This window comes from Emys orbicularis, chromosome 1, assembly GCF_028017835.1.
Source record: "Emys orbicularis isolate rEmyOrb1 chromosome 1, rEmyOrb1.hap1, whole genome shotgun sequence".
NCBI classification, from domain to species: Eukaryota; Metazoa; Chordata; order Testudines; family Emydidae; genus Emys; species Emys orbicularis.
This window is the reverse complement of record NC_088683.1, coordinates 175,293,810-175,354,757: the sequence shown is the minus strand read 5'-3', so window position 1 is coordinate 175,354,757 and position 60,948 is coordinate 175,293,810. Positions and strand designations below refer to the sequence as shown.

At 42.2% G+C, this 60,948-nt stretch overlaps 1 protein-coding gene across 1 annotated transcript; it reads left to right on the top strand.

Moving 5' to 3' along the window:
• The first annotated feature begins 667 nt into the window (after nucleotides 1-667).
• Nucleotides 668-49,125, top strand: PROS1 (protein S). Its single transcript, XM_065407256.1, has 15 exons — nucleotides 668-873; nucleotides 8,134-8,291; nucleotides 10,048-10,072; nucleotides 10,436-10,522; nucleotides 13,720-13,842; nucleotides 14,907-15,038; nucleotides 16,827-16,952; nucleotides 21,884-22,005; nucleotides 26,059-26,177; nucleotides 28,487-28,676; nucleotides 32,584-32,751; nucleotides 37,081-37,249; nucleotides 38,185-38,333; nucleotides 39,038-39,260; nucleotides 48,847-49,125. Exons 1-15 carry the CDS (start codon nucleotides 795-797, stop codon nucleotides 49,011-49,013), a joined length of 2,037 nt encoding a protein of 678 aa, XP_065263328.1. The 5' UTR covers nucleotides 668-794; the 3' UTR covers nucleotides 49,014-49,125.
• The last annotated feature ends 11,823 nt before the right edge of the window (nucleotides 49,126-60,948 follow it).

The window sequence follows — 60,948 nt, the reverse complement described above, 5'->3', positions numbered from 1 at the left end:
CAGCTGTGCCCGGTGTCCCCAGGGAGGTGTTGGGCTGGGGAGCTGTGCCTAGGGTTGCCAATCCTCCAGGATTGTCCTGGAGTCTCCAGGAATCAAAGATTAATCTTTAATTAAACATTATGTCATGTGATGAAATCTCCAGGAATTTGCCCAGCCAAAGTTTGCAACCCTACCTTTGCCCGGTGTCCCTAAGGGGTTGTCTGTGGCTGGGGAGCTGTGCCTGGGGTCCTTAAGGGATTGTCTCTGGATGGGGAGTAGTGCCTGGTGTCCTCTGTCCCGGGACTGGGAGTGTCTGCCTAAGCTGAACCTGGTGTGTGGTGCCCCAGCGGAGGTGTCCGTCCCTCTCTGTATCTGGGTGGGAGAGCTAAGAGCTGGTCAGAAAACATTGACGAAAGTGAACTTTTTGCAGGCTACCGTTTTACTTTATGCGATTTCTTTCTCTCCCACCCCCCGGCTTTCCGGGCAGCTGTAAACCAGCGCTTGGCGCTCAGCAGCCTCCTGGCTCTGGCTGCCCTGTAAGCTTCGCGCATCCTGTTTATGCTCCATGAGAAACACTTAGGAATGTTCCCTGGAAGTGTCCAGCCCCCCCCTTATCACTCCCTCCCCCAGCTCTCCAGGACGGCTGGAATCTGGCACCAGATCGATCCCCTGCTGCTGCGGTGCTGCTATTTCACGGAAGCTGCAGGCACACAGCAAACAGCGACGCTCTGCTAACTAAGGCGACCTGTCTGCCCATATCTCCCCAGCACCAACCACACGTGCCTGGTAACCCCCTCCAGCTGCTTTCTGTAAGAATGAGGCTGCTAGGCAGGCGCTGCGTCGCTTTCCACACTTGTTTGGTTGTGGTGATTGCTCTCTCAGAGGCCAGGACATGTAAGTAAATTCAGCAGCTTCAAAACTTAGGCAAAGTTCACACTTGCTTGTTTGTGTGAATAATTCGGGTTGGTTTTGCCCCTTCCCTTACCCCTTGTTATGCACAGCACCTGGAAACTTACTGTGCATAACAAGGCGATGGTGGCAGCGGTCTATTAATCTATCAGGCTCCTAGATTGCAGTCGTAGAAAACAACATTACCGCTTTGTACGTTTGTGGAAATAATTTGCTGCTTGCCTGTTTCCTCCTGAGGACAGATCAAGTGCCATTGAGATAGCAGAATTCAGAGTGAGTTGGGCCATTAGCCGCCATTTGTGTCAAGTTCTCTTTGCCCCAGGCAGCAGAAGGAGAGGGGTTTATTCTGAAAATGTGACAAGACTTCCAGTTTTTGCAGTGGTAGTTCTAACTTCTCCCCCCGGTTTTTTACAGACAAAACAGACCCCTTATCATCTTTGTGCAATTCCTGAACTTTAAGCTTCAGCGTTGCTGTTTTTGTTTTTCTTCAAAATGCATTAATATGGGTGAGCAAACCAGACTCCCCGTACATTGTTTTAGCTAAATGCGGAGGTCACTTTTGTTGCAGAAACAGGTTTATGTTGCTGATGTTTTTAGCACTAAAAAAATATGTAGTGCTGTGACGAAAGTAGCCTCTAAATGAGGCTTGTTGAATTCAAGTTGGGGCCCTTCTTTGCTCCTGGTCAATATTTTGAATATTACTTATTTCCCATGAATTGTTAATACAACTGTAGTGTTGAGAAAGTGCTTTGGTACAGACAGTTTTTACATTTGACTTATTATTCATTTGTTTTCTCAAGTCAAATGACTGTAGTCTGAAGGTTGCCTGAGCAGCATAACTTCAAATCTGATGCTTTGAAATTAGGCAGGATGCCACTGGTAATATGGATTAGATGAAAAGACATGTCCATATAGCCTTTTGTTAATGTAGAGAGAGGAAAAATATTCTAGAAGTAATGGGGGGAGGGGGTCAGTTTGCACTCAGGTCAAACAGCACTCTTTTGCTGGTGCCAGAGTAAGAACATTCACAGGGGAGTAATTTGGGGCACTAGCAGAATTAGAACCTTTAAAATGTAAGCATGTTTATGACCTGTTTAATGATTAAACAGTCAGAAAAAAACTAATATTTACCATTCAACCTTTTGTTTAAATGCTAGAGAATGACGAAAGCTCATTTTCTACCTTATTTTTGTGCAGAGCCTAAAAGAAACCCCTTTTTTCATATACCTTTTTCTTCTTTGTTCATGCCTTCTTGCTTAGTTTTCTCTCTTCCCTTACTCCCCCATTACATTACCCTCCCACTTATCTTTCCATGAACATTTATATTTGAAAATTAAAATTGCCATCTAGGCTAGTATTCCAGTTCCGGCTCTAACCAATGTCAGGTGTTTTCAAAAGCATCCCCAATAATTCATCTTGTTGTTATGGACTCATTAAGTTTAAGGCCAGAAGGGACCACCAGACCATCTAGTCTGACTTCCTTTATCTCACAGGCCACCACAACCACCCAGCACCTGCCTAAACCCAACAATTGACATTTTACAGCCCACAAGTGACTAAACTATGATGTGCCACAGGCAGAGAGTTGGAGGGACCGAAGTATTCCCAGGCCCCGGTAATATCAGGGAATTCATCCTGCAGTGGCAGAGAATTGTGTAATACTATAACCATCATGGAAAGTTTGCTTTTGTGTATGGCTGCTAATCGGTTTACGCTTTGAAGCATAAGGATGGCCAGCTCTTATAAATTTTGTTGTATGTACTATAACTACTTATGCTGTTCAAATTCATATAAGTGGCTAATCAATTTTAACTAAAATATTTTTCTCAATAATATCCTGCAGCAGTGAGCACCGCAGGATTAGTTAGTCCTCTTCAGAGCTGGTTGGGAATTTTCTGGTGAAACAAAGTGTCGTCAGAAAATGCCAATTAGTTGAACTCAAAATATTTGGTGAAAACATCTCGGATTTGCCAAACTTTCGTTGAATCACAGCCAGAGTTCCATCAGAAACCTGCCCGGTTTCCTGGTGAGCTGCTTGGGACCCCAGGTCTTCCAGGGCTTGTGGCTCTGGGACAACTGTGCTATGTGCACTGCCCCAGAGCCTCAGACCCCAAAAGTCCTGGCAGCTGCTGATTGAAATTGATGCGATTCTTGTCAATTCCAACACTGCTTTACAGCAGTGGTGAAACTAAAGTCAACATGATTCTTGTTAATCAACTGCTACTGGGGTCCTTAAGAGCATATTTCATTTCAGAAATGCCCTCTGTCAGCATTGCCAAAACAAACAAAATTCAGAATTTCTGGTTCACTGGAAACTTAAAAAAGAAAAAAAATGTTTAATTCTGAATTGGAACAAAACCAAATGTTGAAATATTTAAATTTCCTGCTAACCCAAAATCCCAAATTTCAGCCAGCCGTGCTCCTCTTGTTCTTTATTATAAGAAAAAGTAAATTGGATCTCCCAAATGTCCTTCTGTGGACCTTCAATTATTTTGTATGACCTTGGGGAAAAAAAGTTACATTAAAAACATTAAGGTTGCAAAGTCAAGCACTCAAAATGTAGGTAATGCCAGACTTAGCATTACTCATACAACCTTAATTTAGCATCCTCATGCACATGCATTATGAGTAGGGCCCTACCAAATTCATGGCCATAAAAAATGCATCACGGATCGTGAAATCTGGTGTCCCCCTTTGAAATCTGGTCTTTTGTGCGCTTTTACCCTATACTATATAGATTTCATGGGGGAGACCAGCATTTCTCAAATTGGGGGTCCTGACCCAAAAGGTAATTGCGGGAGGGTTGCAAGGTTATTTTAGGAGGGTCGTGGTATTGCCACCCTTACTACTGCACTGCCTTCAGAGCTGGGCGGCTGAAGAGTGGCGGGTGTTGGCTGGGTGCCCAGCTCTGAAGGCAGTGCCCTGCCAGCAGCAGCACAGAAGTAAGGGTGGCAATAGCATACATAGGCACTGACTCTGTGGGTGCTCCAGGGCTGGAGCACCCAAGGAAAAAAATTAGTGGATGCTTAGGACCCACCGTCAGCCAGGTCCCCTTCTCTCCCCCAGCGCCCCCTGCCTGCTGCTGATCAACTCCTCCCCCTCCCTCCCAGTGCTTACCACCTGCCACGATCAGCTATTTCGCGGCATGCAGGAGGCTCTGGGAGGGAGAGGAGCAAGGATGGGGCATGTTAAGGGAACATGGGGCGGAGCAGGGGCAGGAAGAGGCAGGACGTGGCTGGGGTTTAGGGGGTGGCCAGGCCCAGAGGAAGCCGGCACCTATGATACCATACCATGCCATCCTTACTTCTGTGCTGCTGTTGGTGCCAGCTTTGCTCTCAGAGCTAGGCTCCCGGCCAGCAGCCGCCACTCTCCAGCTGCTCAGTTCTGAAGGCAGCACCACTGCCAGCAGCAGCACAGAAGTATGGGTAGCAGTACTGCAACCCCCCTACAATAACCTTGCGATGCGCCCCCTCCCCCCCACAACTCCTTTTTGGGTCAGAACCTCTACAATTACAACACTGTGAAATTTCAGATTTAAATAGCTGAAATCATGAAATTTATGATTTATTAAAGCCTATGACCATGAAATTGACCAAAATGCACCATGAATTTGGTAGGGCCCTAACTATGAGGCAGTCTGTGCCTCTGCCTTTAATGCCTTCCATCCTGTAGTCAGATCGACATGAGCAGACCTTTGCACCAAAGTCATGTGAGCTCCATTCTAGCACATGGGTATGTCTGCACTGGTCCTATGGCAGGACTGGGCAGTAGACTGTAAATTCTTCAGGGCAGTGGCTATATTTAATTCGGTATACTGGATGACAAGAAGTAAACTGTCAGTGCGAAACAGAGTAACAACAAATACCTGTTAAACTTGTTCAAAAGAAAACAATATTTTTCTTCAAGACATTTTGGGACCAGTTTTCAAGAGTCGGGATCTAAATTGCATGATCTAAACATACATTTACACATGTTCAGTTACATATAAAAACAGGTATCTTATTTGCATAGCCTAATGAAAGAATAACAAATGAAAAGAGATTTACTTTGCATGTGCCTGAGATGGGAAAACCTCTGTATGTAGGGGTTCCATTACTGGTTCACATATTACTAATGCATTTAATAAAAATCTGATTCTTGAAAGTAAGGAGTTAATTGCTACATGGCAGCTATATCACTGATTTAGCTCCACTTTCTGCAGTAGCACTATGTTTAATATATATATTTTTTTTAGCACTTGTGGGCCAAATCACAGGTACACTACTGTTGCTTTGTGTTCCTTTGGTGACACAAAACAACTGTAAACCCTTCTTAACCAGCCCATTTAAGCCAGATTTATGGCTGCTTTGCAGCACCAGAAGCATAAATGGAGTGAATCAGTGAATCTGGTCCTGTGTTTTTATTTCTTTCAACAGTACTATTTCTAAATAAGCACCTGATAAATAATTGTTAGATAATCACAGCCCATCCAGTGCCTATTGACATCAATAGCAAGAATCTCAATGGACTTCAGTTGTAGTTTGATCAGGCCTATTATATTCACTTTTTGTTTGACAGAGTCACGAGATAATTTGAGTTCCAGTAATCAAACATGCAGTATAGATAAGGATTTTTTTTTAATGAAACAGCAGAATGCATGTAAAGAAAGACCTGTTTAGCAGATAAACTAATACACTTTCCTTGCACTCCAATAAAAATATGGGGTGGGGGGGGAGAGAGAGAGGAAGCACAGGAAATCACAAAAAGAGGGAGTAGGATCAGACCTTTTGGTGGAAGTGAACAATCTGTCATTGTTAAAAGTAATAGGGAACATTACATATTAAAAAAGAAATTAACCCAACTGTTGTGTATAGAAGGGCTACCAACAGCAGCTATGCTGTATTGCCAGGTTACAGTAGATTAGCATTACCTAACAATTTATTTACACAGTAGCGGTTACTGGAATTGGAAGGTTGTTGCTATGGGGAATCCGCCCATATGAAACTTTTTAAAGCCCTCTGTGATTATTCTTAACATACACAATTTTATTATTACTGAGTCTTGATCTCTTTCAGCCACTACATTTTGTCCCTCTACCTGCAAAGCTGCTGCACCACTCTATCTTTATGGATGGCTCAAATGGCCATCTTTGATTAGAGAGAGACAAGATAGGCAAAGTAATAGCTTTTATTGGACCAACTTCTGGTACAACAGACAAGCTTTTGAGCTTCACAGAGCTCCTCTTCAGGTCTGGAGAAAGAAACCAGAGTGGCTGAGTTAAATACAAAGTGGCACAGATTAAGCATAAAGGTTTCACACATGTGGGATGTTTTTTCACAACATGAACTTTCCTTCATGGGGAAAACTTTTCCATCATCTTAACAGTGCTGTATGTGCGATTCTTCACCCTTCAGGATTTTTCTTCACTGGTCTTGTAACATCTACAAATGGATCACTATGCAGGTGGAAGAAATGAAATACTGTGGCCAGTTCCATGCCAGCCAGAATTGCTAGCTGATCACTGAGAGAAAAGCCTGGCTCATACTTCAGAGGTGTAGGACAGCCGGTCCATTGTGCACCTTTGCCCTGCCCTCAATATCTTGTTAAAATGAAGGTGAGGTAGAAGCCAGTTATGCTAACTTAAATCTTCAGTGTGAACCACAAGCCCATGCAACAAAAAGCAGAACAAATACAATGAGGAAGTTCTTGTGAGAAATGCCTACATTTGATATGATATCCACTGATGCAGCTATTGTGAGCCCCTCAGTTGCATTCCTTATATTTAATAGACTAGCTGTAGTATTGTGTTTGAGGCATGCAGACTAGTTTTAATATTGTGTTTGAGGCATTCCACCCGAGAGCAATCCGTAGCAAAGGATAAATGTTGTTTCAATGGGAAGGTACACAACACTCTTGCTAATGCATCATATCAGTTGCACTCTTCTGTTAGTCTATTTAGCAGTGTATAAACAAGGGGATGCTCACCATTGCTGGCATATATATGCTAGTGCATCAAGATTTCAGATAATCAATACAATCCTCTGTCTGACCATAAGTTACATCTGCCTGAACTGATTCTCATAGGACAGTGATGAATATTATGGACATCCTGTCTGATTATGCACGGCAGGCCTCATATGTTCATTCTAATCTGATCAGGTAAATTGTGAAAATGCTAATTAGTGCAATGCAGATATAGAACTGTTGTGCCCATCAGCTAACATGTCAGCCTCACCCTCTAACCCTATGACTTGGACTTTTTCCAGGTCTGTTCATCCATATCTTTCTTGTTAACTAGGAACAGCCAAAACCAAATACAGCAACAGAAAAACCCTAGTCTAATTTAGATGCTGTATCTGCAGTACCATGTGAGGAATGTATTAAGAGCTTGATTCAAAACTCATTGAAATCCGTGGGAGTCTTTCCACTTTGAATCAGGTCCCAGTAGAATAGTGATTATTGCTACAACAAAATATTCTCCAACTAACTCATTTATTCACAAGACATTTAAAATTAAAAGTCAGTAGTAAGAGCAACACAGAGATGTGCAAAAAGTAAATAGCGATACACATGCAGCATTACACCTATAAAATATGTAGGTTGTCCGTAAGTATCTCCATTAACATTTGTAGAGGGACATGAATTTCCTTTCACAACATCAGCCCAAACATTTTTCAAGCTGTGCCACTAGCGTCATCTCCTGAGATTTTGCATTGTGTACTGGGTTGTTCACCTTAGGTTGTGAAGTATTCATAAAGTATTTACTTTAGAAGTATTAGCAGGCATCTCTTGGCTTATAAAAAGCACTTATGGCCTCATATAAAATAAGTGGTTCACAGAATACCTTACTTCTATGTAATTAAAACAGGTTACTCTAACATATTGTAAGATTCCGCATAATTTTTCATCCTGCCAGTCAAGTCTCTCCCTTTCTTTAGAATCCTCAGGATTAAAACAATGTTTTCCGTTAACACAGTGACATTTAAATGATGCTCTGGGCATGGCTTTGTACAAAGAGATCTAAGAATCCCTGTAAATGTTAATCAGGATTTATTTATTTATTTATTTAGGCAACTAACACACAGATAAAGCAATCCTGAAATATCCTTCCTCTCTCCCACATTGCCTGACAATGCTGCACATGGCTACAGCATGACTACCAACTGAATTCTGATTTTTGTTCTAGCACCTCACTCTAAATTAATTTTTACCCTACCACATTGCTGAGCTGTACAATGTGAAAAATGTTTGTTTGGTTCTACAAAGTTTTGTCTCAGCAGTATGCCTCTGAGTTCCTGGTTAGGAAACGTCGAGCCAATTCTTTTATGGAAGAAAGTAAGAAGGGAAATTTAGAAAGAGAATGCATTGAAGAACTGTGCAATAAAGAAGAAGCCAGAGAAATATTTGAAAATAATCCTGAAACGGTAAGAATTTGATGAGCATTTGAGAACTGGAGAACAGTTTTGTGCAAAGGAGGAAGAAAAAATCTGGAAATGTATAGGTTTCTATATAGCAGGGCTAAAAAGCATTCAGACCAAGAGTGAAATTCTTCCATGTGCAGAGTGCCAGCCCAGTGCATATGCACATTACCTATTAAGGAAGACAGCAGATGCACAAAGTATGGCTGTGTGTACTTTCTTTTGATTTTTTTTTTAAAGGCACAAATTTCCCAGCACTCCATGCATGGAACACCCATTGGCCTGAAATGAGAATTCTACAAAGAGACTACTTGCAGAACAAAACATCTAAGGGTACGTCTTCACTACCCGCCGTATCGGCGGGTAGCAATCGATTTATCCGGGATCGATATATCGCGTCTCGTTAAGACGCGATATATCGATCCCCGAACGCGCTCACCGTCGACTCCGGAACTCCACCAGAGCGAGCGGCGGTAGCGCAGTCGACGGGGGAGCCGCGGCCGTTGATCCCGCGCCGTCTGGACCCCAGGTAATTCGATCCAAGATACTTCGACTGAATAACGTAGCTGAAGTTGCGTATCTTGGATCGATCCCCCCCCCAGTGTAGATCAGCCCTGAGTATGGCCCTCGCTCTCCTAACAAATTACTGGTGCAGCCATTTTTATCATAAAGATATTGGGCACCCTTGCTGAAGGACTTTCTTCTAAGTACAAGATTCTAGTGCCTGAGTTCATGCACAGCACACTGGATCTACAATGTTAAATGTTTGAGGCATTAAATTTGCATTACAGAATGGACATTAATCTGTTATAAAGTTAGAAAATGAATTCTCTTATTTTTGGTTGTAAATAAAGTCTGTATTGTTTGCATGATCTGCCTTTGATCAAATAGCACAGGCTATTGGGCTACTTTTAGTGTTAGACTGTTAGGGTTATAGTTTTTATTTAAAAAAAAATACCACATAAGGGTGCAGTATTATTAATCACTTAGTTAAATAAAAAGCCAAAACATTTTTCCATTTCATTTTCAATATAAATACATGTTCAAAGCTAGATTTTTATTACCTATCATTATTAGGTGCAATTTTGTTTCCAGGATTAATTTTGGGTGAAAATCTTGCCATATGGGGGGGAGATTTTCAAAGGCAGAAAGGACAGTTATATGTCCAGCTCCCATTAATTGCCTTTTATGCCTTTGAAAATCTCCTTCTAGGCATCCAAATATCTGACTGCACCTGCAAATCAGGTACTTGTGTCTACAAAAAGACAGGTCAAGATTCCTTTGAAAAGTCTCAATTACTTCTCTTTTAGATCTTATCTGCCTGTAAGGTTTGACTCAGACTGCCACCCTGTACAGGACTTTTAGGCACAAACAATACAAAGAACAATTTTGCACCTCTTGATTTTTGGGGCCTCCATAGTGTGCGCTGACTCAGCAAAGGACAGACTGGTCCTTTCTCCTTCTCTGACACAGGGAGAGAAATGCTATTCCCTGCTGAATCCTAATCTCCAATTTGGAGAGCAGAACCATAAAGGGAGAGGATTCCTCACCTATTTTTTTTTCTGCCCCTCCCTCCCTCTGGTAATCTGGAGCCCTGTGTTGATTCCATAGATGAATAAAAATGATAATTGATGGACCTCTTCTTTCTTTCATCTCCTTTTTCAATTACAGGACAAATACATTTCAGTAAATGTCTAGTTAACGTTTTATAATAATTCCAATTATTTTAAAACTTACTAAACTTCTCTTATTCTTTTTACAGGAATATTTTTACCCCAAATATTTAAGTAAGTACCAATCCCCGTCAACTCATAAAAAACACACCTCCTTGTGTGCTGTATTTTATCATACAGTTTGTATGATACTGAGGGCTTTCTTCCCACTTGCATACTATAAGTTGCAATAGCTGGGTGTTTTTCTTTTGAATTCTGATGTCCAGTAGCTCACAAGCTCTTCTGTATAGTTAGAACCTGACTGAGCCATTCAGAATGTGAGGCTGTGATCAGGTGTCCTTAATGTGTCGACTGGTTTTCTAGCTCAAACTGTGAGAATAGGCTCTTTGAAGGTGCAGTGCTTAATTTCCGTTGTGATGATTTCAGTTTAAATGGGTGTTTGGCCCATAAGCAGATTGTGTTGGTTTGTATTTACAGGCTGCCTCGGCTCCCATCGAGCAGGGATTTTCAAGGTTACTGATGTTATTCCAGATTCCTCAACTGACCTGAGAACCTGTGTGAAAGGTAAGAATTTATGATATAAATTTCACAAACAGTACTGAGACAGAGTTATGGTGTATCTAATACTGATTTGGGTTTAAACATACACTCTCCCCCCCCTCGCCTCCCAGAGCAGTCCACCTAGTAAGAAAAAAGAAACTAGTATTTTAAACTCATAATACAGTTATCTAGAAAGTAAAATTACATTCAAAATAGTAGAGTTTACTCTCACTCTTGAGTAATACTCCGGGGGAATTCTGCACCAAAAAATTAAAAATTCTGCACACAGTATTTTAAAATTCTGCATATTTTATTTGTCAAAATAACACAATATAATCATGACCGTTTCAATTATTTTGGTAATTTATTTCAAAATATCTGTCAGCAAGTATGTCTGTAACAATACAGACCCAAAAAACGATTCTGGTAAAAAAATTTTGACAAATAGATTCCTTACTGGGCATATTAATATAGAACTTGGAGTAATTCATTTAAATTACACTACAGAACTATATTTCCTGCACCCGTCATAAGCAGTGCAAAGGCTTGGGGGGTGTCAGGGATGACAGTGGAGCTGAGGGAGGGGGAAGGAGCCTGGAGTGAACCTGGAGGGTTGTTGGGTGTGGATGGGAGAAGTATGGAACAGGTTTTTTTGAGGGGAGGGGCAGGATTGTTAGTGAGTTTACAGACTACAGGCCAAATTCACCTGTGAATGGATGTACTCCATTAAAGTCAACATAGATCCACCTGCTTTAGTCAGGGAGTTTTGCCCAACTTTTTTTTATTGTACTATACTTAGTATTGACCTCTGTCCCCAGATGTGTGAACTTATGTACTGTGCCTTTCATTAAAAAAGAATGAGAATGATTGTCTCGCCTAATCAGAGGTCTTCTTTTCTAACAGACCAGGATACGGCAGCACAGAACATGTCTGTGTTGGTCAAGAGACAGGTGGTTTGTGAGATCTGGTGTAGTCAGTGGTGGCTGGTGAGTGGGGGGGATGCAGGTACCATGATCTTCCCAGTGACCTTCTTACCTTTCCACTGCAGTCTGGGTCACTGCCATGAGGAGTTGTCATGAGGAGGGTTTTGGTGGTGAATGGGGGAGGAGGAGACAGTGGACAGAATAGGGAGCCCTCACTTCCCTCTCCCACCACACTCCATCTTCTAGAATGGTGTCCCCTCTGTTTTATTATGGTCACATTGCTTTCTGTCTCCCCCTCCAATCTATCCCTTACCCTCTTATCTTCCTCCACCAATTCACCCACACTCACACTGTCATTCATCAATTCACCCTATTATCTCTTTCCTCACTCCCCTTCCCCCCACCCAATTCACCTCATTCCTTCCATTCACCCCACATTCACCCCTGCCAATTCAACTTATCCTCCCCAGGCTCAGAACCCCCATAAGTTCCCAGTGTTCTCTTCCTTCTACCGAATCTCCTCTTGCTCAGGAACACCCTTCCCTCTTAATTCCCCTCCATCCACACACTTCCTGCCCACCAAGCTCACTTGTTGTTGGACCTAAGGAAACAGAAGGAGAGAGGCAGAAAGGAAAGTCTTTGGCTGCAGGAAGAATATGTAGAGAGTCCCATAGCTTGCTTTTGTGAAGTTAATCTGTGTTAGCCACTCATTGGCCATATTCCCTTCCCTGTGCCTGCACCCTCTTCTGCCTGTAGCTGGAGTCATCTATTTGCAGCAGGTAATACTGCACCCTGCAATGTAGCAGCCTTTCTATAGGTGCTATACACTTTTTGTGGTGTGACATAATCAGTGGGGCTCACCTACATCAGCCACTCAATGACCAGTTGCCGCTGGATGTAATTGAGAAATATGCAAACAAAATAAGATTATGTAACTTTCTGCTTTACAACAGGCTAAAAAAATAGAACAGATTTTTTTCTTGTAAGACACTATAGAGCCCAGTTTTTCAGTTCTTATGAGCATGTTAAAGTCAATGGGGGCACTGCAGGTTTGGGTCCATATAATATGATGGTAGCCATCCAATTCACTGTTCTGAATCATCTGATATAACCAATCCCTTTTTTCCTTCTCTTTCTATTATTACTAGGGTGACCAGATGTCCCGATTTTTGGGTCTTTTTCTTATATAGGCTCCAATTACTTCCCAACCCCTGTCCTGATTTTTCACATTTGCTGTCTGGTCACCCTAATTATTACTAGTGTTTTAAAACCCCACATTTTAAAAAGCAAGCCTCAAAAAGCTACAGGCCCACTCTTCACAAATATGTAATCCCAAAGAAGGAGCAAGACATTTGCTGATAGCTTTACAGATTAATTTTTTCAACGTCTCCCATATTTACAAACTGAAGCAAGAATAAACTCATTAAGCACCCCAGCATGTTGATGTAAGGCAAAGAAAGTGGGGAAAATAGTTGAAGTATAAACTTACCTACCAACTTAGGGGAGTACAGAGTAAAACAATAGGCTCTGCGTTCTTCCTGTAGTAGACATGTTGCACCTTGCTTTACATTGCTACACAGGGATGCACAGAGCGTTCTCGATTCCTCTGCATGCTCCAATTTTTTATTTTTGTAAGTGAATTTAAAGTTGGTGAAAGCTGCAAGTTGGATAGCACTGGGAAGTGAAGTTGCCAGTTTGTCAATGGAGCATATACAGGACAGGCAGCAGAGGTATAAGCTTCCACACAAATGTACCACCTCTAGCATGACAAAGGAATTGGTCTCTGTACCTTTCAGACCTTGGCCTCTGCTGAGACAACTGGGATGATGATTGATGATGCAGACAGCTATTTACTAAGAACTGAACTGAGACCTCTAGGTTAATTTACCTATGCCACTGAAGAGACATCGTTTGGTAGTGGCTTGCTGCTATTACCAACCTGGGCCAGATTGCACCCAGTAGTAACAAGCACTGTATACCAATTCCCATGAGCCATTCATTTTATAATCGTCTTCTCTTGGTGGGGGGAAAATGTTGCTGATCCATAACTGGTAATGTTGTCTTTGGACTAGCTGCCAAAGGTGACAAAGTGTGTTGTAACTTTTGAAGTAACTTACCTCTGGGCAGAATTAATAGAAGGACATGTGCTATGTGGATGCTTTTTCTTGTGTGGCAAGCTTTTTCCTTGTTGCGAATGGTGACTATCAGAGGAAAGGAGGAAGAAAACAAGATTATGGAAAGGCGGAGCGTAAAAATAAACTTTTTCCCCCCCTGATCTTTTCCCCTCTGCACACACAGAAATTTCAAACCAATGTAGCCCTCTGCCATGCAATGAAGATGGATATACGGAATGCATCGATGGGCAAGCCAGATACACGTGTGTCTGTAAACCAGGCTGGCAAGGAGAGAGATGTGAAGAAGGTACAGTCCATATTGTGACTATGATGGTAGTATCTGTTACTATGGCTGAAATTAGAGCATTATTAACAATACCATATCTTTAAATAGATAAATGAGGCAGCAAATAGCCTCTCTTAGATTAAGATTTCTTGGGCTCCCCCGCTCCCCTTCTGTGACATACCAGGCCACAATCCAGACCAATGAGTTGCTATGTCACCCCAGGTCTGTAACCCGGGGATGGGGATGTCCTTCACAATGCCTTGCGGCTGTAGCCTCTAACCTTGACTGCTCACAAACTGCCCCCAGCTATGTCTGTATGTGCTGCAGCCAGCCAGCTACAAATTGGCGCTTATCAGTCTTAAAGATTACCACAGGATGATCCCAACACACTCCCAATCTCAGATTTCCGCTCAGAAACATATGTCCTGTACTGCCCAGCCCTCTCCTGGACAGTACAGATACATTGAGTCCATTATTCCTTTAAGGGAATTACATGCACAACTTTTTACCCCAAATGAAATTACCCAGACAATTCAATTTGAACACACTGGATTAGATAAAAGAATAAAACAAGTTTATTAACTACAAAGAGTGAGAGATCTTAAGTGAGTACAAGTAATGAAAGATAAAAGTCAGACACGTTTACAAGAAAAATAAAGATAAAATGCTACTGGTGACTAACTTAACAAACTATATTAGATTCAAAGCAAAGTTCTCTCACCTGTGTCGAAGGAAACTCCATGCCGTTTCTTTGCTAAGATGAAAATTTTTGCCCCTGCCCTCTTTCCTGCCAAAGAATGGCCACTTTGCTGGTAATTGTCCATCAGCCTTCTGTACACCTGGCTGAGGCATCAGCTTGCCTTTTGTCTCAGAGGGACTGATTTGACCACTCCCCAAATTTATCTGGAAAATATATTTTTAGTCATGATTTCAGTTTATAACTTCACATATAATGCTACTGCCATGATATTACTGATCAGCAAATTATGAATTTTTAAATGATACTTCACAAGACATGACTTGTACAGAAGTTACTACAATAGGGTATGGGTGTGAACACGGATATATTCTGTTACACCTTCTAGATATAAATGAATGCGAAGACCCAGCAAATAAAAATGGAGGTTGTAGCCACAGCTGTACTAATGTTCCTGGAAGCTACCGCTGTTCCTGTGACAATGGATACTATATACTTCCAAATAAACAGGACTGCAAAGGTAAGAAAGGACACTTAAAACATCATTGTATGAAAAGAAATTATGTTTGGATACTACCAATTAAAGAATTTAGACTGAACTATAGCTACTGTCCCTTTAAATTTTCCCTTCCTATTTCAAGCCAAATTCTGCCATCTAATGTATATTTGATTCCCATTGATATGCCCAACTTAGTTCACTACTAGGGTTGTGTAAGCCTTTTTACATGAACCCAAGCTAGTTAATTAATGAAACCTGGGCTTGGGTCACAAACCCCAGACTTAAACCAATTTCATAGCCCAAGTCAAGTTTCTAGAATGCGAAGGGCAGTTAACCTTCTTAGCTGGAAACACAGTCTGTGAAAATCTGTAGCTTTGATTGGATTTCACTCTCTGAGTTTTGGTTTTCTTCACTTGAAAGGAAAATATTAATGAATTCTGAGGATGCGCGTTATCAGGATGTCCTGATGTTTGGGGCTTTGTCTTATATAGGTACCTATTACCTCCCACTCCTGTCCTGATTTTTCACACTGGCTATCTAGTCATCCTACTCTTTATATAGGGAAAGGCTTGTGCTGCATTGCATCACTATAATTACTTTCAGGGTGTAGCCCAAAGGCAGGAAGGGTGCAAGGATGTTTTGCGCCCTAGGCGAAACTTCCAAGGTGCCCCCCCATGGCAGCTCCTCACCCCCCACCCGCCCTGAGGGCCACCCCCCCACGGCAGCTCCCCCCAGCCTGGGGAGCCATGCGGCAGTTCCCCTACGTGCCGCCCCCCCCACACTTGCTGCAGGCGGCCCTCCCCGCGCCCCCCTACCCCAGCTCCCTCCGCCTAAATGCCGACGACGACCGGGGCGGCCGAAGATCCGGTCGCCGCCGAAGGACCCGAAATGCCGCCCCCCAAATGCTAGCACCCTAGGTGACCGCCTAGGTCGTCTAATGGGTTGCACCGGCCCTGCCCAAAGGCCTTTTCATTGACTATAGAGTTAAGTCTTTATTTTGGAATAAAATTCCAGGTAAAGGCCATGTGTTAATATAGTTAGCAGAAAAATGTGATGGCATTTTGGCAAGAAAATAGCTTATCTCATTCCTAGTATTGCATTTTTTTACTATTCAAAACTTTTCTGTTGAACTGCACTAACTGGTATGGATACCATCGTCAGAGGATATAAAGGGACAGACCTTCAGGCTGGCTTTCACTGGGCTTCTGTTTAGTGCATGTTCTTTTGTGGACACACATAATCAATGACATCATGACTCCTATATAATCCCATTGCAATACTGCAGTCTGACAAATGCAGGCTCACAAGTTGGTTAAACAGAGCCTGTTCATATACTTTTAATCCTTTAGAGCTAGATTGTGCACCCCCCTGGCTCATGTTGGTGAGCCCTTATTCACACAAGTAGTCTTGATGCCAGAGAGGTTACCTGCCATTAATTAGGGCTCACCAATATGAGTAACAGCTGCACAATCTAGCTGTCAATCAGGAATGATGATGAACAGAGCATTATAGTAAACACATTTGTGCTACTTTTTTCCCCTTCAACCTCTGACACACTTGTCCCTTTTCCTTGGATCCATAGTAGAGCTTACAGAGTATCAAGGTATGCAGAAGGAGACTTCACTTGGGGGCAAGGTAAAATTTCTTGCAAAATCCTCTGGAAGTCTCCTTACAAAGGAGACTATGCCAAACCTAGCAAGATCTGCCAGAATTGTGAGCCTTTTTTTTTTTTTTTGCCCTTACAATCTTGAGGCAGGGTAAAATGTCATGAGAAAAACTTTATTCTCAGTAACACTTCTGAATTTGTAGACTGGGATGAATGTATGATACATCCAAACATCTGTGGGACAGCACAGTGCAAGAACTACCCTGGCAAATATAAATGTGAATGTGCGGAAGGCTACACATATAATTCAACTTCAAAGAATTGTGAAGGTAAAGGGTGTTGGGTTTTTTAAAATAACTGCTGTGACAATTTGGGAAATCTGTCTATATGAAACTTACAAATTCTAGTTGATTTTATGAAATTGTTGCATCATTAAATGCCTCCATGAACATGGAATCAGCCATCTGCTACCATTTCTCCCACGTCAAGGACAATAGAGAGTTGTTAACTTAAAACAGTTCCCATTCAAATGGGAGCACCTTAGAACAATGGGCTGGCTAAAGTTTAGACAATCCAGTTATCTTATGTGCTTTGCAGAGAGTGGGGTTTGGAGCAGTGGAAGGGAACAAAGACACAGGATGTGTCAGAGTGGGGGTTTACAAACTCAAAGGGTACACCCATCTCAGAGCCCAGGTCAAACTGACTCAGGCTTGTACTTCGGGGCTGAAAATAGCAGTGTAGACTGGAGGGTCAACCCGAGCCCAAACATCTACACTGCTCTCTTTAGCCCTCCAAGCCTGAGTCAGTTGACCCGGGCTCTGAGTCTCTCTGCTGCAGGTTTTTTTTTTTTTTTGGTAGATGTACCCAAAAGCTGAGGAGGGACTCAAAAGGGAAGCTTTTTGATTACCAGATCAACTGGAGGCGAAGGATACTAACTGCAGGGGCCAGGGAAAGAAGCCCTGAGCTGGGGGAATGAGATTCAATACAGGGGACTAGGAGCCCTGGAAAGATTCCAGCTGAAATCCCAAAGAATGCTCAAGGGTGGTGAGGAAACTGAGGAATGGCATACAGGTGTTCATTGTTTTGCCTAGATCTGTACATCTCTTGTGCTGTCTAAAGTAAAGAGTGAGCGGTTTAGAAATCCGTCTGCGAAGTCTGTGTTGTTTGCTTTAATTATCACGTGTTTCTGAAAGGGTGAACTATAAACCAGTGGCTGACTACTCACAAGATGAGCTCTAGGGAAGGGTTTTGCTTATGCTACTGAAGTGTATTGGGGGTCAGCACTCGTGCTAAGGGCCTTGTGCAGCTGGGCTGTGGGGTCCATCCTCCATGCAGGGGTACGAGACAGAGAGTTTGTGCCCAAGAAGTGTGCCAGAGAGTCTGCAGCCAGAGATTGTAGCTGGAGCCTACCCTGTGATCATAGGGGGCATCAAGGCGCACAGGCCCAGCAAGTGGGTCTAGCACAGCAGCCTGGTGAGGATCCAGCAGGGGAATCTCAACCAGGGCTGTTACAATTGCTAGGACATATCAAACAACTTTCTGCCCTCTTCTAGGGGTATATTAATCACCCCATTTTGTGTCACTATCATTCAAATGTTGGGTGCTCATTGATATTGAGTCAATCTGGCTACTCTTCATAAAGGGTGCAAATATAATACTGGAGGGATTCACTCTCAAAAAATTGGGACCTGAGACCGTCATTTAAAAATGGTCCATTCCTCTCCTCCCACCCCCATTACACCTCCTCCATGCACTCTAATATATGAGTTGTCAGAAGAAGATTGTCCTTTCATAAATTTTCTAGGGAGAGAAGAACATTTCTTTATGAAATCAGCATGTGGGAGAAAGCGTCCCTCCAGAGAAAGTTACCGTAGCTATTCATGCTGAAGGTGAATATATATTTAGCTAGCGGTAGAGCTCTGAAAAGGCACTGTACAAATATTGAAATGTCTAATTTTGCCTTTTTAAAAAAAATATTTGAGTATTTGCAGATTTGATTCTGGATCATTTTAATTCGTTCCACCAGCTTTAATGTTTGCTATACAGTGGAAATAATGAAATTCCAACTGGTGAAAAAAAGAATGAACTTTTAGGACTTTACCTTAGGAGGAAATTCGCCATGATTGCAGTTTAACACAAGCTCTTTATAGCACAGGGAGTGCTGTAAACACAAATGGTGACCTGCAGATACTGCCTTTTTATTATCACACCAAAAATAAATAAATAAAGACTTAAAAATAGTTCTTTGCTGGCAGTGAGCATTTTATTCCATGTCTTTATGTGCAACTGTCTGGTGCCTTAACTTTTACACCATAGCAAGGATTTCGTAATCAGACATCTGTTCTCCCTTGCCCAATTACTGTGGGATTAAAGAGAGGATACTAACAGATTTGTAACTGTGTATACTAGGATAAAAAAGACACTATGGTTTCAAGGAACAATCTGAAATACTTCCCCCCCCCCCCCTCCTTCTTGTGTACATTTAGGTTGTGTGGGGTTCTCCTTAAGTGTAAATTTTACTTTTAAAATTGGGTTCCTGAAAGGTTGTGAGACTAAGGATATTAACAAAAGCAGAGTCTCACTTCCTACTAAGGATGTAATGCTGCTAAGCTTTCAGAATTGTTATAACCACATTAAATGAGTCACCAAATCCTGTTTAAGGACAGGGTTGTGCAGATGGACAGCAGCTTAGCCTGTCTGAAGGTTGGCAACATGTATGTTTCCATTGTCCTGTTGAAGGGCCAGATTCACTCCTGTGGATCAGTGAAGTCAAAGTTACATACACACACGCATACCCAAACACAGAGCCTATAGCGGTAGCTGCTGCAAAGGGAGGAGGTAGGATTCTCCTCCCTTGCCCCCCGGAGAAGGCTGCTGCAGTATCAGCATCTCCCTCTTCTGGGGGTTCTGTGAATGGAAAGCAGCTGTAAAATCCAGTCAGGGTTCATAAACATCCCTCCAGTAGAAACTGGAATAAGTACTGACTTTGCTCATCCCCCTCAGACCACTTGTGTGGCTGCACCAGCCCACTACAGACACCCTGGCAAAGCAGGTCTTCCTGGAGACTAGCACTTGCTGCACCCTCTTGCCCTCCAAGCAGACATACCAGTTCTGAGGCCACAGTTTGCATTGTCAGAATCCTGGAGGTGAATCAAACCTGGGGTTTAAAACACAATAGAAGTTGTTTTAAAGAATGATGTAAGCCCACTACAGTTTAATTTAGATATTGATCGTGTCTTCAGCTCCACACATCTTTATCCTTCCTGAACAGACTGTTTCTCCTAAACAGACCCTTGGTCAACTAAACAAACAGCAAAGACAGTAAGATTGGGCATTTTAATAGGTATAGTGCCTTTCCTCCAAGCATCTCAAAACCCTTCAGAAGTATTAGTTGTCTAGTCCCCTCAATACACCAAGGAAGTATCTGCCATGTAAATTATGGGGAACCTCTGGCACAGAGAGGTTAAATGACATGTGCTAGGTCACTCAGTGAGTCAGTGTCAAGTACTAGAATCGAAGCCAGGAATCCTGGGAACTAGTTTCTGGTTCTGCCCAATACATTATGCTCACCACTTTATAAAGTAGAGCTTAAAGAGGAGATCTTGAATTTAATTTTTAAAAACCTAGCATGCTACAAAACCAAATCATGTTTTTAAAATATATTTACTAGCATACTATCATTTATTTACATCAAAAGGGCATTTCAGAACCGGCATTGCAAAATTTCTTTATACATTGCCCTTAGCTCATGCCTACAAAGCCTCTCGCCTCATGAGAGATTTTGCTTGTTTTCATATTAGAAATGTAACAATTAAATTTGCCTTTCACACAACGTTTCTTTTCTACATTATTTATTGCACATAGCCAACAACATGAAAAAGGTAGTGGGTTTAGCTCCTTAATAGCCAATTGGTTTTTGCTTTTAATCAGCCTAAGTTGGTCTCCATAGACTCCACTTGAACTGTCTGGGCTTTGCAGCTTGGGAAGATTACTACGATACTCAGAGGAGGTACCTCTCCCTCAGATGTGACTCTAGAGAACTGATTTTGGCCTGATGCAAACAGACTCTGGGTATATCTACACTTACTATTTAAAGCTCAAAAAGTCCCTTTTTTGCGCTAAAACCACAGGAGCATCTACTCTTGTTAATGACTTTTTGCGGTGAAACTCAGAGGTTTCACCGCAAAAAGAAAACCACCTTCACGAGAGGCATACAGCTCTTTCTGCTGTTCTTTTTGTGCTGCTGTGAAAGTGAAGACACGTTCTACCAGTGTAAACACCTTTTGGCCTCCGAAGGATATCCCACAGTTCCAAAAGCGACCACTCTGGTCAGCATCTCTGCTGCTCTGATGCATAGACGTCCACCTCTCCCCCGTGTAAGCCCCGGGAAGTTTGAAGCTTCCTTTCCCTTTGTTTGTAGATGTGGCGGGGAAAGGAGACAGCCAGCCAGACAGCAGGAGGTTTTAAAAAAAAAAAATGCCTCGGAAGAAAGAAGGAAGTAATGGGGCTCCTGAAGCGTGGACCATGAAGCAGGGCAGCATGGGGCACTGAGCAGGGACCCAGAATGCCTTCTGCTCATCCCCCCCCCCCTTCCCACAAGACCTATCGAGAGAGCTGCACTGTGGGATAGCTGCCCTACAGCGCTGCTTTCATCAGCAATGGAAGTGCTGGTAGTGTAAACACTCTCTGACGCCCGAGGAATTGAGTGAGTACACAAACCAGCGCTTTACTTTCACCGGTTCCCTATCACCGGTGAAACGTACAGCACAAAACCTCTGTAAGTGTAGACATACCCTCTGTTTCTGCTCCACACAATTGCCATGTATACTGTTAGGACTGTAGTAACTTTTGCAGCTTGTGAGACCTTAGGTGGAACAAGAGGAGAGTGGCCCAGAACAGGTAGTACCGATAGACAGGTGGCAGAAGTTCATTTATGTCAACTCCGCTCTTCTGCATTGCTCTGTAATTCTCAGCCATGCAGCTCAGCTTTGTAGCATCTCATATATCAGTTTAGCCTTGCCCTGGCTCACTGCACAGTTTCCATATCAGACTTGCTGGGGTTGTTCATCCAAAAGGCAATATAAATTTCAGGCTGGAGAGGGCCCTTTAATATTTTAATACACCACCACCACAGACAGGATTCACATTCCAATACAGAACTGTCTTGCCCATTGTTGCATTAACTTAATGTACTTGTCTTTAGAACATTAAATGATTGTTCAGTCTAAGTCTCATGCAATGTGCTTCCGTTTCACTGCAGATGTGGATGAATGTGCTGAAAACATTTGTGCTCAAGAGTGTGTAAATTCTCCAGGAAGCTATGCCTGCTATTGTGATGGCAAGAAAGGGTTCAAGCTTTCTAAGGACAGGAAGCACTGTGAGGTAAAACTGCACGATGTGAGCTTGCTGGGGAAATTGCAGAGTTGGGTGTTTCTCCATGACAGGATGAGGTAGATTAGGAAAAGTACCAAAGCCAGTTTCAAAATTGCTGGGAAAATGCTGCAGGCTTTGAGTTAGGGCATGCTTCACAAAGCAAATTCAGCAGTATAATTTACGGGGATTTGGATATCATTCGGTCCAGGTTCAGTTCCAAGAAAAAGCATCAAGAGAAATCTGCCTCAACCAGCCCTTTTCTACCCCTGTCCCCCAAAATAAGCCCCACGCCCTCCCCTCTATAAGGTGGGTCCTCCTTGGCTTAGATCTCAACATGAGGGCCTCAGCCTCATTTTGAAAGCATGTTCACATATTTCCCAGTTTTTTCTTGCCATGAGAACCTCTTCCCATCTAAAAAAAGAACAGGAGTACTTGTAGCACCTTAGAGACGAACATTTATTTCAGCATAAGCTTTCGTGGGCTACAGCTCACTTCTTCAGTTGCATCTGAAGAAGTGAGCTGTAGCCCACGAAAGCTTATGCTGAAATAAATTTGTTAGTCGCTAAGGTGCCACGAGTACTCCTGTTCTTTTTGCGGATACAGACTAACACGGCTGCTACTTTGAAATCTTCCCATCTAGTCTCTCAGAATGACTCCTGGAAAAGCTGTTTGAGTTGATTGTTTTGCACAGTTTTAGTTGTCATGACTTTTTTTTTTTTTTTTTTTTTTTTAAGAGGGCCAAGCAGCAAGTGAATAGTTTCACCAAGTGCTAAAAAAACACATTTCCCATCCAAAAGAACTACTTTTAGACTCAAAGAATTTTCAAATTTATTCTTCTTAGTGGAAGAAACAGTGGGACTACAGAGCATTTCAATGAAAGCATTTCCTTGTGAAGGCTTTTCTTTATACTACTTTGGCAGGAGCGGGCAGGTTGGGACCAGTAAGTGTGTTCAAACAACTTCCACCAAAAACAAATCTTTGCCACAGTATGATGTAGTGGGGCTTAAATATTTCAAAGATCAAAGCCTGCTATTGTGCTAGAACATATTTACTAGAACTTGGTATTTTTAGTTGCTAAGATTTAATACTTAGACAACACAGGGAGTAATTCCATTCCCTACTGATAATAAAGTGGGAGGGTAGCTCCCTATGTCCTCCATTAAACATTACTCCTAACGCTGTTGTATGAGAGAGAGGTTTAGTAACCTGTAGGACTATGGGTATGTCTACGCTTGCAGAGTTTTTGCACTGTAAGTTTCACCAGTGATAGGGAACCGGTCAAAGTAACTGGTTTGTGTACTCACTTAATTCCTCAGGCATCAGAGAGTGTTTACATTAGCAGCACTTCCATCTCCGATGAGAGCAGCGCTCTAGGGCAACTATCCCACAGTGCCGCTCTCTCCAGTTTGAGGATGGGTTTTGTGGGAAGCGGGGTGTGTGTGTGTGTGTGTGTGAGGTGATTGCAGGGCTTCCTGGGTCCCTGTACAGCCTCCTCTCTCCAAACACTGATAAGCTCCAATAGCTCATGAATCCTTTGGAGCAGGCATTGTCACATGACCAGATAAGTGAGCCCTTGCCAAGAAAACAGGAAGGGGATTTTCAAAGTTCCCTGGGCTTTACAGGGGGAGGGGTGGATGTCTGTTTATCTAGCAACAGAGCTTCTGGCTAGAGTGGTCACCTAGGCACTGTGGGATATCCCCCAGAGGCTAAAAGCTGTATAAACAGGAATAACGTGTCTTCACTTTACTTGCACATCACTGCAAAAGCATCACCAGTAAGAGCTGTACACCTCTCATGGAGGTGGTTTTCTTTTTGCGGTGAAACTTCTCAGTTTCACTGCAAAAAGTCATTGGCAAGTGGGGACTTTTCCCTCTTTAAATGGCAAGTGTAGACATGCCCTAAGGCTAAAAAGGCTGACTCAGTATGTGGAAATCAGTTGCAGATCTTTTAATTGGAATAAAATCTGTATTATCAGCAGTATCATGGCAAATCCCAAAGGGATGTGTCCTCTTTGCAGATCAAGTGCTCCACCTGGTGTATAAAAAATTCAGGTCCAATTCTTATATATAATATTGTAATGCATGAGTTGTTCAACTACATTCAGTGGAATTGCTGCACCATGAACATTTGTGTTAAATGAGAACCAAGCCCAAAGAATTTTGGGAAGTGTAGCATTAGCTGTGAGTTAGACCAGTCGTTCTCAACCAGGGTTACGCGTACCCCTGGGGGTATGCAGAGGTCTTCCAGGAGGTACAGCAACTCATCTAGATATTTGCCTAGTTTGACAACTGATGACATAAAAAGCACTACCGAAGTCAGTACAAACTAAAATTTCATACAGACAATGACTTGTTTATACTGCCCTGTATACTATACACTGGAATGTAAGTACAATATTTATATTCCAATTGATTTATTTTATAATTATATGGTAAAAAATGAGAAAGTAAGCCTTTTTTCAGTAATAGTGTGCTGTGACACTTTTGTATTTTGATGTCTGATTTTATAAGCAAGTAGTTCTTAAGTGAGGTGAAACTTGCGATATGCAAGACACATCAGACTCCTGAAAGGGATATAGTAGTCTGGAAAGGTTGAGAGCCACTGAGTTAGACCAGGGGTATGCAACCTATGGCACGTGTGCCGAAGGTGGCACGCGAGCTGATTTTCAGTGGCACTCACACTGCCTGGGTCCTGGCCACCAGGCCGGGGGGCTCTGCATTTTAATTTAATTTTAAATGAACCTTCTTAAACATTTTAAAAACCTTATTTACTTTACATACAACAATAGTTTAGTTATATATTATAGACTTATAGAAAGACTTATAGAAAGAGACCTTCTAAAAACGTATTACTGGCACATGAAACCTTAAATTAGAGTGAATAAATGAAGACTCGGCACACCACTTCTGAAAGGTTGCTGACCCCTGAGTTAGACTATCCAAGTGCAATGTGTATAATAAACACAGTAGTGTTTCACACCCAATTGCTTTGGTTCTGCTGCATCTGTGTAGAACAAATTATCTGATGTGAGATTAAATATAGGAGATTCAGTCAAAAATAAGTTCCAGATGTTTTTTTACATCTGACATCATTGTGGCATGACAAGAGACATAAAAACAGCAGTGCACATTGGGTAGTAGCTGAAATAGCAATATAGTCATACAATGTCTGACCTATTTGAACTAGAGTGACCAGATAGCAAGTGTGAAAAATTGGGATGGGGTGGGAGGTAATATATAAGACAAAGCCCTGAATATTGGGACATCTGGTCACCCTAATTTAAACTGATATATTATCCCTATATACAAGGATCACTCTGTCTATCACTGCAATACAGAAAGTATGAAAACTTCATACACAACAACACTGTGGAACAATGTAGGCTAGGAAAGCTGAAAAGTTTAAATAGGCAGAATGTAATTACCCAAATTTGATTTTGGCCTGGACACCAGGATTAACCTCACAGTCTTACCTGGGATCACTAGTTGTGACTAGTGGCCAGGACCTAAACTTTTCATGTGTTCAGAGGAGATACCACATCAAGAGATATAGTACTTCCCCTGCCACTATGCTGTATATTAGTTCAGTTCTGCCTCAAAGGAAAGTGTGGTGCTTATTCAAATCAAGACCACTTTGTGTATCACCCTAGATGTTTTAGATTTCACCCATACAACTATCAACCCAACCAAACTGCTTAAATTAAGAGACCTGAGAATCCTAACGTAAGGTGGTAGGGATGCAGGTTGAAAGGAAATGGTCTAATTTGGCTGTATGCCTTGATTTGAATATTAAACACTTACAATGTAATTACCAACTCAAATGAAAGTTGGAATCTACGAAACTACGTTACGACATTTATAGCCACCAATATTTTTGACGTATGGATAATGTAGAAAAATAAAATTTTATTTGTACTGAGGTATTCAGATTATTCAAGTATACTAGGTATCAAGTGCTTCAGGAAAATGTAACAAGCTAAAAGCCACAAAGAACTGAGGTTAATCTGTGAAATATCACTACACAAAGTTATGACATGGTGATTTTCCCCTTCATTATTTACAGGCTGTTCCAGTTTGTGTCCCTCTGAATCTTGAAAAGTATTATGAATTGCTTTACCTGGCAGAACAGTTTATAGCGATCCCTGTGCTGTACTTAAGGTTTAGATTGCCAGAAGTCACCAGGTGAGCATTTGCCATTGATAACACTATGCATGGAAGTTCTGGGGATTTGTTTCCATTAATTCTCAAAGGGTGGCAAAAGGACTGTGGGTTCATGAAGAATTCACAGCATCATCTCACTGGATAAGACACCTTGTATCATTGCAGGGAGGACAAATGAACTTAGGTTCCTACATGTAATAGCACTCAGTGGAGGCTGAAGTTATTTGAAAGTGGATGGACAGAAGTGAGGTGCTTAGAGACACTTTAGTGATCATATTTTATCCTTGAGCCACACCTTTAGTATAGTTCTTTCCAGTAACTCATCTGCTAAGCTGGATCTTAAGCAACCCTTTCCATCGGACAGGGGGCAGTAGCAGCTGACTGATGCAGCTACATAGTGGAGCAGGCAGCCCATTGGTGTGGTCTGTGGGAGAGTGCACCAGCATCTGGGCCTGAGCTCATCAGTGGGTGAAGAGCGAGATTGCTCCTACAGTGACAGCCAGCTGGTTGCTGCAGTTGAAGACAGAGATATAAGGACTGAAAGGGAAGCAAAAATAAACCTTGGGAGAAAGAGAATCAAAACAATCCTGAGACTGAGTGTGAAAAGGTGGAAAATGGATCAAAGGGGAGAGGAAGGAATATGAACTGGATGGAGGCCCCAGCAGTTTTTGGAGTGAATGAGATGTCTTAGAAGAGCAAGAAAGATGGTGTCTCACAATGACAGAAGCTTGCTGCCCCTCTGAAGGGAAGAGCAAAGACATGGAAGATGATGGCAGAGATGTAGAAGGATATTGCAGTTCTCCAGGGGCCAGTCTTGCAAACTGACTCAAAACCTGCTCTGAAGAATCCCCACTGGTGGTATGTTTGCAGGGACATTTTGAGCCAAACAGTGTCTATGGTATTTCACAGTAGGCAAATTTCATATAGGTTTTTTTCCCCCCGAAGTGTTGTCATTCCTTTTTCAGTCCTTAAAATCAGATGATGTTATAGAAATGAATATGCATCTCACAGTGTGCAGTCGTATATCAAAATGGTGAGCCTCAAGTAATGGTTCTGCTGCTCTTTTGCAGGAGTTACCAGCTATAGCATGCTGTTCATGAAGTACTGAGGAAGCTAACGGTCTCCTGTGCTTTCTCCTACAATATTCCAGGCCACTGATGGAGCATAGTGTCTTATTTTACTCCAATATCAATTTGTAGGATTTCCCCTTCAGATGTCATTGTCCTAGAGCGATTGCTAAAGTTAGTAAGCTCTATATTGCACTTCAATGTGCTCATTGTGGCACTTGAAAATGCAGGGTTGCCTTTGATTCACTGTCTGAACAATTTCAGAGGCACCAACAGCAGAAGTTGTTGCATTTGTGATTTTTAGTGCCTCAGATTTAGATTTAGAGCATAAATATTAAGACATGCCCTTGTGCCATGAATCAAAGGTGACCTGGAATTAATGCTCTCCTGGAAGATTTTTGAAAAGTTTGAAAGTGTCCTTAGCAGCTAACATCTTAAATAGTTACTTATAAGCTCAAAATAAGGAGTTTTGATAGAACCATGTTTGAAAGTCAATGTGGTTTAGTGACTGGAGAGCTGAACTTGGAATCAGGGCACCTGCGTTCTGTTCCTAGTTCTGCCACCCACCTGCTGTGTGCCTTTCACAAGTCACTTCACCTCTCTGTGCCTCCATTTTCCCCTCAAGTCATTCCTCTGTCTTGTATATTTAGCCTGAAAGCTCTTTGGGGCAGAGAGCTTCTCCCATGTTTGTACAGCCCCGAGAGCACAACAGGGTCTATAGGTTCTACCATAATAATAATAATAATTAATAATAATACCACCACTATTTATTATTTGTATTACTGTAGTGCCTAGGAGCCCTAGTTATGAACCAGGACCCCATTGTACTAGACACTGTACAAACACAGAACAAAAAGAGCTACAATTTATGCATGATCATCCAAATGCCACCAATATACAGATCTTATTCCCTAAACAGAATAAGGGTAAACAGTGGAACTTTCAAAGTCAGTAATGATGAAGCACATTTATAGAAGATACTTGTGATAGATTTTTTTTATGGCACTCCTCACCATAGTACGGGAACACCTCCCAAACAATTTACTTTTTCTTACAACACACCTGTAAAATAAGGGGAATTCTATAGCTACTGGATTCTGCTTATGATTAATCATAGGCATCCATTGGACCAGCTCGGATACAGAGTTGTCATTTGGAGATTAATATTTGCCTGCATAGCTAAATTATTAATGTATTGCAATTAGCTCTTCACTGTCTCATGTATCCTCTTCTCATGATTATGATCCCTCTCCCATGACTCAGATTTTCAGCGGAATTTGATTTCCGGACATATGATACAGAGGGTGTTATACTATATGCTGAATCCTCTAACAGCACAGCATGGTTCTTGCTTGCTCTTCGTGATGGGAAGATTGAGATTCAATTCAAGAATGAACTTGGAACAAAAGTCACCAGTGGTGGCAAAGCCATTAATGATGGTCTGTGGCATATAGTAAGTTTTTTTCCTAATGCCCTGTGAATTGTTGGCACTCTTAGGTGAAGTTGGGAAAAATTGTTATAGCGACTTAAAAAAAAAAAAAAAGTTCCAAAATGATTCCATAAAGATCCCAGATTTAAAGGCTGTTAAGAAAGGTACAGTGGTAGCATTAGCAAACTTCCGAATTTCCTTGTGATACAAAGAGCCACTTTCTGCTTGGTGCTTGGGGCCTATGCAGTAATACTTAGTGCATGATTGTGTGTGTAAACATGTTTATTCTGATGCAAGTGGTCCATGGGGTTGTTATTCCAAATACACTTGTTATTTTATGCTGGCCAATGCAGCTTGATCAATCAAATCAAGGCTAACTAAAGAAAATCTTACTTTTTTTTTTTTTTTTTAAATCCCCAATTGCTGAGCATGGTGTGCCCAGAGCTATTCTAACTCAAGTCAGTAGGAGTCTTAACATGAACTTTACTGGGAACAGGGTCTGTTCAACATACCTACTACGTACAGAAAAAAAACACTAATGAGATTGCAAAGTCAGCTACTTAGAATTTAGGAAATGTCAGAATTAAGCTTAAATGGGCAACCTTAATTCTGGCATTTCCTCATTTTTGCATGCTTGACTTTGCAGCCTTCTTTTAACGTTGTTTTTGTAGATAATATGCGGTGTGTTTTTTAGAAAAAATTATTGGGTTTGATTTTTTTCTATGTGCAATGGCCCCCGATGCATCAGCAGCACTTTTGAACAGAGTACTTTCAGCACTGTCTCTACCACTCAGGTGCTAAACTATGCTAGCCACAAGAACATGCAGTTATCCTCTGTAACCATAGAGGAAGAGGCACAACACATGGAGATGGCGGGTTACAGATCCAAGAATAGCCCAGTTTATCAACCGCATCACTAAGTGTATAGATTTGGCAGATTCTAAGAAAGAGTGTGGCTAGGGGTGTGTCTACACAATAGTGGGGAGAGTGCTTCCCAGTTTGGGTAGACAGACACACACTAGCTGTAGTTGAGCTAGCTCACTAAAAATAGCAACAAGGCTGCAGCGCCACGGGTCGGGGTAGCTTCCTGAGAACAGACCCAGGGAATTCATAGATTCCAAGGCCAGAAAGGGACCGTTGTGATCATCTAATCTGACCTGCTGAATAATACAAGTTGTTGAACTTCACCGCAATAATTCCTAGATCAGATATTTTGAAAAACTTCCAATCTTGATTTAAAACTTGTCAGTATTGGAGAATCTACCACATCCCTTGGTAACTTGTTCCAATACTTAATTACTTTCACTGTACAAAATGTATGCCTTATTTCCAGTCTGAATTTGTCTAGCTTTTCTCTGCTAGATTGAAGAGCCCATTGTTAAATATTTGTTCCCCACATAGGTGCTTACAGACTAATCAGGTCACCTCTTAACCTTCTCTTTGTTAAGCTAAATAGATTGAGCTCTTTGGGTCTATTGCTATAAGGCATGTTTTCTAATCCTTTCATCATTCTCCTGGCTCTTCTCTGAACCCTCTCCAATTTTTCAACATCCTTCCTCAATTGTGGACAACAGAACTGGACACAGTAGTCTAGCACTGGTTGCACCAGTACCAAATACAGAGGTAAAATAACCTCTGTATTTCTGCTTGAGATTCCCGTTTATGCAGGATCACATTAGTCCTGTTGGTTGCAGTAAAAGTTCCTGTTCAGCCTATTATCCACCACACTCCCAAATCATTTTCAGATAGAGAGTCCCACATCCTGTAAATATGGCCTACAGTCTTTGTTCCTAGATGTATACATCTGTATTTGGCCACATTAAAGTGCACATTATTTGCTTGCACCCAGTGTACCAAGCAATCCAGATTTCCCTGTGTTGGTGACCTGTCTTCTTCATTATTTACCACTCCCCCAATTTTTTTGTCATTTGCAAACTTTATCAATGACATTTTTAATGTTTTCTTCCAGGTCATTTGATGTTAAATAGTGTAGGGCCAAGAACAGATCCCTTCAGGACCCCACCAGAAACACACCTATTCAGTGATGATTCCCCATTTAGAGTTGCATTTTGAGATCTATCAGTTAGCCAGTTTTTAATCAATTTAATATGTCCTATGTTAATTTTATATTGTTCTAGTTTTTTAATGAAAATGTTGTGTGATACAACATCAAACATCTTATAGAAGTGTAAGTATATTATGTTAACACTATTACCTTTATCAACCAAACTTGTAATCTAATAAAAAAGAGATAAAGTTAGTTTGACAAGATATATTTTCAATAACTTATGTTGATTTGCATTATTACATTACCCTCCTTTAGTTCTTTATTGAGATCCATATTAGCCACTGCATTATCTTGCCCGGGAACAATGTCAGGTTGACAGGCCTATAAAAACCTGGGTCATCACAAATACCCTTTTTAAAAATTGGCACAACCATTAGCTTTCTTCCAGTCTTCTGGACCTTCCCTGGTGTTCTAAGCCTTACTGAAAATCAACATTAATGGGCCACCAACCTCCTCGGCCAATTCCTTTAAAACTCTCGGGTGCAAGTTATACTGACCTGCTGATTTTAAAAATGTCTATCTTTAGCAGCTGGGGTTTAACATCCTCCTGACATACTAGTGGAATGGAAAAAAGTGTTATCATCATATGATGAGACTACATTATGTTTATTCCAAATACAGAACCAAGATATTTATTGAATACTTCCACCCTTTCTGCATTGTTATGGGTAATTCTACCATTTACATCTAGTAATGATCCAATACCATTGTCAGGATTCTTTTTTATCCTGTTATACTTAAATGCCTCCTTAGTGTCCTGAACTCTGCTAGCCATAGATTTCTCCTTATGTCACTTTGCTTTCCCTATCAATTTTCTACAATTCCTAACTTTTGATTTATATTCAGTACTATCAACTTCTCCTTTCTTCCATTTGTTACATATTATTTTTAAAGTTCTTTTTATAGTTGCCTTCAGGTCCTTCTAAGCCAGGTTGGTTTTTTAAGCAATATGGCCTTCTCCCTTGATTATGGCTTTTTGGGCATCTAGTAAAGTCTTGTTAAACAAGCCCCAGTTAGCCATTCACATTTTCTGATTAAGTTCTTCCTCCCAGCTTATTTGGCTCATGATTGTTTTCACCTTTGTGAAATTGGCCCTTTTAAAGCACCAAGTTGGGCAGGATTGTACTCAGGCAGCTAGCAGCTTGTGCTGCTACAGCCACACTACTATTTTTTAGTATGCTAGCTTGAATAGAGCTGAACATATGTCTACCCGCGCTGGAAGGCACCCTGTCAGCTGCTGTGTAGATTAGATTTAGTTCTGCCATATTGTTTCCTGGTCTCCAGTCCAGTGCACCTTCCCTTAGACCAAAAGGTATTTTGGTGGGTAACATCAACAGCAGCATGTGAATCCTTTTTTTTTTTTTTTTTTTTTTAATTTTGTCTGTGTTCCCTCAGGAGGTTCAGTTCTTTGTGGCAGGCTGAATGAGATCCAGAGGAGCATGCTCAATGTGGATGGAATGTTGAGCAATTTTAGAAGCAAGAAAGTAACACAAACTGAAAAATTGTATTTTTCCAAAAACTTATCATTCAGCCAAGTATAGCTTTTCCTATACAAAGCGAGAGATACCTTTGCCTTTCAAGTATTATCCCTCTGCCCAATTTCAAAATCCTGCTGCAAACCATTAGAATATATATATATATATATATATATATATATATATATATATATATATATATATATATATATATATATATATATATATTTAAAAAGAGAAAGGCAGGTTTCTGGGTGGTGGGCTTTTGTTTTTTAAATACTGGGACATGTTAGGTAACCTTAACACAAGGCTCACTACTCCTCCCTCTGTAATCAGTATGTTCAACATACATAGTGCTATATATATTGTATATTATTTTTAATCCTAGGTCTCAGTGGAAGAATTAGAACACAGTATAAGTGTAAAAATAGCAAAAGAAGCAGTGATGAATATCAACAGCCCTAGAAATCTGTTCAAACCATCAAATGGCTTCCTGGAAACTAAAGTGTACATCGCAGGATTACCTCGCAAAGTCGGCGACACCCTCATTAAACCGGTAATTTAAAAATACCTTCTGATGAAGGCTGCTTTCTTGTTTGCTTCTCCTTATATGGTGGTTACCCATGTGTCACTAGGGAGACAAAATACAGGGAGGTATGTAGGTAGAAAATGAAAATGCCATTGGTGACATTTTCGTTTGAAAATGAGTATGCATGAAGCTTTGCGGTCTGCCCATTTTCAGGTTTTAATTATAGAATCACAGCAATTAAAGCAGTCTCAGGTAATCTAATCCATTTTCCAGGGTCCTATGCAGGATTGTGCCCGAGAGTATATTTCCTAATCTCATTTTAAGACTCCCAAACTATAGGGCCACCGGTAGTTATCTTGGGAGCATATTGTACAAATGTTCCCTTTCTTAGTGCCAGATTGTGCCTTGATCTCGTGGGGGGGGGGAGGGGGGAGGTGAAGGAAGCGCAAGGAGCCTTCATTTCTACCCTGCCCTACCCACCCTGCACAGGGGGCATGAGTAGGGTGACCAGACAGCAAGTGTGAAAAATGGGGACGGGGGGGAGGGGGAATAGGCGCCTATATAAGAAAAAGCCCCAAATATCGGGATTGTCCCTATAAAATAGGGACATCTGGTCACCCTAGGCATGAGTCACCTGACTCACCCTTCTCAGCAGCTGTAGGTCCCTGCAGCCACCTCTTGCGCAGACCCAGTAATTATCATAGTAACTGGCAATCTCAGCAGAGGGGCAACAAGTGAATGCACTATGAAGACTGAACTTTTTTTTTCAGAGGAAGGAAGCCTCTATTACCATTGCCCATACACGATCTGTTCTTCATATGTATAAAAGAATTTCTATCCAGCACCTTGCATGTGGACTAGAAAATAATTTACATTTGAAAACAAGCCACCAATCCACTAACAAAAAAAAATGCTTGTAATATTTCATTTTTTAAATAATCTGTTTTTGCTTGCAGTGTGACAGGGAGGCAAAAAGGTAAAAATGTTTGACTGCTTCTCAATAAATATTCTCTTACCCAATGTGAAATAATTCTAGAAATGTTGTTTGGGCTGATGAGTCAAACTCTCAGCCAACAAACAATACTAATAGCCATGGCCCCCTAGCTATAGCGCAGTAGACATGGCCAAGCAGAAGAGGAAAGTTTGGCTACAGTATGTTTGAACTTAAATTTTGACGCTGTCTATTCTTTGCTTGCCAGTGGTACCAAATGGGAAAAGCTTATTGGCTCAGCAGTGCTGACTGAAAGCTGCGCTACTGTATATGCCTTTGATTTCAAAGAGACACAAAGTGAGTGAGGGTGACAAAATACCAGTGAGGTGATATCTTTTATTGGACCAACTTCTGTTGGTGAGAGAGAAGCTTTTGAGAGATACACAGCTCTTCTTTCGGTCTGGAAAAGGTAGGTACTCAGACTGTCACAGCTAAATACAAAGTGGAACAGATTGTTTAGCATAAGTTGTTAACATATATTCTAAAAGACTATTCAAGGTGAAGTGGTCCCTTAACACCATTCCAGGGATGGTATAATAAAATGTGGAGGGGAGTTAGTGGGTTACAGATTTTTGTAATAAGCCATAAATCCAGTGTCTTAATTAAGACCATGATGTTTAGAGTCTAGTAAAGTGATGAATTTAAGCTCCCAGGCTCCTCTTTTCAAGGTGCTGTGCAGGAGGACGAGGACTAAGAGGTCAGAAATGGAGTGACTGTTTTGTGAAAAAAGCGTTTACCATTGGGGTAATACAGTGTTTTTAACTTTTTATCATTTTTTTTCCTGTGCGAGGTCATTCGAGAGCGTAGTGATTGTCTAGTTTCACCCACATAATTGTTGGGGCATTTGGAGAAGTAGATCGCATAATGGAATGTTCCACCCAAACATCCCTGAGAGAACCTGCTTCACTGCAGAAAAAAACCCTCTGATCGCTCACCCCTAGTTGTCACTTACCACTCCACATTGCAAGCCATATGGGGTATCATTAAACAATTACAATCCATACTCAATGGGGACAACATCTTGAAAGAAATCTTTCCTGAACCCCCGCTTCTGGCCTTCAAACGACCCCCCAACTTCATATCAGAAGCAAGTTTCCCACAGACAAGGACTCCTCAACTTAAAGCAGCACCAGACCCTGCCACAATAGATGCAAAACCTGCAGACATATCTCCACTGCTACAATGATCGCCCCCCAGCATATCTTTCAAGATCCACGGGTCCTACCCAGAGCCGTCCCTTGGGTAGGGTGAATCAGGGCGACCACTCCGGGCCCTGCACTTTGGGTGGCCTCCAAGGGCTGGTGTGATTGACTAGCGCGGTCAGTCCTGGAAGAGACGAATCTGTCACTTCCGCCCCGGGCCCCGCACCCCACTAGGGATGGCGCTGGTCCTACCCATGCCTATCACAATGTGGTGTACCTCATCCAGTGCACTAAATGCCCCCCAATGATGAAAGACAAAAATACCATATTACCCAAGGGCAAACACGTCTCACAAAACAATCACTCCATATCTGACCTCTCAGTCCTCATCCTCAAAGGAAAGGTGCAAAACACTTTCAAAAAGATGAGCCTGGGAACTTAAATTCATAACTTTGCTAGACACTATAAATCGGGGTGGGCAAACTTTTTGGGCCGAGGGCCACATCGGGGAATAGAAATTGTATGGAGGGCTATGAATGCTCACAAAATTGGGGTTGGGATGCGGGAGGGGGTGTGGGCTCTGGGGTGGGGCTGGGGATGAGGAGTTTGGGGTGTAGGAGGGTGTTCTGGGCTGGGACTGATGGGTTCGGAGGGCGGGAGGGGGGATCAGGGCTGGGGCAGGGGTGCAGGAAAGGGTTCTGGCTGAGGGTGCAGGCTCTGGGGTGGGGCTGGGGAGGAGAGGTTTGGGGTGCAGGAGGGTGATCCAGGCTGGCATCGAGGGGTTTAGAGAGCGGCAGGGGGATCAGGGCTGGGACAGGGGGTTGGGGTGTGGGGAGAGGCTCAGGGGTGTGGCCCCCAACCCAGCGCCCCCTCAGAGCGGGCTGAGCCGTGTGCTGCAGCCCCGACCCTGCGCCCGGGCTGCAGCGGGGCCAAGCTGCATAGTGTGGCCCCAGACCCAGTGCCCCGGTCAGAGTGGGGCCGCACCACGCGGCTCGGCCCCCAACCCAGTGCCCCAGCCGGAGCGGGACCGAGCCACGTGGTGTGGCCCCCGACCCAGCGCCCCAGCCGGAGCGGGATTGAGCCGCGTGGTGCGGCCCTGGACCCAGCGCCCCGGGCGGAGCGCCAGAGTGGGGCCGACCTGTGTGGTGCGGCCCCGATCCAGCACCCCGGGCATAGCGGGGCTGAGCCGCTTGGTGCGGCTCAGGGGCCAGCTGAAAACTGCCCGCGGGCCGTAGTTTGCCCACGCCTGCTATAAATCATGGTTTTAATAAAGACTCTGGATTGATGGTTTATTACAACAATCTATAACTCACGCACTAACCGTCCCCCCTTTTTTGTCCCATGACTGGAGAGGTGTTAACGGACCACTTCACCTTGAATGGTCTCTTAGAATATGTGTTAACTACTTATGCTAAACAGTCTGTTCCACCTTTTATTTATCTGTGAGACTCTGAGGGCAAGTCTGCACTACAAAATTAAGTCAACTTAAGTTATGTCGACGTACAGCCACTGCAGTAATTACATCACTTTTGCATGACCACATTACTCTCCTTGTGGTGGTGGTGTGCATCCTCACCAGGAGTGCTTGCACTGATTTAACTGTCAGTGTGGGGCAGTTTCTGAAAGGCAGCAACAGTCGATTGAAGCAACGACCTAATTACATCGACCTAAGTGCTACGCCTCTCACAGAGGTGGAGTTATTAAGTCAGTGTAGTGGATAAGTTACATTGGTGGGAGCTACATTTTTGGCCATGTCTACACTACCGCTTATGTTGGCAAAACTTATGCTGTTGAAGGGTGAGAAAAAGCTGCATTGGCATAGCTGTGCCACTGTAAGGTCTCTAGTGTAGACATAGCCTCAGTGTAGACGGTTACAGAATTAGGTTAATGTAAGGCAGCTTACGTTGACCTCTCTCTGCAGTGTAGACCAGGCCTGAGTACTTTTCTCAGACCTGAAGAAGAGCTCTTTGTAAGCTCGAAAGCTTGTTTCATGCCAACAGAAGCCAGTCCAATAAAATATATTACCTCATCCACCTTGTTCGCTCTAATATCCTGGCTACAACACTGCAAACAACAATTCGATTCCAAGACAGCTCTGAAGATCAGTGCTGTAATCTATGGCACTGATATAACTATGCTTTACAGAAATAAATTGTCATATCAACAATGTTTCTAGAGCAAATCTGTATGCAACACAAAAATCTGAATGTAACTCTTCTGCAGCTTAACCCTCGACTAGATGGGTGCATTCGTGCCTGGAACCTGATGAATCAGGGAAGTTCAGGCATAAAAGAAGTTATTCAAAAAAAACAAAGCAAACACTGTTTAGTAACTGTGGAGAAAGGGTCCTACTACCCTGGCACTGGCATGGCAGAATTTCATATAAACTATAGTAAGTATTTTTCCACCTTCTCCAACATTTCTTTATGCTGGACTTATGATTGAACTAATGAATGGCAAAAGAGTATGGACTTGCCCAAGTCAAGGGTGCATGAGGGAAGGTTCCCACTAATTTCAGAGGGAGTTTTGCTTGAGTAATGAGTGTAGGTTCTGGCCTCACACGTTATCAGTTTAATTTCTGCAAAGACCTCTATCAGCGTGGACTTGATCAAATGGGTCCTTTCCATCTCTCAAGGGTCTGATTCAGCTCCCATTTTATCAATGGAAGTTTTGCTATTGACATCACTGAGAGTGGTTTGAGCTCCAAATGAGATAGTCATATGGAATTATATTCAAGCACGATACAGTGCGGGTGCTGATTGTGATACTAAGTAACATGGTGCATTATTAGTGTGAAATTAAGAAAAAAAGCAGTTAATAAATATGGGCATCCCTTTTAGCTGCTGAACTTGCAAACACTTTAGCACCTGTATAACTTTTACTCGTGAGAATTCCCATTGGAGCAATGGAACTATTCCTGTGTGTGATGTTAAACGCGTGTTTAAGCTATCAACCTTCTGCTCAGTAGCAAAATTTTATGAGCAACCTGTCAGGCTTTTTCTGGCTTAACCTTATAAACAGCCCTCTTATGAATGTAGCAGTGAGAGAGGTAACAAAAAATAAAAAAGGAAGACCAGCAAGCTGAAAAGGCAAGAAAAAAAACCCAAGCTTAAAATGTCTCTGTCTATATGTTTAATATTAGAAACTTTGGGGAAAACTAGAAATGTAAAGCTTACCTTTTCACTGCAGATTTAGCTTTATTTTTCATAGTGGGAATATAGATTAAATTGTAGGAAGAAAATGCTTGTAAATAACTGAATAGTATTTGGATGCTTTTAGAAGGTGTTTTTCAGGTTCATTAATTTCATTCTTTTTTTTTTAAAACAGATAATCTTACCAATGACAAAGAATGGCTAATAAACATAACATTGACTATTCGCCCATCCACAGGCACTGGTGTGATGTTTGCCTTGGTCTCTGGCAAAACAGTGCCTCTTGCTTTGTCCATAGTAGACTCCAACTCCCCTAACTCACAGGTGATCTTACTGTTATCACAGTAACTCTGGGTCAGATCCTCATCTGGTGTAAATCAGCATAGCTCTTTTGACCTAAACTTTCTGTCTTCATTCTCCATCTGTAAAATGGGACTAATCTTAGTTACTTACTATACTTCACAAGGGCGTTGTGAGGCTGAATTAATTGTTTGCAAGGTGCTCCACTAAAACAGTGATGAACTGCATAACAAAGCCAATATATAAATAGGTCTTGCTGTCCTTGAATTTCCCTCTATTCCCAGTTGTGACAAGTAGCATGACAGAAGGCAATATGTGCTTATATGTATATAAGGGTCAATACATACTTCTTTTTAAACTGCCTAAAGTAGATACTAGGGGTGAAATGTTGGCCTCATTACAGTCCATGTCAAAACTTCCATCGACTTCCACAAGACCAGGATTTAACCCCAGAAATCTAGATCAAGATTTTCTAACATGAATACCTAAAGAGAGACTCCTACATATAAAATTTAGGCACCTAAACAAGTGGCTTGGTTTTTCAAAAGTGCTGAACAACCCAGCAGCTTCTATTGACTTCAGTGGATTTCCCAATTTCAGGCACCTATTTTGAAAAACTTTGGCCGTAATGTTTCCTCCAGTTTCTCCTTACAAATGTAAAATGCATCATAACTAAATAAAATAAGTGCTGGAGTTCTGTGTGAAATGTTTTTTATTCTGTTGCCTAGGAAATCATTGTGACTATTGAGAACGTCATTGTTGCCCGGCTGGAGTCAGAGAGGTTGTGTACCTCCAAAAGAACGCTGCTAGGACTCAGAGTAAACAAACAGCTGCTTGAAGTGACTGCTGATTCACAAACACACAGCATCAGTTCTGAGCAAGAGCAACAACTGTCCATCCTGGATCAAGTAATGAAGGGACCTATTGTTACCTACTTAGGTGGCATTCCAGGTGAATTTTATTTCTTTTCATTGATGTGAATGAATTAGTCTTACTCAAAATCCTGGGTTGTTGTGGTGTGGTGTTTTTTTTTTTTTTAAACAATTACCTATTTTTATCCTTTATTTTTGAGTCAATTTGCATAGCTTTTGATGCAACCTGATACTTCAATAGTAACATTAAGGAGCTATCTTAACAGCCCAGCAGCAGAGCTTCTCTCCAAAGATCTATTTTTGGAAGTGACCCTATGGCACCTATTCCCAGGAGAAAATGGTGGTGTGTTGTGAGGTTTTTTTTTGTTTTGTATTTTGTTTTGTTTTGTTGTGCTTAAGAGTGATGAGAACTCCTGAAGTGCCATCTACTGATAGTTTCAACAAACTGCAGCAGCTTAAGATATTTTTAAATGGGTGGTTTAGACAATAACTGAAGGAGAGAAAGATGAGAGGAGGAAACAGGGAAAATAGGGATACAACAATCATACTTTCAGGTGGTGGTTGACAGCCTCCATGATAGGGAATTTGAAAGTTAAGTGAGTTACTCAATGTTTTGTTTAAACAATTTGTAAGTGAATTTTCAGCCCAACAACTCCTAACTTGTGCAACCATATCTGAGCAGGCATGCTATGGATGCGCATCAATGCCATGAGGCTTTAGATTTGGAAAATTATATGCTAACTTGAAACCTGGGGTGGGGGAGACACCTAAATCATAGGGAGGTTCTGAGGCTAAATTATTGTTGGTAAAAGTTTTTGACATCCTCTGTCTAAAGGGACTATAGGGAAAGACAAAGTATTAGCTTCCCAAGAGATCTTAGAAGTTTGACAGGCAGTTTTGAATTGGCATCTATTTTCTGTGTTGTATGTTACGTAAAAACAAACCTGCCCCAAGAGGCATATCCAGCCTCCTTTCTCTGTAGTTTCAGCGGGAGCAGGGTGAGTCAGCTGCATGAGAGGTATGGAGGGTAGAGTTGCCAATTTTGGTTTGACGTATTCCTGGAGGTTTCATCACATGACAATCTTTAATTAAAGATTAATTTTTAATTCCTGGAGATTCCACAACAGTCCTGGAGGGTTGGCAACCCTAGTGCTGGGGAGGAGGAAAGGGGAGGTGCATATCCCTTGCATGGCAGGGAAACTAGCTGTACATGGGGTTTCTTCAAGGCAGTGCACAGGTAAGGCCAGCACATGGGCATCTGGGGCCAGAGAATCAACTGCTGCATCCTCTCCACCCTCCCACCACTGTAGAACAGTGGCTCTCAACCTTTCAGGATGACTGTACCCCTTTCAGGAGTCTTATTTGTCTTGCATACCCCCAAGTTACTTAAAAATTACTTGCTTACAAAAATCAGACATAAAAATACAAAAGTGTCACAACTCTATAACTGAAAAATTGCTTAGTCTCTCATTTTTACCATATAATTATAAAATAAATCAATTGGAATATAAATATAGTATGTACATTCCCGTGTACAGTATATAGAGCAGTATAAATAAATTATGGTCTGTATGAAATTTTAGTTTGTACTGGCTTCGCTAGTGCTTTTTATGTAGCCAGTTGTAAAACTAGGGAAATATCTAGATGAGTTGCTGTACCCCCTGGAAGAGCTCTGCGTACCCCTGATTGAGAACCACTGCTGTAGAGGAAGCACATTACAACTGCAGATGCTACTGCAACCTTGGGGCTGCATTGTCAGTCACCTCTGCAACCTCTTAGTGTGTGGGAAGAGAGGAAGAGATCTGTTCCCCACAAGTCTTATTGCACATCCTGGTAATGAGGGTGTGAAGGTATTGCGGAATGTAGGCACAAAAGAGGGTTACAAGAAGACATGGGAAGGATATTTGTTCTGTCTTAACTTTTGAATATGTATTGTAATGGGGCAAGGCCAGATGGCTACAGTAAAGTAGTGAGGAACAGGTATGTTAGCCCCAGGCTAAACAAATCCCTGGTACCATGGTAACCAAATGGCAGTTGCTCCAGGTTAATCAAGACACCTGGGGCCATTAAGATCCTTCTAGAAGGCAGTGGAGATAGCTAGATTGATTGGGACACCTGAAGCCAATCAAGGACTGGCTGGAACTAGTTAAAAGCCTCCCAGTTAGTCAGTGAGGTGTGGGTGTTAGGAGCTATAGAAGGGAGCTGTGCTGTTGGAGGAATGAAGTAGTACGAATCCATATCAGGTGCAAGGAAGGGGGCCCTGAGGTAATTGTGAAGAAGATATTGAGTGGGGGGGGCTGCTGTGGGGAAGTAGCCCAGGGAATTGTACACGTCCTATTTCCAAAAAGTCAGCTTCCATAGCTGCTAATTTTAGGGTCCCTGGGCTGGAGCCCAGAGTAGAGGGCGGGCCCAGGCTCTCCCCTCCCCTGCCTGATTAATCACTGATACTGGGAGACAACAGAGACTGTGTGAGGGAGGGTTGTTTCTCCTCACTTCCCTTTCTGGCTTATGATGAAAATGGCTCAGTAGACTGTGACCCTGGCCTCTAGAGAGAAAAGGGCTACGTGGAGGGTCACAGTGAGCCTCTGAGGCTAGCAAAAATCTGCCAGGAAACGCAGACCTATGGAGTCAAGGACAGAACTTTGTCACAGTATGCAATGGATTGAAAACCAAAATAAAGTTAGCGGCAGCAAACTAGATGGCTGCTGTTCAAATTTGATCTTCACCATCCTCTATACTTAGAGAAGAGAACACACCAAATACTGCACTAACATTAGTTACTGTGAGTGGTAAGCCATCAATGTTTTAATTGTGTCCACTGTGTCTAAACAAAGAGATAAAGCCAATGCTTATTAGTAGAGATCAGTAAATAGACTACTTGAACCACACTACGTTCTGAACAAGGAAGTTTCAGCTAAAAGCCTTTTTTAAAAGATAACTGAAGAAAGGAACACAGTTGCTGTGAATTCCAAGAAGTTCTTTATACAGTATTTAAACACAGCTATTACAAGCACAGTCAGGCCCGTTGACAGCAATTTCGGGCCCCAGGAAGAACAGTCAATGGGCCCCCACACATGCACAAGCCGCGCCCACACAAACATGATCTGCCTGATATTTGGGCCGTGCTGTGCCTGCGCTGGCTGGTGCCCAGCGAACTGCTGACTGCGCTGTTGGGTGCGCTCTTCCGGCACAGGCAGGGCTTCTACATGCCCACCCGGTACGGTTGCCAACTGTATGATCACGCAAACCCAAAGACCCTTTCCCCGCCCCTGCCCCGCCCCTTCCATGAGACCACGCTCCTGTCCCATGCCTTCTCCGAGCCCCCACCCCCTACTCACTACATTCCTCCACCCTCCATCGCTTGCTCTCCCCCACCCTCACTCACTTTCACCAGGCTGGGGCAGTGGGTTGGGGTATGGGGTGCAAGCTCTGGGAGGGAGTTTGAGTGCAGGAGGGGGTGCAGGGTGCAGGCTCTAGGCTGGGGTAGGGTGTCGTCACTTACCTCGGGCGGCTCCTGAAAGCGACCGGCACACCCCTCTGGCAGCGGCTTCTAGGCGGGAGGCCCAGGAGGTCTCAATGTGCCGCTGCCTGCGGGCACTGCCCCCGCAACTCCCACTGGCCACAGTTCCTGGCCAATGGGAGTTGCAGAGTCAGCACTCGGGGTGAGGGCAGCGCGTGGAGATTCCCTGTCCCCCCCAAGGGCTGCAGGGATATGCAGGCCACTTCCAGGAAGGATGCGGGGCGAGGGCCAGCAGGAAGCCTGTCTTAGCCCCGCTGTGCTGCTGGCGACGGCTGGGGGTCCCCAGGCCCTTTTAAATCTCCTGGGTCCCTGGGCAATTGCCCCCTTTCCCTCCACCCCCCATTGGCGGGCCTGAGCACAGTGCTAACTGCAATGTAAACAAAGCTGTAGGAAATGAGATGCTGGTTTAAATCAAGTATCCCTATTTGCTAATGAGCCAACAGTCACACTTGGAGAACGTGTACTTGGAGAACGGGGTACAAAATATATTGGAAGGACAGAACAGGTCATGCGGGGGGGGGGGGGTGAGGGGGAGTGGCACTATATGTGAAAGAAAATGTAGAATCAAATGAAGTAAAAATCTTAAATGAATCCACATGTTCCATAGAATCTCTATGGATAGTAATTCCATGCTCTAATAAGAATATAACAGTAGGGATCTATTATCAACCACCTGACTGGGACAGTGATAGCGATGATGAAATGCTAAGGGAGATTAGAGAGGCTATCAAAATAAAGAACTCAATAACAGTGGGGGGTTTCAGTTATCCCCATATTGACTGGGTACATGTCACCTCAGGATGAAATGCAGAGACAAAATTTCTCGATACTTTAAATGACTGCTTCTTGGAGCCGCTGGTACAGGAACCCACAAGGGGAGAGGCAATACTCGATTTAGTCCTGAGTGGAGCGCAGGATCTGATCCAAGAGATAACTATTACAGGACCGCTTGGAAATAGAGACCATAATATAATAACATTTAACATACCTGTGGTGGGAAGAACACCTCAGCAGCCCAATACTGTGGTATTTAATTTCAGAAAGGGGAACTATGCAAAAATGAGGAGGTTAGTTAAACAGAAATTAAAAGGTACAGTGACTAGAGTGAAATCCCTGCAAGCTGGATGGACACTTTTCAAAGACACCATAATAGAGGCCCAACTTAAATGTATACCCCAAATTAAAAAACAGAGTAAAAGAACTAAAAAAGAGCCACTGTGGCTTAACAACCATGTAAAAGAAGCAGTGAGCGATTAAAAAGGCATCTTTTAAAAAGTGGAAGTCAAATCCTAGTGAGGTAAATAGAAAGGTGCATAAACACTGCCAAATTAAGTAAAAATGTAATAAGAAAAGCCAAAAAGGAGTTTGAAGAACAGCTAGCCAAAAACTCAAAAGGTAGTTGTCATGGACTCACAAGTCGTGCCCACTCTTGGCCCCGTGCAGTCCGTGGGGGGAACCGCCTTCAGTGAGACAGCCCTTCTCGGGGGTACACTCTCTCTCTGGGGTTAAGCTCCTCCACTCCTGGAGCCGCACCTCTCTGAGCCTTAGTATGCCTGTCTCTCGCCGTGGGCCCCCTCAGGGAGTCCAGTCGCTCTGGACCCCCCGGGGCTTCCACTCCCAAAGGGAATAATGCAACCCTGTTCTATAGACTGGAGTGACCCTCAGCCAGCGTAAGACAGGAGGGTTTATTGAGGGTTTGAACACAGGTAAATCCACAGTAATAACAAAATGTTTTTAAGCATATCAAAAGCAGGAAGCCTGCTAAACAACCAGTGGGGCCCCTGGACAATCAAGATACAAAAGGAGCACTTAAAGACGATAAAGTCATTGCGGAGAAACTAAATGAATTCTTTGCTTCAGTCTTCACGGCTGAGGATGTTAGGGAGATTCCCAAACCTGAGCCGTCCTTTGTAGGTGACAAATCTGAGGAATTGTCACAGATTGAAGTGTCACTAGAGCTGGTTTTGTAATTAATTGATAAACTTAACAGTAACAAGTCACCAGGACCAGATGGCATTCACCCAAGAGTTCTGAAAGAACTCAAATGTGAAATTGCGGAACTATTAACTATGGTTTGTAACCTGTCCTTCAAATCAGCTTCTGTACCCAATGACTGGAAGATAGCTAATGTAATGCCAATATTTAAAAAGGGCTCTAGTGGTGATCCCAGCAATTACAGAGCGGTAAGTCTAACATCAGTACTGGGCAAATTAGTCGAAACAATAGTTAAGAATAAAATTGGCAGACACATAGAAGGACATAAATTGTTGGGCAAAAGTCAACATGGTTTCTGTAAAGGGAAATCGTGTCTTACTAATCTATTAAAGTTATTTGAAGGGGTCAACAAACATGTGGACAAGGGGGATCCAGTAGACATAGTGTACTTAGATTTCCAGAAAGCCTTTGACAAGGTCCCTCACCAAAGGCTCTTACGTAAATTAAGTTGTCATGGGATAAGAGGGAAGATCCTTTCATGGATTGAGAACTGGTTAAAAGACAGGAAACAAAGGGTAGGAATAAATGGTAAATTTTCAGAATGGAGAGGGGTAACTAGTGGTGTTCCCCCAGGGTCAGTCCTAGGACCAATCCTATTCAACTTATTCATAAATGATCTGGAGAAAGGGGTAAACAGTGAGGTGGCAAAGTTTGCAGATGATACTAAACTGCTCAAGATAGTTAAGACCAAAGCAGACTGTGAAGAACTTCAAAAAGATCTCACAAAACTAAGTGATTGGGCAACAAAACGGCAAATGAAATTTAATGTGGATAAATGTAAAGTAATGCACATTGGAAAAAATAACCCCAACTATACATACAATATGATGGGGGCTAATTTAGCTACAACTAATCAGGAAAGAGATCTTGGAGTCATCGTGGATAGTTCTCCGAAGATGTCCACACAGTGTGCAGCGGCAGTCAAAAAAGCAAACAGGATGTTAGGAATCATTAAAAGAGGGATAGAGAATAAGACGGAGAATATCTTATTGCCCTTATATAAATCCATGGTACGCCCACATCTTGAATACTCATACAGATGTGGTCTCCTCATCTCAAAAAAGATATACTGGCATTAGAAAAGGTTCAGGGAAGGGCAACTAAAATGATTAGGGGTTTGGAACGGGTCCCATATGAGGAGAGATTAAAGAGGCTAGGAATTTTCAGCTTGGAAAAGAGGAGACTAAGGGGGAATATGATAGAGGTATATAAAATCATGAATGGTGTGGAGAAAGTGAATAAGGAAAAGTTATTGTTCCCATAATATCAGAACTAGGGGCCACCAAATGAAATTAATGGGCAGCGGGTTTAAAACAAATAAAAGGAAGTTCTTCTTCACACAATGCACAGTCAACCTGTGGAACTCCTTGCCTGATGAGTTTGTGAAGGCTAGGACTATAACAGGGTTTAAAAGAGAACTAGATAAATTCATGGTGGTTAAGTCCATTAATGGCTATTAGCCAGGATGGGTAAGGAAAGGTGTCCGTAGCCTCTGTTTGTCAGAGGGTGGAGATGGATGGCAGGAGAGAGATCACTTGATCATTACCTGTTAGGTTCACTCCCTCTGGGGCACCTGGCATTGGCCACTGTTGGTAGACAGGATACTGGGCTGGATGGACCTTTGGTCTGACCCAGTATGGCCATTCTTATGTTCTTATATATTGTGAATATCATTAAAGTCAGTTGTTTTCAACAGTTTCCACACAGAAGTCTGTCTCTAAGAAATCTTCTTTCCCCCAATGTTCTTAGTTACCACAGTAATTTCCTCTTCCAAAAAAATAGACAAAAAATGTTTTCAGATAACATTTTCCAATGGTTACCATAGAATGTTAACTTGCCATAAGAACCCCTAGAGGTGATCCCTGAAACGGTGAAGGGGTTACTGATGAGTAAAATAGTGCACTTAAAGTATCCCTGTGCTGCCACAAACAAAACAAGCACTGGAGAACAAAGTTGTAAAGTTCCAAATCTATTTAAGGCAAATGCATATCTTATGGGTTTTCTAATTGCAATGTGTTTCTTTGCTATGTTTCTCCAAAATTGTAGTAACACAGAGATTAATTTTTTAAAATAATTCAGTAAATTATGTTTTTTCAGTGAGGCATGTGGGGTTCTGTGGTACCAGTCTGTTATGCAGCAGAGCAATCTGAACAGAGAAGACTAGTCCTACTGGGATTTTGCACATAGAGTCTCTAAGCAACTTGGCTTATAGCAGAGTAAACTCAAGCAGGCAATATATCTGTCAAAGGCTATGTCTCAAGGTCACCCCCTTGCGTGTGTACCTTTACTTACCTCATACATTGTTCTCTGGGCAACAGCAATCCTGGGGTTTGATTCTGGAGCATGGGGTGCATTCCTTTAGCTATATTTTTTAGCAGGTCCACTCTCTTCTGGAGGGCATATAAAGCAGTCCAAACAAAAGGAAAATACTTCCACAGCCCCCTCAACTTTGGGCCTTCATCCTCATGCAAGGGAGAGGGAAATAGTCTTTCAGTCTCGGCCACAGGCAGTCTCGGTTCCCACTCACCTGCATTGCTAAAGCCAAGGCTTAGTCCCTGGGGGTTACAACAGAAAAAACAGACCAGCCCATCTTCCTTAGAGGGCTCGGGCCGGCCTCATTCTCCATCTGTTCATCAGTTAGTAACACAGGACCCCAGTCTGGAGGCACTAGCTCTGCTTGTTTCAGAATATCACCCCAACTGTGCTGAATTCTTCCTTTTTAAGGGCCCTCCCCCAGGCCTGAGAAGCCACACAAATGCAGCAGATTAGGGCTGATTGGAATCACAGGAATTAACCTCTTCTTGATTTGGGGGTGGGGGTAATCTGCCCCACTACAGTATCATGCTTCCAAAGGAAATGGGAGAATCACAATCACTGAAAAACTTCACGGCAAGCCTGGATGATCATCAACGATAGGTTCTTTAGAGATAACCACATTGTGCAGGAGTGTTAGATGACATTGTTGAGATCAGCTTCTAACCCAGTTGATTCTAGTTGCTGAATGTGCTCATGACCAGATCCTCAAGGGTATTTAGATTCCTAACTCCCATTAAAATCAGGTGAGTGAGTTACGGTCCTAAATCTCTTTGAGGATCCAGACCTTGGATCAATTCCAACCTACCTCACAAGAAGTTTGTTGTACCCTATGCCTCACAGTAATTCTTGCTTGAGCATTTGTAATGGAGTAAATATATTGTTCGCTGACAATACATCATTGGTTGACATTTTCCTAGTTTAACCACTGAATAGATTAGAAATGGAAAGTGTGGGACTTTTACAGAGAAGTCACTGGAAAGAAGAAATGATTAAACTAGTTTGTAGAGTTCTCATGGGTCCCCTGTTTTTGAACAGTGGATTGGAATCCAGAGCAGCTTTTTGGCCAGATAGAAAGATTATTCTAACAGTGAACTTTAAATACATAAACATCTGTTACTAGGTCAGGACAAGAAAATTGGGGATGCCAGGAAATATGGTATTAACACTCTCCAATCAGTAAAGTATATATTATTTTGAAAATCTTCCATTTTGTTAGGTTTTTAGATTAGAGGAAGGTTCTAGTGCAGTGGTCCCCAAACTGTTGGGCACGTTCATGGTGGGGGGGTAAGGCAGGGCCCGGGACAGCCCCCATGAGGAGTGGGGAGGGAGCACCCTCCAGCCTCACCCCCAGCTGCCAGCCCCCACCACCACAGTTCTGCTCCTGGCCGCAGCCCTGGCTGCGGTTCCAGCCCCATCCCCATCCCTGCCCCACCCTCGGCCCTGGCTCCCGGCCCAGCCCCAGCCTCAACCCCCTTACCCCTCTCCGTACTCTTCCCCCCTGCTCCCAGGAGCTGCAGCCCCAGCTCCCGGGGTGGGTGGTGTGGTGTGGACAGGGGCAAGGGGAGGCACGACGTGAAAAGTTTGGGGGCCACTGTTCTAATGCATATTGCAAATCATCCTAACCTTCCTCAGTTTGTGAACTTCATCTTAAACACTCAGACAAGGGGAAGAAGAGTTTATGGAGTGAAGTGAAATATTTTCTATTAAGTTGCCATTTCCTGCCATGGATCATTGACTCATGAGAAATGGGAAGTTTCCATGTTTTTACTCATCTGAAAAGCACATAGGATGTTGGAAGCCTTGGCGTAATTCATTTAATGTGGTTTCTGTGCAGATGTTCCCGTTGGTGCTACACTACTGACGGCCTTTTATAATGGCTGCATGGAGGTAAAGGTCAATGAAGTACAGCTGGATCTGGATGAAGCCTTCTCTAAACACAATGACATTCGATCCCACTCGTGCCCACTGATTGCAAATGAAATGAATGAATTCTTAAATTAGCATTCTCTCCCTTCAGATATAATTTGCGTAATGAGTCTCATGTCATAATAAAACCTGTATTATTTTACTCAAGATGTTCTGAGAAAGGAGTTCAACTGGAGTGTTTCTATCCCCTTAACGTAGTTTGTGAAGATTAAAAAAAAACCCACTTTTTTCAGTGATAAAAGGACATGATGAAGACTAAAATTCTGTGAAAATGTTCTTATCCATGTCAGTGATTAAATCTAGTTTAAAGATGTTAAGATTTCTTTTAGGTGGAACCATCTTTTTTTCACCATTGTTGTGGTTCCCTGTTTGTATTTTACCCAGCTTGAAGAGTCAAATGAGGCCAGTCTGGCTGTCGCTCTTGGTTCTGATGCTTTAGCACAAAGCTGTGGTGTTTGGGTTGCAAGTGCTACCAGCAGGTTTGAATCTAAACAAAACTGTTTTCATTTAACTTTCAAAAACAAAATGAAAATGTCATAGAAGGTTTTGGAAAATGTGTGCTTTGAAAAGTCTAAAGTTATAAGCCCAAGGTCCCTGTCATTAGACTTCTGAATCACAGCATTATTTTGGGGAGCAACATCCAAACCCAAGCTTTTAGTAAATATCACATCTTTTCTTAAAAAGAAAGAAATTAGTAAAGTGGCTTTGTCAGCCTTATAATGTACTGGACCAACTTTTCCACTCAAAACCTCCTTTTATAGGTACATTTCAACTTGTGTTACACACTTCCGCAGAACATATCAAAATGACAGAAAATGATATTTGATTACTCCTTAGAACAGACTAGCTTAGGGTTAACGTTAATTCTTTCCATGTTTTCCATCAAGGAATCCCAGCATTGTACTTCAAACTTCAAGGCTATCTGATTGTTTGTTTGATTCAGAGCTCCATTAAGAGGGACACACTGCCACACTTAAAAATTAATTCAGTACCATGCTATTATCAGAAAACAAAGGCCAGCAGTTTTATGCGGGTGAGTTGCACGGATGAAGCACCATCAGTCAGAGTTACAGGACATCAAATTGGAATTTACCAAGTAAAGCTAGGGGCCTCACTGGCAAACAAACAGACTTCCCCATTCAGGAAGAATCTCGCAATCCAGAGTTTCCTAGTCGCTCCTTCATACAGAAAGCTGTCAAGCTAGTTCTCTCCTCAGGCCAATCCCTCAAAACTGGGCATAAAATCTCCATCACTTCTGCTTCTGGGGACCTATAGAGAGAGGGATACAGCTGCGTTTGAAAGCCATATTTCAGCAAGAGTTGTTTATTTACAGGAAGCCCCAAATTTTACAGCCATGTCACGCTTAAAGCCATATCCCCTCTCAGCCAGATTAACAAGGAAAGTTGATTAAGGCAGGAAGGAATGATTTTTCTGGGAAGTATCCAGTTCACACATTTCTGGTTTCCTTAATCTCCTTTGAGTGGGCTTTCCCTTCCCTGTCTCATTTTCACAATTCACAGTAATTCTGGCTGCTCTAGCATTTTAGTCAAGCTGAACAAACAAACAAAGGAGAGAACAGGCATAAGCAGTGACTACCTTTCACCTCCAATCACATAACTATTATCTATCAAAATACCTGAATTGGGGTTTGCTTCCTAGGGGCCTAATTGTAATATATTTGATGCCCCAGGATTAGAAATTTACTTATGGATCATGCCATCCTTACTCACTTTGAGAACTACCTTAATTCCTCTGGGAATCCCACTGAAATAAACGGGGTTCCTTGTGGTGTGAGGTACTGCACAATGTAAACATACCTCAAAGCATAAAATCTGGGCCTAACTTTTCAACTGTATTTTGTCGGCTGCTTTCCCACCTCCCTCTTTAACTTCACTTCTCACCCTGGCCTTACTATATAACATTATGAGTATAATGGATGAATGTTTGCTATGGTTTCCCAGGGAAGCCAGTCTCAGGTCCCTCACAGAGTTTGACTCAGCACCAGTACTGCTGCTCATTGGTAAAAGGAAACCTTAAAGATCATTTGAAGCAAGTCTCCAATGGCTAATCACCAGTCAGCTAATGACCCACCACTGTGAAGTGGCATCATAATGCAAAATTGCTTGTTTCTGTCTCCTTTAAATACTTATGGAAAAAATGCCACCGCCCACTGCACTTACCTTATTTGGACCCAATTCAGTAAAGCACTTAAGCACATGCTTAAGGCCAATTGAAATCAATTTGAATTACATGCTTAAATGCTGTGCTGAAATGGGGCTTTGGTGAATCAGACAATCTAAACATGCCATTAAATAATTACTGCATTTGCAATTTAGTAGCAACACCCCCAGAAAGTCAGATTGTCTTCAGGAAAGTAGATCTTGTGCTTGTTCAGCTTCCTTGCCTTCCACAACAATCACAGAAACATGAAATAAGAATGTCAACATGACAAACCTTTATGTCAACATGTATACAGCACAAGAAAAAAAGTTTGGATTTTTTGTTTTCTAAATCCTAGAGAGACAGGAAATTAAGGAACATAGGAAATAGTGCCCCGCTCAGAAACCTGTGTGATTTAGTGTGACTTAACTATCTGTATTTTGTTTCCTGTACGGATACTTTAGTGTATTCTCATCTTATGTAAAGCTCTGTTGGATTTTTGAATGTGTAAGTGCCTCAATGTTTTAAACATGCAATAAAGGAGAATCTACAAGTTTCTTTTCATTTCAAGGTGTATTTGCATATCTTTGATTCATTTAAACTGAACACATCTTGTTCTGATGATAAAATGTCTTATTTAAGAATCTGTGGTAATCTTCAGTATAAAAAATTTCAATAACTCAAAGCTCATTTGCTGTTCAAATATGAATCCATATTCCCTAAATTCATGGTGGGTTTTATTAATGATTTAATATTGACAGTATCAATTAAACTGGGTTGACGTTACAGACAAGAAGCAAGATTAATGAGAGAAGTTTATCAGCTTCTGTATTTTCACATTTTGCATACAATATTTTGCACATTTTCTCGCACCTGAAATCCAGATGTGGAGTCGAATTCTAATTTACATGAAGGCCCTTTAATACCTACATATACAACCACTTTAAGGTTCCTTCGCACTCCAGAATGGTATATATTGACCTTAGAGTGACTGAGAACACTGCTCTACAGCCAAAATGCTTCTGAAATAAATGTAGTCAAACTTTACTAATTCTAGGTCACTGAGAATGAAAATGATGCTTAAAATTGTTGATTGGCTCTAGTTTTCAAGATATGCTATTGGGTCAGTATATATGACCCTTGACTTGGGAATGGCGGAGGATAAGTGAGTTATAAAGGGAAGGGAACTCAATTTAAACCAGAAATGACTAAAATACATCTTTGACTGGATCTATGAATAAATCTATGACTGGGCTTGGACAGTACTTGCTTTTTAGGCAAAACAATGAATGATGCAATCTGAAGCTGGTATTGCATCATACATGATATGAATTGCATCATGTTATTCCTAGAAGTCATGGATGATGCAATCATAACGAAGCTTACATCACTCTGCTGAACAAATTGCCCTATATCAGCTCTAGAAATCATACAGTGTCTTGCTCTCTTATTTGTCAGTGTTTGATTTTGCAAAGGGACACATTTCTGTTTAGCCAAAGTGAACAGAGATGCCTTGTACTTGTGTGAACAGTGCAGATAACTTCTGCTATGTTTGTGGTGAAGTGACTTTTGCATCACAAAAGCTCAGTATAACCACTATGGTTAAGAAAGCCTATCACCTTTATTTTGGCTGCAAAATTGGAGATCAGGACAAGAGGTGGGCCCCACACATATGCTGCAACACTTGTGCAACAAAACTTTGCCAGTGGTTGAACAGGAAAAGGAAATCTATGCCTTTTGCAGTGCCAATGATTTGGAGAGAGCCAACAGATCATACCAGCAATTATTACTTCTGCATGGTGCCTCCAGTTGGGAAAGGTGTGTCAAAGAAGAAAAAGTGGACTGTGCATTATCCAAACATTCCATCAGCTATATGCCCAGTACCCCACAGAGAAGGACTGCCGGTTCCTGATGCACCAGAATCATTCTCACTTGAGTCAGACGAGGAAGAGGAAGAGGATGAAACTTCTGGTCCTGAACCATCAATGGCACAGGACCCACATTTTCTCCCATCCTCCTCCTCTGAACCACACCTCATAACACAAGGTGAACTGAATGACCTTGTCAGGGATTTGGAACTACCCAAGAGTAAGGCAGAGCTGTTGGGCTCCAGACTACAGCAGTGGAATCTCCTGGCAGGTGATGTTAGGGTTTCCATGTTCCGTGACCGTCAAAAGGATCTTGTCCCATTCTTCTTCATGGAAGGTGATCTTGTAGTCTGCAACAACATCGATGGTGTGACGGCAGCCCTCAACATCGTTCACGATCCAGATGAGTGGAGACTGTTCATTGATTCATCGATGACGAGTCTTAAAGCTGTTTTACTGCCTAATGGCAATGTTTTGCCATCAATTCCAGTTGGTCATGCAGTCCATATGAAGGAAACCTATGACAACATGAAACAACTTTTGAGGTGCATAAACTATGACCAACATCAGTGGCAGCTTTGTGGCGATTTGAAGGTTGTTGCTCTCTTGCTTGGTCTGCAGACTGGATACACAAAGTACTGCTGTTTTCTCTGCGAATGGGATAGTCGTGCAAGAGATTCCCACTACATCAAGAAAGATTGGCCACTCCGACAGTCATTGGAGCCTGGGAGGAAAAGTGTTCAGCATCCACCACTTGTTGAATCAAGGAATATTTTGTTACCACCCTTACACATCAAGCTGGGTCTGATGAAGAACTTTGTCAAGGCCATTGACAAAACACAAGCAGCTTTCAAGTACCTCCGTGGAAAATTTCCAAGGTTAAGTGAAGCTAAGATAAAGGAAGGTGTCTTTGTTGGTCTTCAGATTCGTGAACTTCTTCGAGATGATGCATTTGACCATGCACTGCGTGGCAAGGAAAAGATGGCATGGAAAGCCTTCCAGTTAGTGGCAATAAATTTTCTCGGAAACAACAAGGCAGACAACTACAGGTTGTTGGTGGAAAACCTCCTCAAGGCATACAAAAGCCTTGGTTGCAACATGTCACTAAAGATAAATTTTTTGCACTCTCATCTAGATTTTTTTCCACCGAACTGCGGAGCAGTGAGCGACGAGCACGGCGAGCGATTTCACCAGGACATTGCAACAATGGAGAAACGCTATCAGGGCAAATGGAGCCCATCAATGCTTGCAGACTATTGCTGGACAGTGACAAGAGATGCTCCATTTAATGAATACAAGAGACAAGCCAAGAAGCGCCGAGTAGACACTGAATAGGACTAAACTATGTACAGAATAGTTTTTTGCCTTTTGTTTCATAATAAATTTTATTTATATAACCCTTTTGCTGATTTTGAAAGTGTTACATAAACAGGACAGGTGAAATATTATCATGTAAAACAACCATAAACACATGAAAAGACCTAGGTTTACAATTTATGATTAAAACTCTACTATCTACACAATATACATAGACATAAAATGTAAAAACTTAAATATCTTAGAAACAGTAGCCAATCAGTTGTTTTTAGCCAACATTTCCTCACTGCTCAATGACTATGCCCCAAGTGTTGATCTGGTCTCCTCCCTTCACTCTATGAGTGGTTACATTGCAGTGGTGTTATATGGGTAAGGGTCTAAATTTGCCCAAGCTGGCTCTGCAAGAGGGAGCAGGATGCTATCATTTGTATAGATAGACTTCTATAACTCCTTTCTTCATAGAGGTTATCATTTACAAACTGCACAGCAGTACTTCATTCAGAAGAGTGAGTTATGGCTCTCTAAGAAGATAAGTTCTACTAATATCTTAGGGATCTGAATTGCATCTGAACAAATTAATCAAGTGGGTGAAGGTAGATAACAAATGTCCAGGACTATATAGCATATATTCATGGAGTCGCACATACACCTCTTCCCCACACAATATTTGCTGGCTATTAAAAAGTGCTAAAAAGGATAAGACAAAATGTTTTTCCTCTGTAACAGGTCAGAGGCACACATGCCAAAAATTCACCAAATGAAAACACTCCTGGCAAATTTTAACATCTAACATCACTAAACCTTTCTCACAGTAATAGTGAATCATCCCACGCTGTAAACCTTGCCAGGGCTTTGTCAAAGGCAACACACTGCTTTTGTATCAGTCTCATCAAACACTTTTTGATTTCAAAATGTATTCAAAGATAGAACGCCAGCACAGTTCCACCAGGACTAGCTGAAACGCTTTCTGGAAAAAAAAATCCAGCCATCTGCAATTAATGGCTTTTTTTCTACTGATTTTTTCCCCAACATTAAAATGGTCTTTAAAGTTTGTAACATACATTTTCCTACTTTTACTGATGTGGTGCTTCCTCCTGCCCCTCCAATGTGGATTTCACAATAAGCACTATTATTTGTTTGGTCTACAGATGGCCAGGCTTGCAAATGCACTTATCTGCACACCCAAGTCAGCCATGCACACTTAAATTTCACAGGAGTTTATGAAGCATTTATCATTAATGCAGTAGCTAGGAGAAGATACTCGATGAGATAGTCTCTGATCTGCAATGTGATCAGATAGCCAGACCTGCCAGACATCAGACATCTCGCACATGACTGCAATGGAAGGAGAATAGGGCCAACGCTACCCATATGTCCAAAACCCAGGGCTTTCATATAAGGAAGTGCTCTGCTTCTTTAAGCCTAGTAGAATGTTACACCTTCTCTTTCTTTCCAGTCCAGGTCTGGGCTAAGAAAACACAGCGCTCCATGCTGCAACCACAAAGGGAGATCTTGTTGGCTTTTCAAGATACTGGGCCAGATTCCCACCTCTATTACATCAGTGTGAATCCAAAATAAATGACTTCAATGGAATTAGACAGCTATGAACCAGAGTAACATCGGAATCGGTCCCCAAATGGTCCTTCACCAGTGGGCATTAACTAAGAGCACGGACCCTGTGTTCTGCCCTTGACCAGGAATGGAATTAGCCTCATGTCACCCATAATATTGATGTCCTGTAACAGTTGCTTTTGCAAGCATTTTACTTCATAGACAAAGATTAATGACTGACCATCTCAAAAATGCTCCATTTGAGAAATTCATTTCTTTAAATAATTAATGGCAAGAAACAAACCTTCTGAACAGGATACGATGCAGTTACAATATTGCCGGGTTTCTTTAAAGCATTAATGAGCATGCATCATTCTTCTTTGAACTCGCTTGGCAGTGAAGCATTTTACAGACACAAAAGAACTCTGATATTGACCAAATGTTAAAAGGATGGCTTGAGGTTTTCAGATCAGGGGTATTTCAGAGGGAGTAGCTGCAGCTACAGACTCTATGGTTGGAAGTAGCAGGACTTGGTGAGCAGTGCATTTGGTCCATCTGTGGATTGTTTATTTGATTGTTAGTTTGTTCTCGGTGTACAGGCTCTGTAGCTGGGCCATGGGCCATTGAGTAAGCCCTTGGAGCTCTGATTAGTGCCTTGCTAAAGGCCAGGAGGCTCTAGCCCTTGGAGCTTTGATCAACCCAGCTGTTTGAAGACTCTGAGTGGCTAATCACACCCTGGGTGGTGAGGAGCGGAGGAACTTGGAAGTGTGCTGAAAAAGAAGACCATCCAAGCCATCTTCTCTGAGATCCTTCCTGTCCCTTAAGCAAAGAAAAACAGAAGGCAGAAGATTCGGGAAGTAAATCGCTGGCTAGTAAATAGTGTAGGGCTTAGGTTTTGTGGAACATTGGTCCACCTTCTATGGGGGGGAGTGAGCTGTATAGTTTGATGGCTTCTACCTCAGTAGAAGGGTGTCCAATCTCCTTGGAGACAGGCTGGCTAGAGTAGGCAAGAGAGGGGTAAACTAATAGCAAAAGGGGAGGGTAAAAAGATGGAAGAGATGAGTGCTCAGTTAACACAAAATCCAAGATATTGAGAAGAAAATTAATCAAGGAACCAGAGGACATGAAGAGAATAAATTCTTGAATTGCCTAGACACCAATGCTAGGAGCCTGGGTAACAAACAGCAGGCATTGTAACTGCTCATTTATGAGCATAAATTAGATCTAATTGGTATTACTGAAACCTGGTGAGATGATTCGCACAATTGGAACGTTAAAATAGATGGTTATAAACTATTTAGGAAGGATCGAGTGGGCATATGGGGTGGGGAGTGGCACTCTAGGTCAAAAATGGAATTACCTGTTTCTGAGTCACTGATAACTCGGAAAAAATGATCTTGAATGCTTATGGATCAATATCCTAACAGTAAAGCACAAGATAACAGATAAAGCACAAGGGGGGAGGAATAGCTTAGTGGTTTGAGCATTGGCCTGCTAAACCCAGGGTTATGAGTTCAATCCTTGAGGGGGCCACTTAGGGATCTAGGGCAAAATCAGTACTTGGTCCTGCTAGTGAAGGCAGGGGGCTGGACTCAATGACCTTTCAAGGTCCCTTCCAGTTCTAGGAAATAGGATATCTCCATTAATAATAATAAAAAGCTGGGGTATTAGTTGATGTCTGCTACAGACCACAAAAATCACACTAGGGAACAGAATGACCACTTCCTTATACACTTATCTACAATGAGAAGGGGGAAAAAAACCCTGTGAGATCATGGGGGACTTCAATTTGAGTGCCATATGGTGGAGGTCTCATGATGCTAGTACTAAAACATCCTTGGACTGTCTACATAATATAGATCAGTGCTCTTCATTATTTTTGAAGTGGGGGACTACTTTAGCAAAAAACCTTCAATGTGAGAGCCACATCGACTACTAAATTAACACATTGTTTACTATTCCTTAATGATGTAATGTTACAGAGCCACTCGTGTAACTAAAACAAAGTCTACTTGTACAATAAAATGATACTCCTTTTATAAAATAATAACCAGGAAAATATATGGAATTAAAAAGGCACCTACGCAAGTAAACTTTTTAAGAGCAGAATAATGCAAAACTTACTTTAAAAACTGGATGAGCAAAAGTGTGCATGTTCCTCCTTGACTTTGTTCATGCAGTATTTGTAATCTGTCATCGCAATCCTAGTAAGGCAGTCCAAATGTTCGTTGGTCAATTTGTTCCTCTGTTTTCTTTTCACAATACAGTATTCATTTTTGAAAATGTAGATTCGCAGGTATATGTACTGACAAAAAATGACAGCATTTTTTGCACACAATGTTTCAGAGATGGGTATTGTGTATCAGGGACCATGTTCCAGAAATGATAAACACCTGTCTTAAGTTCAGACTTCATGATGTCATTTGTCTGAAGTTCCACAATTTCACTCTCCAGTTTAGCACAGTCAAAACAAATGTCTTGTGAGAACTGGTGACAGAGATGTCATTGATACATGGAAGAGGTTCTCAGTTAAATTAAAAAACTCCTTGTACTCCATTATGTCTTTGAATCGAGACTTGAATTCCACCCTCAATTCTCCCAACACTTGTACAAATGAATTGTAATTGAAATGTTTCAAAAGCTTGGGGTTTTCTGAAGTGACTGCTCTGAGTTTTGGAAAGTGAACAAACTGCATGTCGGGAATGAATAATGTTGTAATCTTGTTTTGAAAAGCAGTTACGACACGCAACACGTTACTAGGAAGTTTCTGTTTCCCTTGCAACTGGAGATTTAGTGCATTCAAATGGCAAGTGATGTCAGTCAAAAATGCCTGCTTAATTATCCACTCTGGATTTTCTAAGTCTTTCTCCTTCTTCCCCTTGCTTTCAAGGAATTCACAAATCTGAGGAAGGAGACTCAAAAATCTTTCAAGGACCCTGCCACGAGATAACCATCTCACTTCATTGTGCATCACCAGGTCATCATACTCTGTCTCGAATTCTTCCAATAATGCTTGACACTGCTGGTGATTCAACACTCTTGAAACAATAAAATTGACCACCTTTACAACCAACTGCATGACACTTTGCATTTCACTATTTTTTTAGTTTACCCACAATTGCTTCTTGTTGTATAATGCAATGAAACACGGTGAATTTGTGTATTTCCTTTTGTTTCCTCATCAGGCCAATCAATCCATTCTTCTTCCCTCGCATATTTGGTGCACCCAGAAGTTAGCTTTGTCCAGTCCAAGTTATTCTCAGCAAAAAAATTGAGTAGGGCAGTCAAAATGTTTTCCTCTTTTGTTTGACCTTTCAAAAGTATTAAACACAGCAATTCTTCCCGGAATAATTCTTCTTTGGGGAAATGAACCCAGACACACAATTGTGAGACATCACATATATCTGTACTTTCATCCACTGCTATGCTAAAACATGGTGCTGCCAAAATATCTGCAGTTAACTGTTATTGGATTTCTTTTCTGATTTCCTCCACCCTTCTGATTATGGTTGTGTCAGACAGTTGCAGCCCTTTTATTTGCTTGAGGATTGCATTTTTGTTATTGAAATCAGCATACAGGATTTCCACAGAAGCCAGAAAACACTCCAACGATCTCTGCATCAGTAAATGCCTTTTTATGTCTTGCTAAAATCCATGCAATTTCGAAAGATGCCTCTGTCAAACATTCTGCAATGGACCTCGATCTCTGTATTATTTTTGCTGGCCTTTTAGTGAAGCAGCAAGTTGTTCAATTTTACTTTTTCTTAAAATACTTCCGGGCGGGTAATTTTCACTGAAATTTGCATGCGCTGTTGTGTAATGGCGTTCTAAATTGCTGTGCTTAAAAGTGGGACATGTCTGCTGACAAATTAAACAAACAGGCTTCATGAATGTTTCATTAAGCACAAAAGAAAACTCATCAGTCCACTTTTCTTGAAATTTTCGGTTTTCATCTTCCTAAGCATGTACCTTTCTCTTTTTTTTGGCTGGCTCTGGGAGGGGCTTGGGGTGCAGGAGGACGTAGGGGGGGCTGGCCCCGGGAGGCTGGATATTGGGTGGTGGAAGAGAAATGCTGGTCCAGCATAGCTGGGCCGGCTGTATTCATGCTACTCCTGGTCTTAATGCTGCAGAGCTATTCAGAACCTGCCCATTGAAAGGGGCGGCACTTACTTCGGGCAGCCCTGGCCTCATGCCGCTCCCGAAAGAGGCCAACATGCCCCTAAGGCCCCTGGGGGGGGGCACATGGCTCTGCGTGCTGCCCCTTCTGCAGGCACCACCCCATTGGCTACAGTTCCCCATTCCCGGCCAATAGGAGCTGTGGGGGCAGTGCTTGCAGGCAGGAGCAGCACGCGAAGACCTCTGCTCCCCTCCTACCGGGGGCCACGGGGGCGTGCTGGCTGCTTCCGGGAGCGGCGTGGGGCCGGGCAGGCAGGGAGCCTGCCTTAGCGGCAGCCCCGCTGCACCACCAGAGATCGCAATCGACAGGGAGCCACACTTAGGGTCGATGGGAGCCGCCACTGGCTCACGGGCTTTGCAATGAAGAACACTGTTATAGATAATTTCTTAACTCAAAAAGTGTTGCACACAACATGAGGGAATTCTATATTAGACTTTATCCTAACAGATAACGAGGAACTATTCACTGAACTAAAAGTTAATGGTAGATTAGGTACATGTGATCATGACTTGATCACATTTATAATATGCAAGCAGAATAAATTCCAGACCAGTAATATCTACATTTGGTTCTTTAATAGGGCCAATTTCACAAAGCTGAAAACAGTTATGAGCCATTTCAGCTGGGAGAAAGAATTTAATCAGAAAAATGTAAGTGATGATTGGGAATAATTTAAGAACACCTAACTACATGCCCCAAAAGCCACAATCCCACAATTGAGGAAGAAGGCTGTTCTGGTTAAGAAACCAACCTGGTTTTTAGGGGAAATGAAGGCAGCTATGAAAAGTAAAAAAATAATATGTAACAAATGAAAGAAAGGAGACGTTGACAGTAATGAATATAAATCAGAAGTTAAGAATTATAAGAAATCAATAAGGGAAGCTAAGGAACACAAGGCAAAATGAATGGCCAGCAGAGTTAAGGACAATAAGGAATT

Bases quoted from the DNA above. Each gene is read 5' to 3' on its own strand.
- PROS1 (XM_065407256.1), top strand. From the start codon at position 795: ATGAGGCTGCTAGGCAGGCGCTGCGTCGCTTTCCACACTTGTTTGGTT. The intron at 8,292-10,047 runs GTAAGAATTTGA...TTCTTTTTACAG, and splicing joins TTGAAAATAATCCTGAAACG to GAATATTTTTACCCCAAATA. The intron at 10,523-13,719 runs GTAAGAATTTAT...CTGCACACACAG, and splicing joins CCTGAGAACCTGTGTGAAAG to AAATTTCAAACCAATGTAGC.